The sequence below is a fragment of the Castanea sativa genome, chromosome 7, assembly GCF_040712315.1.
Source record: "Castanea sativa cultivar Marrone di Chiusa Pesio chromosome 7, ASM4071231v1".
In the NCBI taxonomy this organism is placed as follows: Eukaryota; Viridiplantae; Streptophyta; class Magnoliopsida; order Fagales; family Fagaceae; genus Castanea; species Castanea sativa.
Window position 1 is genome coordinate 34927356 of NC_134019.1, and position 71674 is coordinate 34999029.

Here is a 71674-nt window from a genome sequence, read left to right on the forward strand (position 1 = left end):
ATTAAGGAGGCAATGTCCTCAGACAATGAAAATAACTCATGCAGAAAATTCAAATTTAAATTTATTCAGTAATGGATTTATCAACAAATTGATCAAAATGCAGAACCAACTTAAACAAATGAAAATCAACGAATAAATTTATAAACAGAAATATCAACTTATCTGAGATCTAGCCTTTCATCTATGTTCCGTATTATTCACTAGATCCTCAAAAGTGCAGGCAGGGAACATATTTACGTTCTCCAGCAATCTCAGTTTCCTGAGAACATATGGGAAACCAAGCTCGTCACATGAAGTAAACGAAGTTAACAAAACCACCTCATGAAAACCAGAGGCACGTGAAAAGAATTGTCAAGGGTGTATGCTCCCTCAGAATAACAGAAGTCAGTTCATAATGAAACGTGAATTATTTAGATAACTCACCCCTGTTCATGTTTCTCCAAGGGTGATAGGGAGACATGCCCGATTTTGTTTGATAATTTTCTTATTGGCTTTGTTTGTTCTTAGAGAAATTAACTTTCACCATTTTTCATCTTAGTGTATATTGAACACTTCCCTTAAATGTGATGACCTTTTTACAATTGCAGCAACTTCAACCTGACCCCTCTTGAGCTTTAATACAACCTTCACCTCCTCCCTATAAGAATCTCTCAACCTATTGCCAATTATAATGTCACAACCTCTTTGTCTACTAAATTCAAACTGCAATCATCTAAACCAACAAAAATCAATTTGGAAACGCAGCCCTTCCCATCAATCAAATTTCAAGAATAGAGGCTTTATTTCCATGCCTTCTACCCAGTTTATAGTTGTTGTTGCAGCAGTAACATCAAATATATAAGGTTGAGATGGTGGATACGAAAGGACTAGATAAATTAAGCTGAGTGAAATTCAGAAGATGAAATGATTAATTTTTACTATTTAGCACAGAAACTAAGGCTTAATATCTCAAAAATCTGATGCAAGATTTTGTAGGAAGATTGACTTTAAACAATAATGGTATATAAATATAAATACTGAGAACTTCTTTTCTTTTATTTCTAATATTATCAGGAGAAGAAGCAGCACCAAAAGTATATCAACACCTTTCTTTCCTCTGAACCTCTTCTCATCAGGAAAACCAACGCAGTGGTATTGAAACAGCTGCTTGTCTGGGGTGGCTTTGTGCTTCTTGACTACAGCCTTCTCTCATCATAGATACTATGTACAGAATTTGTACGCCAAAGAAGTGCTTCCAAAACACCCAAGGGAAACTTGAAACTTTGAGTCCGCCCAGATAGAATACCTATCTAAAGGAAATAACCTATGCCCTAACATCTGGTTTAAGGGGGGAATAAGTTTACATTTAGCATTCTCAAACGGATATTCAGGCTCAAATTTTTAAATTTAAAAATAATAATCAAATAAAAAATTTATTAAGTCATTTAAAAGTGGGTCATTCATAAATGATGAAAAAGGTAGATTGAAAGAATTGAAATAAACAGTTAAATTGGCAGCTGATGAAACTTCATGATAGAAATATGATCCACACCATCATTGGGATAACTTGAATCATATTGTTGAAATATAATTTCTACAATCAAATAGGTCTCACTAAAAAGCTTTGCTTTAGTTGTCTTGGTATGATCCTATAACTCCTATAAATGAAAACCCTGAAAACAAAAGGAGAGAAGAGAAGAGAAAATCAAACAAAAGGGATGATGAGAAAGAAGACAAAAGTCCATTTAAAAAAACAAAGGTGTACAGGTGTTGCAAGCCTATTCTCCCAAAAATATCAATTAAAAGGCCATATCTTTTAGTTGTTGGGCTCAACAAGATCTAGGCCAATCTCATAAATTAACATTGGCCCCAAAACACATGTTTAAGAATTGAAAGAAATCCTTAGTTCAATTACAAGCTCTATATCAAAAGATTTTATTTGATTGGTTTAGGTGTTGGGACTTCTCGGATTGTTCCACTATGTTAGAGTTTATTTCTTCTCTTAGTATTGCACTTTAAGTTTTTCCTTGTTGTTTGATACTGTTTGTTTTTTGGTTGCATTTCCTTGTGTTTACCTTCATGAACACTTTGTACTTGCTTTCTTCAGTTTTACAGTTTGTTTAATAATACTCTTATTACCTATCAAAAAAAAAAAAAAGAATGATACATACTGATACAGCACTTCAATTTAATTCATATGATACACACTTTGTACAAACATGAGTATCCCTAATACCTCCATTTGATGCAATACGTATCACATATCATACAATAGTAACAAACAAAATCTATAAAAATAGGGATAATCCACCATACCAAATCATAGCTCGTTACTAAATATCATTTTGCAAATTTCAATATTAGGGTCTGATGTTCTAGTGAATAAAAAAGAGCTACTTAATATAATGATTTGAATCTTAGAACCTAAACCTTTCGGATTCACCGTTCAACCGTTGGTGTACAAGCGGCAGCTGCCAAACAACCACAACTTGCCATTCACCAATCATATGGTTCTCACCAATTCTATGCCCCTCTTGACTCCTGAGTTTGGAAGAGTAAACCATCCCAAAATGCCACATAGTAAACCTACTACATCCCAAAGCATACAGTGAACACATATGCAACTACAAACTCCAAAGCAAACACATGTTTAACTTTTATCATTGGACATCCCTAATAAAGGTTGTTATAGATCATCTCCACCACCAAACGCACAACTTTGCATGTTGAAACCACAATGCACCACAGCAGTTTCATTCACCTGAAACATGCAATGCATTGAACACAAAGCAATTTGCTTGTAAATACTTTAATATAGAAAAATAAAATAAAAATACGAACTTACGCTCTCTGAGTCGAGTCTGACCGGTTCAAATTCCGAACCGGATCAGGATCCGGCCCGAAAACCCTGGAAGACTCGGAGAAGGGGGCAACCCGAAGCGGAGGAACCAAGAGTTGTTTCCGGAGCCTTCGGCGTCGGAGACCGTGATTATGGAGGAGATGGAGGGCAATGTGAACGGCATTTGCAGTGGCGGGAAGGAACAGTCATGGAAGTCCACACGTGTGAAAGAGAAAGTCCAAAGGGGTCATCTATTTATTAGATTAAAATTTTAAAATGGGATTGTGAAATGACCCGTATTTGTTTTCCCCAAATAAATAAACATTTATTTTCTAATTTCTGTTTCTTTTTTTTATCTCTTTCAATAAAATCTCAAAATAAGCATAAATCCTCAACTTTATAATCCAATAATTCTAATAGTCTGCTAATCTATTAATTACATGCATAAAAGAGGAAAAGAAACTTCACATACATACTTGGCAAGACTAATCTTTCTGAATTATGAGTTTCTTCACAAGCTTCTTTTTCTCATATATACTTATATAGTAAATACTATGAATAAATTTTTTTTACACCTTCGCAAAAACTTATGAGTAAATATAGTTGAAATTATTTGTGGTGGATTCATTCATACAAAGAGTGACTAAATTTTGAAATTAATAATCAGTTTTTATTAGTTGAAACTATATTATTGGAGTTAATTAGATAAAATAGTTTTTATTTGTGAACTTATTAATTAGGGGTGAAGTTTGTGTTATGTATCTGTGTATTGGATACGATATGATTCATACACGTGTATGTATAAACTACGGACATGTGTCTGAATCGTATCGTATCCAGTGCACAAATGCACTGGACACAAGTTGTATTTTTAAATTAGATTCACTATCTTTGTATCATTAGACATATGTTTTAATAGTATTGTGCCCAATGCACAAATGCACTTGACATAAGCTGTATTTTTAAATTAGATTCACTTGTATCATTGTTATTATTATTAATATATATATATATATATATATATGCTACAAAATAATCTATATATTAACAATTTTTTATTACCGTTTAACTGACTTGGCATCATTTAAGTGACATGGCAGGAGTTGATTGGCTTAACTCACATACATGATGGTCCTTAGTGGCACTTAATGGACTCATTAGTACCGAGCAATAATGAGATGGCTCCAATCAAAATATTAAGTAATGTTTGAAGTATGAATCTATATTTTTAAACTTTTTAAGTCTTCAAGGCTTCAAATCAAAATTACCCAAAATTTTACCCAATTGTAAACCCTTTGCATAGTGGTTTAAGAGATACTTCGAAATGGGAAAGAAAGGAAAGAGCACGATCAGGATCAAGAGTTTAATGTGACTTCCATGCATATATGAAAGCTATATTCACTAATTTTCTAAGATATTAATGTAATTTCAACATTGTACTGACGAAAGAATGCAGAAGTTTTGAATCCCATGCCATGGGCGTAGGGGTGCATCACTAAGGAGTGAGAACCTTTTTTTTTATAAGATAATAGATTAATCAATAGAAGACATTTTTCTACAATTTTGAAATTGGATTTTCAATTTTTGTAGTTGCGTTGTGTTGAATGAATTACTTTTACTTAGTAGGAGAGATGAGGCAAAATTATTCGGCCAGGTTATTTCCCACAAACCACCCACTATGTGACAAGTGACAACCCAAAAAATTATCTATACTTTTAGTCACATAACTGACTTAAATTGTCATCTGACTTTGTTTAAATAATTTAACAAATGCACGTAAATAAATAATACAGGTAGATATTATTATAAACAATCAGGGTTACAGGACATTCTTGTTTGGAGGAAAACTTTGACCAAATTATTTTCAACCATATGTAGCAACCTGTTACCATTAAGTGAGACATGAACCTTACGTAAAAATCTGCACATTTGAACGATTTAGATCAGTACAATGTTGAAATGCACTAATACTTACCAAAAAAGGATGAAGATCAAGGAGAAAAGATGAAGGGTGAACCCTGATCAAGCCAACCATCTCATTGGCAAGGAATTTCAAAAAATCCATGACATGTGTGTTCTAATTTAAATCTCGAAGATTAATACAATTTGGAATAAAGCTCCAAAATCCTCTTCTTTTTTCTTTTTTTATAATTGAATAACTTAGATTTATATATGCATGCTCCTGAATGCAAATGAACAATATTGCTGAGAATTCATTGTTTTCAAAATCAAAGAGATTTCGATTACATATCAGGTGTTGAACAGACGAGAAACAGAGGATTAGAACTCTGAGAATACACAACCTCATGTGCCTCAGTTGGCTAAACCTCCCATCACTATACCTGAAAAAGCAGATCAACAAAGAATCACATGATAAACCTTAGATCATTCTGCAAAAGGGAAACTGATTTTTTTTTTTCCCCAATAAGCAGCATTTACAGAAGAGAAGAAACAAAAAAAGAAATCAACAAAGGAAGCCTACCAGAAACAATACAGCATTAAACTAAACACAAAAAATCAAATAAAGATTCAGCAAAGTTACCTTTACTTCCCAGCATCGAAAAATATGAAAATATCTCAGATCTAAGAGGGTTCCTCAAGTCTCAGGAGAAAATTTACATATCTATTGCCCAATGGAAGGCTATATACAATGTTGTATTTTCGAAGAGGAAAGGAAAGATACACTTAATCTCTAAATTTCTCTTCGAGAATATCATAACAAAATAGATTCATAAAACCCAGGCTAAAAAAGAGAGAAGAATGGAGGGAAGAAAAAGAAAAGGAAGAAAAAAGGGGAAAAGGTGGAGTTCTTGGGTGCTACGGTCCAGATTGATCAGTCCATAAAAGGAAACATGGGTCTTATGTCAGAGCTGTACACCTATTGTATTTATATGAAGGGTGCAACTTTCAAATTCAGTTTCTGTCAATGACCTCTGCTGGCAAGTTTAGATCAAAAAGGCCACCTCCAGGAGAATCCTTTCTAGCACGCTTCCTGGAAGAACATCCACTATCATCTGAACTCCCAGAGCCTGAAGGTCGATCCAATTCTGCAGTCCCACCAAACATTTACAGTGCGTCAGGTAAACTTCAATATATGTTAGCATGACTGAACATCTAAACTGCACCTATACTAACTTATATTTACAAGAGCTTATCTGAGAAATCATTTGTTTACATTTAAACAAATATAATCCCAATTTTGCACCCTAAATGAAATGAAATATTAACTACTAAAGGCAAAATCATGTTACAGACTTGCAGCTTAAAACCTAGATTTCATATTGAAACCTTCAATATAAAACTATAGAGTCCAACAAAGTTTGGACATGTGAACTCAATCTCTCACATACACACCGCAAGCTATTAGTACCTTCTCAACCCACAAAGCTACTAAAAGTTTTGGTAGTAATATTTTCTTTTCTTTTCTTTTCTTTTTTCCGATTTTTTTTTTTTTTACACAGAAAGAGGACGGCAGCTTATCGTCTCAATAATAATTCCAAATCAGTTCTAGCAAATTAGAGGCATATTATACCAAATCAGTGCATTTATGGATCAAAATTAAGCATTGCAACATTTTAAAGCAACGGAATTAATCATTGCAAAATTCTACTTGTACAAAGACATGGATGTCAAATGTTATAATAAACTCTTTTTAATTGGTAAAGTACACACATACCCAGTGGGTCTTGAACCCCCAACCTTACCTTCAATCCTGTTCTTATGGGAGGAAGAAATAATATTTGAGCAAGAGCTCATGGATGTAAAATATCATAATAAACCTAACAAATTTTTATACAATCATGTTATAGGCAGAACAATATTAACATCAAATATCATGATAAACCTAATAAAGTTTTATATGACCATGTTATAGGCAGAGCAATATTGAGTCCAGACTAACTTCTTAGTTACTTTATTCCCAACCAATGCATATATATGACTGTCAAAAAATATTATTAATATAAAGCAAGACAAAAGATCACAACTTAAGAAAGTTTTGTATTGATATTTATAGGGACAGGCACAGAAACATTACTAGTTATTCCCAACTAATATGCCCATGCAAGTGTCATGAAATTATTACCACTTGCGCCACAATCTGAAGGTGGATATTTGTCACTATTATTGGCTTTCCAGCAAGCAGTAAGTTCTGTTGCCTTCTCTATGCCTTTTGACTTGTAAGGAGCAATATTGTGATTACCATATTGGAGAGAACCCAATAAATCATTTTCAATGCATTCATACCTGCAGGAGATTTATGAGTGCATGAGTTTCAAGAGTCCCATACAGTCAAAGCTTTTGTGAAAGCAGTAAAGATACTCACACTTTCTGACAGAGAGTATCTGTGATCACTGACAGATTGATAACTTGCATCCTTATCTCCATCACTTTATCCTCACTATATTGATCAAAGGGCTCCTCCAGAAACTTTGAAAGTTTCTCAACATTTCCCTCAAGCTGCTGCTGCTGGTCCTCAAATAAGTGCTGTTTTATTTCTCTTTCTTCCTTCGTCATCTCATCATTAAATAGCTCATCTCCAAACATATAAAATGCAAATGGGTATGAATATGAAAGAACACGCCTGGATCTGAAAAGTCTGAGGAGCCCATTATTTACCCAGCTGAAATCTCTGAGCCTCGAATCCCTCTCTTCTGTGATTGACACCCTTTCTTGTATAATCTCTTTCAATTTGCTTTCCTGCTTGAAAGAATCTGTGTGAGCTCTATAACGATTATAATAGTGCATATACCGATAGTGATCCCGCTTTGCACGTTCAGATTTTTTCTCCCGTTCCGCTTTGTAGCGACCGCAACTGTGACCAGATATGCTTGACCAAGTATGGTCTCGGCCAGTGGCCCCGCCACACAGCCAACTGCATCCAAAAGTAAGTAGAATGTAAGGGTGTGTTTGGATACCGCTTATTTTAAATGTGTGAATAGTGCCATAGGACCCATTTTTAATGAAAGTTTTGTTGAAAAAAAAAGTTTGTGGGTCACGTGAACAGTGCACGGGACACACTGAAAAAGCCACCACAGCCACAAAACGCTCAAAAAAAAAAAAAAAAAGGAAACGCCAGACGCAAGATGCTCCTCTGTAAACGCAATCCAAACGCGTACTAAGTATTTGCATCAACCTTAATAACAGAGAGAGAATGATTAAAAGGAAGACCAGAGGTAGCTGGAATGATGAAAAAGAAAAGAAGGTAGAAGTTATGTGACCAACCCATTCATGAATATTCCCAAGGGATGCCACCAAAAACATTTGATCTGGAACTTTAAACAAGTATAGAGTAACAGCAAGTGTTTTCTTTTATTGGTAAGTTGCACAAACACCCACATGTATTCAATCCTCCACCTTACCCTCAACCTTACCTTTACAAGGGGAGGAGATGCCATTCAAGTGGTTTCATAAGATGTGAAACCAAGAAGGGGAAAAAACGAAAAGAAAGGGGAATGACAGGTAGAAGAGATGATGACCATATGAACCTGAACAGAAATCAAAGCAGGCAAAGAAGCTCCAATTCAACACAGCACTAATTAAACAAGTGAACTTAAGATAAGACAAGGTCAGATGTTTCAGTACAACTCTCCTATTTAATGCAATGCATTCCAACTTAAATGGCACTTCCTCCATCCATAATAATGGGATGGAGGGTGAGGTCATGGATTCAAGACCTACAAATTGTGTGTGCATGTCTGTAACTTACCAATCAAGACTATAACTATCCAATTATAACAACAACAGCAGAACCATTGAGCCAATCCAATAAGTTTGGCAATAAAATACCATAATGGGTTTCCCCAACATCATAAATGGAAACTGTCTACCTTAGCATGCAAAATGATTAGCAATATTACAACCAAGGTGATCTGGATACTATAATTAACATCCCCATAAGCAAGGTGATCTTGATATAATCATCAAGTTTACTGCAAAAAGTGTAAAAATATTTTTGATTGGCAAGTTACAGATGCACCTCATGGATTTGAACACATGACCTCACCCTCCACCCAAACTTGAGAAAGTGCCATTTGTGCCAAAGCTGATTGCCTTGCAAACAGTGTTCATATGAATATATAAACTTCATGCGCTGGCAGGTACTCCCTGTGTCCCAAATTGTTGGTCCTGTAATTCAATTTTGAAATGTCCCAAAAATTTTCCCTGTTTCTAGAATTAAAAGCTATTAATTTACTGAGTTTCCTATTATGCCCTTACCAAAAACAAGCATAAATTTTTTTGAGAACTTTATTTAAGGGTAATTTTGGAAACTTTTATATTTTTAATTAAGAAACTAGACAATAAATTATGTTCCCTTAAAAATTTGGGTTTTCTAGTTTTCTAAACAAGACCAACAATTTGGGACGGAGGGAGTATGTGCTACTTGTGAGATTAATGTGGCCATAGGTCTACTAGATTTTTTTTTATTTTTGGGGGAGATAAATCGGCAGAGTTATATTGCCAAAAATATATTTACAGGAGCATATGCTGGTAGAGAAACAAACTCTCAAAGAAGATCACAAGCAAATCTAAAACAAACACCCGAAAACACAGCAGCAATATAATCAAGAAATGCAACTTCAATATCTAAGCTCAATGAGAGCCAACCATAAAAGCACCCAAAAAAAAAAACTCAGGCCAAATCATTGTGCATAGAAAACCACCAAGGCAGCGCATGACCCACAATGGAGGCAACAAACCCCATAAATAGGTCAAGGGGACTCACTTGGAGAAACCTCACAAGAGTGGACAGAGAGAAACTTCAAATCTGCAAAGGAGAGGCAAATTGGAGGGATGGGAGACCACAAGCAGTGCATGAGGAGTTTGGATCCGATCCAATCTGAACAGATCTGGCTGGCACCGCCATTAACAGGCTAGAGAGAAACGTCTGACTGTCGATCTACGCTGGCATGAGACACATAGAGGGGATGGAGACAGACCACAGAGGGGGCGGGGCTCACAGTGAAGCCAATAAGATCTTGAGCATCTAAGCCCTCTCTCTCTCTCTCTCTCTCTCTCTCACAGGAAGGGTTTCCAAAAATTAGGACATCTAAGACCTCTCTCTACTGGGCCTACTAGACAATTGTAAATAAATAAAACATAATCAATGTAACAGAACTTTGGTTGGAGATATAACCTGGTAAAACTCACAGTACAAGATTTTTTGCAACTACAGGTATAAGCTTAAGGCAATTCTATCACAATAAAAGAACATGCCATAAATGTAAAGGTAATTTTGAAAAGCAAAAGCAGCTTGTACAACAATAGTAGACATCAAATTGAAAAAATGAAGAACAGATGAAAGTCAAACCAAACGATAAATAAGAAAAGGAAAAGAAAAAAACCCTCACATTAAGCCAAAAAGGAAAAGGAAAAGAACCCTCACCAAAATGCTTGCCCACAGATACAGCTCACAAGGTTGCAACCACCGTTCTTCTCCACAGGTTTGTGACACTTTGGACACGGTTTTGTATGAGCTGTTATCCAATTAACCGTTTCTGATTCATCTCGGCACTTCTTGGCCCAAAGCTCCCACATCAAACATGAACATGGCGAGTGTGCTTCTGATAAGCAACTGAAACAAAACTGCATACCACATGAACATTCTACCTCACAGAATTCATCATCCTCAATGCGTATTGCATTCCCACAATGTGGAGTACTTGGGCACCATTTAACCCTCTTGTTATCCTCTATGTATGATTCAAGGAGAAAACGCTCAAATTTTTCTGCCATATCAGGATGCCTTTTACTGACTAGATTTCTAACAACAGCTTCATCACAAATAGCATTGCATTTGTGTGCCATGCACCTAATACGCCTACTTTGACCCTCATTTATCTTCACCATAAAATGTTCTGTCCAACCTAAAAAATGAAGCATCAACACAAGATTAAATTTGCAATATAGTGAGAGAAATGGACGATGATAACTTTTTTTTTGGTTAGGCAATAGGAATTTTATTGATATAGAAGAACATCGTGTTCACAATGATGAACACTGAATATGGAGGATAACAACTAATGCCAACTTATGGATGGTAAAGCATGAGCATCAAGCAATTCCATTTAGGAGAGATATCACTATGAACATACATGTTCATACTCTGAAGTGTTGCATCTCTTCAACAACATACAAGCTTAGCAATAAAAAGAATACACACACACACACACACACATAAAAATACTAAACAACAGTAAAAACTTCATACTACACCACCCTCTCTTGAGGTTTTACGAAACAACACTCATCCCCAAATTTCAACTGAAATAACATTCAACCCCAAAACCAACTTTGACCATAACACCATTAACAACCACTTGAATTTTCTATGGACTAAAAAGCACTTTAATTAAACAAAATGTCTTATTTACCCTTGTCTTATTACTAAATTTACTGTTGTACCCTTACTTTTTTTATTTACTATAAAATTAGTTGCCTCAAAAATAAAGAAAAGTTCCAAAATTGCTGGATTATTAGTAAAATCCTTCATTTTCAACTGTTCCCACTAAGTTCAATATATTAATTTATTTTCCAAAAAAAAATCCTTCTTTTTCAATATTTCCTCTCCTTTCCTCTTTTCCCCACTTTCATTTCTCTCTTTTTTCTTTTTTTTTTCTTTCTCATCTAAGCTGAACCATCTCACCAGTCCATCTCTACAGCATCACTGGAAATATAGAAGATTGGAATCCATGAAATTGATTAAGGAGTTGAAGAGTATTTCAAGAGCTATAGATTTTAAGATTCAATGATGGAATGACAGCAATGGGTCGAAGGTGCTGTGTGGCCATTGGTGTGAAATGGTGATATGGATCTCATTCTGCAATGCATGATGGGTGTCAGTGGTGTACATGCCAGATAAATCGAAGATTTTTATAGTTGGTAAATGCAAGTTTTTTATTTTTTTGGAAAAATGGCATTTTCCATTAGTTACTAACAGTGTCAGGTGATGAGGTTAGATTTATCACAAACTTGAGGGGGAGTTTCATTTCAACAGAATTTTGGGGGTAAGCGCTGTTTCTTGAAAACGAAAGGGATGCTGGTATAATTTACACACACACACACGCACGCACTACCACTACGACTACTACTACTACTACTACTACTACTACTACTAACAGCATCAGAGAATGAGGAAAAATATGTTAGATTGATCACAAAATTGAGGGGAAGTGTCATTTCGAAAAACGTTTAGGGGTAAGTGTCATTCCTAAAAACTAAAGGGATGTTGGTATAATTTACCCAGTTTATATATATATATATATATAGAAAGAAAGAGAGAGAGAGAGAATTATCTAGAATACAACAAACAAGTCTTAGTCCCAAGACTTTGGGGTTGGCTATGGATCATTAACATACTAACCGGGGTTGGCTATGGATCATTAACATACTAACCGGGGTTGGCCACATATTGTTTTCACCATTCTATTCTATTCAAAATCATACTCTCTACCACCTTTTTAATTAACATGTCATTTTTTATTACTTCTACAATTCTACTAATGTTATTTTAGGTCTTCCTTGACTTGAATCAACTCACTTTTCCTCACTAGTGCCTTAATTGCTCTTCTCTGCACAGTCAAACCATCTCAAGTGACTCTCCCTCGTCTTTTCATCAATAGGAGCTACCCTTGACTTTAAGTGAATTTCTTCATTTGGAATCTCATCTTTCCTTGTATTTCCACTTATCCATTTCAACATTCTCATTTCAGTTACAGTTAAACTCATTTTATGAACATGCTACTTCTTAATAGCCCAACATCCAATACCATAGAGCAAAACTTGTCTTATAACAGACTTATAAAATTTCCCCTCTAGCTCGATAAAATTTCCCCTTTTGTCAAAATCCTTTCGATTATAAAGGATTTATCCAAGTTTCTAACTTGACATTAACTCTCCTTCTTGTTTCACCCACTAAAACTATATCATCAAAGTGATTAAGAGTAAATCTCAGCCTAGCTATGCCCTATGCAATAATTCAGCACATGAAATAAGGACTTTACTACTTCAAAGTATACTGCACCACAGCACAAGAAAATGCAAACAATGGGAAGAGTCCTTACAGTTGTTACAAAAGCAATGGCCACAGTCCTCTCTTGTTGCCTCGCCACTAGGTACATCATCCATGCAGATATCACAAGTTATTGTAGAACCAAGCGGTGACTCAAGACCTGGATGCTCCACCACCGTAACACCTGCTTGATCAAATAAGAAAGCTTTCCCTTTTTCTACAAGCACCGCAAACAACCTTTCAACATCCCAGCGGTAATAAATCAGTAAAGTCCGGGCATGGTGCTCTCTAAGGGATAGCAAGTCCATTACTCTCCGCAAATCCTCCCTCTACATTAATGCAACCCAACTCAAAACATCAATATCACAAAAACTTTAAAAAGAACCAAAATATTGGCAAAAGACCATTTGTTATCCTTACCTGAGCCGCCAAAAGAGATTCTTTTGTAATGACCTGTTCAAAAAAAAACCCACCAAAGTTCAGAAAGAATGGTCAATTTCCAAATCAAGTGTGGACAAAAATAAGATATAGAGAAAAAAAAAATTACGTGACCAATTTTCCAAACTAGCATAGAATCTATAAAAACAAGTAAAATCATGTTTGCTCCTTAAAAGGGTTTTGATTCTTCCATTGGAGTTGATATGTTCAACAAAGGCAACTGCTTTTCACTCAAAATTGATCAAATTCCCACTTTCCAACATACCCATCAAGATTAAACCTAAAATCAAAGCATTTCCAAAGCTCTAACCCACATAAAAAAAAAAAAACCCAAATTCACAACGAATACCATCAATTTAGTTCAAAAACCAGCAATCCCCAATTCTTAAAACCCAAAACAAGAACAATTACACGCAATTAACATACAAAACAAACCAAAACCCACTTAAAGATTCAATTTTTACACCCAGAAAACAAAAATTCCGAACTCCAAAACCATCAAAGACAACCCCATATTCAAAAAAGAACAAAATCGAATAATAACAAATAACCTTCGTAGTGGGACCCTTTGGAGGGGTACAGTGGAACTCAGAGTCCTCGTTCTCAAGGCCATCAAGCGAGTCCCGATCGGAGTAATAGTCCTCATCGCTGCTCATACCATCCTCCATAGATAAAATTACAAAAATCAAAGCAATCAATCAAATTCTTAATAACAAAAAAAAAAATGATTTCTCTCTCTCTCTATATAGATATAAATATATAATATATGGGTCAATTGAGGAGCGGATTCGGATCGGCGGTGGTGAGAATACGGGTTTTCCGACGAGAAACAAAGGGGGGATTCCGATGAGGATGACCGAACCGGCGATGAGAAATGGGGGAGAGAACGAGAAAAAGCTTACAGAGGAAGCATATATGAATAGAAGAGAATGAAAGAATGAGTAATGCTTGAAAGAGAGAGAAAGACAGAGCGATAAAGAAAGAGAGAGAGAGAGACAGATTTAAATAGATTTTACTTTTGTGGAAATTAACGGAAGTTTTTACTATAAACGGCATCGTTTTTTGCTTTCCTTTAGTGGGAGTGGGATTGGGATTGGGTTGTGACTTTTTTTTAATTAGTTTTTGTAGGAGTAGAACAAATTCTCAAAACATTTTGGCAACAAAATAATGCGTCCACCCAAATTAGAATGTAATGAAAATAGCATGAATATATATATATATATATATATATTTTTTTTTTTTTTTTTTTTTTTTTTTAAACGCGGGTTCTAACTAGCTCAACCGATAAAGTTTCTGATGGTTGAATAAAAAATCTGAATTTCAATCCCCGTCTATACCAAAAATCAATTAATGTCTTGATCTGACGATAAAGAGCTATTATTAGTAGAGAGTAAAGAGAGAGGTTCACTTAAAGTTAGTAGAAAGTAAAGAGAGAGGTTCACTTAAAGTGAGAAAATCATTGTCAATAAATCGAAATTCTAAAACATAGTTTTTTTTCAATCCTTTCTGATACACCACTCAAATTTTTGCCCAATTAATAGTGGATGATGATAATGATATTAAAGACAAAGAGAAGATTTTGAAACTGACCAACGACTCATTAATAGTTAACAGCCATGATTATCAGTTATTAACGACTTAGAAAATTACAAACACAATGAATGCACAGTTATAAAAGATCCTAACGGTTACAAGATAGAAAGGCTATAAAAGGAACCCTAATACACAAAAGAAATGTACGGAAAAACACTATTCAACAATATTACTCTACTCTCTTAATTCGATTTTCTTCTCTAACTTAATCGGCAGAGTGTTCTTGGTCAACGCCATGTCAATGCTTTGAGTCCTATCCTTGGGTCTTTTATTTACAAGGCTCATATCACCGTCCACTCGACCTACACGAAGGAATCAACTGACAATTATTTTCATCATTAGTTTCAAACTTAGCATGCATTAAAACTTTTGATTCATTGCGCAAAAGCATGAATATTCATGTTAAATTACCACATAAAGGGTATACACTTCTAGAAGGTAAATGATCTCAATATTAAATACCCATGTATTAGAAAGAAGAAAAAAAAACCTTGGATTCTCTTTTGATTCCCTCTTTATAAGTTGCTTCCCTTCTCCAATTTTGATTTTGATTTTAATTTTTGAGAAGTTGAGAAAAATAAGGAAATGTTAAATATTTTGTATATCAAAGTAAGTTATAAAACAAGTTTAATTCCATTTTGGTAGTAAAAGAATGTTATTTTAATCCCACTTTGATAGTGGAAGAGTGATATTATCTTTTTAGAAGATAAGAGAGAAAGAAATAATAGAAAACAAGAGAAAATTGCATTTGTTTAATTTCAGAATATTCTGGGATATTGGGTTAAGTGAATGTTAACTGAAAGTATCTTTTTTACAATTTCATTGATCTCACTCAGAATTAGGTCAATTGAAGGTCAGCTGAGCAAAATTAATGGTCAAGAGTTGCACCACTTGATACTTTATCGTTTGTGAACACTGGGTTATTGTTTCTAACAGTTTTTTATTTTATTTTTTATGAACATATTTCTAACAGTTATAACACTTTATTTATTTGTAACAAAATATATATATATATATATTGTTTAAACTCTCATTATTAATATTAAATTGATTTTTCTTGCAAAATCAGTCAATTTTAGAAACACAATAAATCATTTGGACTCTCCAAAATTGCTATTTGAAGAGCCCAAAAATCTTGGTTGCATCTTCTAAGTAATCCTCTAATAACTCGTGTACGTGGGAAAAGTTTGTCTAAGAGCAACAATTTTGTGACGCCTCCAAAGTCATTAAGTGTCCTTATTTGTTTATTGAATTTCACTCGTTTCTTTCCTTGTTTACTGTTTTATTCTCAACAAAAAATTCACAATTACATCCACAGTCAATTACCAAACGAAACTGAGATTTATAAAAATAATAAAAGAAAATAAAAAACAGCAACCACAATTATAATCTATATATATATATATATATAATTATAGGTAAAGTTGAGAGAAAATCCAATTAAATTTCAAATTGGAATTCAATTAGAGTCTAATTTTGAGTCACGTGTCTCATTTAATTTAAGTTTTTAAATTTTTGTGCCAAGTGAATTAATTCAATGTAAAAATTGGATTTCAATTAGAGTTTAATTTTATGACATGTATCCCTTCTAATCTAAGTTTTTTAATTTTTGTAACAAATGAGTTAATTTAGTGTAAAAAATGAGGAGTTCAATATAAGTAAAACATAAAAAAAAAATAAAAAAAAAACATAATTTTTGAATGATTTTATATTTTTGAGTTTTTTTTTTTTTTTTTTTTTGTAGAACTAAAAACAATTCAAGTTTAAATTGAAATTCAATTACATTTTAAATTGAAATTCAATTAAAGTCTAATTTTACGCCACGTGTCCAATCTAATCTAAATTTTTAAAATTTTGAGCAAAATTAGTAAGTTTAGTGTAAAAATTGGATTTTAATTAAAGTTTAATTTTATGGCACGTGTTCCATTTAATTTAAGTTTTTTAAATTTTTCTGTCAAATGAGTTAATTTAGAGTAAAGAACGAGAAATCTAATATAAATAAATCATAAAAAACATAATCATATATTTAACACTATATATAAAATTAGAGGAAGAGAGAGTTTGAATGATTTTATATATATGAGTCTTTTTTATAACTAAAAACAATTCATTTGGCATAAAAATTTTATATATATATATATATATATATATATATATATATATATATATATATATTAATAAGTAAAACTTAGAGAAAATTCAATTAAATTCTATAATTGAAGTTTAATTTTGCGTCATGTGTCCCAATTATTTATTTTTAGAGAGTTTTATTTATTAATTTTGGAATCAAATGTAAAATCATATCATAAAAATCCATTCAAATGAGTTATTGTATACAAAAACCAAAGAGCCTAGAATTAATGAACATAAAAATATTTTTAAAATGTACAATTTATATTTTCTACCTAATAACATTCTTACAAGACTTTTTAAAGAGTTAAAAATATAAAAATTACTATCAATAATGTAAGGACCAAAAATCACGTACAAGACTAACAATAAAAGCGTTTTATAACTAAAGGTCCAAAAACAATGAATTTGTAGAGAGGGTATCAACAACAAAGTTTTAGACGTTCTTCCTCTCTACCTATGTCTCTCCTCTCTTATTTATACCATTTGCCCTTACTATCTCAGCCCTACACCTCTCATCTACTCAACCCCATTTACTGACACTTGTCCATTCCCTTGTAGTCAGTAATGGAGAGAAGATTTAGCTCTGTGCTTTGTACTGTTTAGGTCATTTCCACATTAATGCAACGGATAAAGCTGGTACTCCCTATTCAATGCGGCCAGAACGCTTGGTGCAGAACATTCAATGCAATGTTCATAGTTATACACCCCAACTCAGATATTTGCAATATACCTCATACATCACCAATCTATCTTTCGTCCTTTTTCAGACCATCTCACTTCATCCTCGGGCCCTTGACTTTTATTCTCCTCTACTCTTTATGCCTTCCAGTATGTCTTCAGGTCTTTAGATCCTCGGGTCCTGGGGTCCTCACAAATAATATTTAAATTATATATGTAAGATTATTATATTATATTTCTTAATGTGTATCTTTTAAATATATCTATTCATATGCATGGGGTTACAAACTAGATATGGATAAAGTGGGAACATGTTTTATATAAGAGGGGATAAATGGAGAAGCTCCATCGAGTTAGGTATACGAGAGGGCATTCAAAATCTCTATATGTAATCAATGGATTGGGTGCTTCAATTGAGATAAAGATGAATACTTAATCACCAATTCTAGTTAAGTAGGAGACGTACACCCTCAAAAAAAAAAAAAAAAGTAGGAGACGTAGTCTAACATAGATTGGTTAACATATTAAAGAAGATAAATGAATAATTTGAGAGTAATGCTCAGACTTCTCATATAATAACTAGCCCACTAATTAAAATCTGTACAGTCAACTCCATAGATGTAGTGAATTAATATATTTGCAGCAAAATCTTTAAATAGTATCCCAATAATATAGGATTAAAGATCATTAAAATTTAATAATCATAAATAAGAATTTAAACTATAACATAAATATGATGCTTATTTCTTTTCATATTGAAGCTCTTAAGGATAGGGGTGATAAAATTGGACACGACCCGCAAACCTAACACGACACGATATGAAATTAGCAGGTTATGGGTTGAGGCTTAATAGGTTTGTGTCATATTTGGGTTGACATGACTGACCCGTTTAATAAATGGGTTGGGTTAGTGTTTAACTCATAGAACATGTTTGACCCGTCTAACCCATTTAATTAAATGATATTTTACCAATATACCCTTCAAACCTTAGATATATAAACTTATTAGTTGTTATGGTTTGTTTTCTTCGACATATTGTGATTGATTATTTGTCATATTGAGATATACTTTAGTTTTGAATGATTATTTGTGATGCAGTTACTCGTTAGTTTTGAATTTATATTAAAAATATTTATTTGTTTGGATTTTCATTTTTTTTTTTAATTTTGATAAAATTTGATAAACATATTGACACAACTGACCCGTTTAATAAATAAGTCGTGTTAAGGTTGAGAAATCTTGATCCGTTTAATAAACATGTCGGATTAGTGTTGACCCATATAGTCGGATACTCATGAATTGACACCACACAAATTCGACATCCGATCACGAATTGCCACCCCTACCTAAGGATAAGTGGTTTCTAAGGCTTCATGATATCCACAAGATTCTAGATTCGAAATCTCTTACTAGCATCTTAGTGCCACCCCCAAGGATTCCTTCTTATAATAACTTGGTGTGTGTAGAATGGGTGGATTACAATACACCTAAGGGAATAGTCAGATACTTGAAGAGTTTTTGAATGAAATATAGATACCCTCATTTCTCACTCAAAAAAAAAAAAAAAAAAAAGCTCCTTAAAACATGACATGTATAATTTGACATGTTACAACATAGTAAAGGATGGTAGGACACTCCTCTCTTATTATGGATTGCAGAGTTAAAAACTTGGGTAAATTACACTAACCTGTCCTGAGATTTGGGGTGATACCAAGCACATTCAAATGTTTTAAAAAGTGACCAATTTGGTCCTTAAGCACTAACACCGTATTATGCCGTTTGTTGACTCTCATGACTCATCCAAACAATTTTCTAGTTCATTTTGTTCTCTATTTCTTCATTTTCTCTCTTCTTTGCCCAAAACATTAACAACACCTCATCCACTCACTCTCAAGCTCAAACTTGTATCAAAGGATATACATGACTATGTAATTAAGAAACATACAGAAAAATGAAATTAAATCTGTATTCATTTTCCAAAACCAAACCTAATCTCATTTGGGGAAAAAAATATACAGAGCTTTCAAAAATAAAAACAAAAAATCTACTATTTTGTTTCGATAAATTTCTTTCGCTCTTTCTCTATATCATTTTCTTAATGAAGCCCCCTTCTCATAATGAAACCATCATTCAATCCTAATAAGCCATAAACTTCTTTTCCCCATAAAGACCCAAAAAACAGAAAACAAAAGGCACCCTTTTTATCTATTTCACTAGAACTGAGATCGAAAATCACTGACTTCATTTTTTTTTTCTAGAAGAAAAAATAGATCAATTCAACCAATCAACCATCCAACATCACACCTCAAACAGACCCAAATAAAAAAAAAATCAAAATAAAAACTCATACCCATAACGACAAGCATTGTGAGACCCACAACCGCCGTCTACTACAGCACCACCTATCACTACCCATCCATTTTCCTCAAACCCAAGCAATTTCAACCATCCAACATCACATGATTTACTATTCAAACCCAAAGCAAATCTTAAAAAAAAGAAAAAGTAAAACCATATCATTAACATTCATTCAAGTGAGTTATTGTGTACATAAATATCCTCGTGGATCCCAACCTAATTGTCGTCCACCATCCTTGTATGGCGTGAGTTTTGTGGGTGAACTGCCTCTGAAACAGTTTCAGTGGTAAAGTTGTTGGTCCTTTACTTGAGTATGAAACCCTTGTGGCTTGGGCTTAAGAGAGAAATTTTCTAGCACGAAGAGAGAATTTTTTGGCTCTAGCATGAAGAGAGAAATTTTTTGGCGTGAAGATTGAAGGGAAAAGCAAAGAAAAGGAAAACAAAAAACAAAATAAAAGGATTTAATAAACGGTGCACAAACGGCATTAATGTTTAAGGATCAAATTGGTCATTTTTTAAAGCTTTTGGATGTGCTTGGTATTACCCCAAACCTCAAGATAGGTTAGTGTAATTTACCCTACAAACTTTGTCAAATAGTATGTAATGTGATTGATAGTAAGCATCAACATTAAATGCCAAGGTGATTAGGGATGTAATTGGTAAAGTCTCCATGAGCAATTGATTCAAAAGGGAAGGCATGTGGTTTGTTCATTGACCTAATTTTGTTGGCTAAAAGGAAGCACTTCGGTTGAGTAGTTGCTGAAGGATTTTAATCTGCATTGATCTTCTTTTCCAAATCTTTTGATAGTTGCTCAAGAATGAATGATTAAAAGAACATTAAACTTTAATGCTCATAAGTAAGAATTTAAAATTTAACATAATATAATTCTAAATAAATATGTTTATTTCCCTTTGCATTTAAGCTCCTTAAAACATGACATGTACAATTTGACATGTTAAAACATAGTAAAACATGAGAGGACACTCCTCTCTTATTATGGGTTGCAGAGTAAAACACTTGTCAAATAGAATGTAATGTGATTGACAGTAGGTGTGAACATTAAATGAATGGCTAAAGAACATTAAAGTTTACTTCTCACAAATAAGAACTTAAACTTTAACATAAATATGATGCTAAATAGACGTGTTTATTTATTTTCGCATTTAAGCTCCTTAAAACATGACAAACATAATTTGACATTATAAAATAGACTAACAAAGTAAACATGAGAGGACACTCCTTTCTTCTCTTATTATGGATTGCAAAGTAAAACATTTTTCAAATAGAATGCAATGTGATTGATGGTAGATGTCAACATTAAATGCTAAGGTGATTAGGGATGTATTTGGTACAAAAGTCTCCACTAGCAATTTGATTCGAAAAGAAAGTGTGTTGTCATGGACAAGAGCCCGATCTGAGATCATGGCTCACCCCAAAGACTGACCCTGCCCACATCGATACTACACCAACTACTAGCACGAATTTCTGAGTATGACTTTAAACTGAACATGGGGGAACATCACCGATCAATACTTAGGGCGAGAGATAATGCCTTGGGACAATTTGTCTGCCGAGCATGTCCCGACGTCTGGTGCAAGTTCCAAGGATATCATTTCAAGAGCATGTAGCGGTCCCATCTGGACAGGAATATGGAACAAAAAGGGATCCACCTGCTTGAGGCAGATCACCCCTCATGATGGCAAGCCCGCTAAAAGAAGGCTATAAAAGGAGGAATGAGGATATGAGAAAGGGGGTTGGAAAAATTGGGGAGAGAGACATGAGAGTGGTGAGGAAAAACATATCTTGGGAATAAGGGAATCCTGCTCAAATTTCACAAAGTGGGATCACTTTCACAGTATCACTTTGGTTAGAAGGGGATTAAGAGAAAGAGAGCCAAAGACCTATGGTCGTTTGCTTCAAAAACTTGCATCGCCATCTTTGGGGCCTCCCATTGTTGGTTATTCCTAACCCTTAACACAAATAAATTGGGTAGCTCAACCCAAATCCTCCACTTGATTGGGCCAAGCCACCACAAGAAGGCTTATGGCTTGTTCATTGCCCTAATATTGTAGGCTAAAAGGAAGCACTTCAGCTAACTACCATAGTTGCAAAGGGTTTTTTAGTTGAATTAATCTTTACCAAATCTTTAAATAGTCGCTCAAGAGTGAATGGTTAAAAGAACATTAAAATTTAATGTTCAAAAACATGATGCTAAATAAATACGTTTGTTTCTTTTTGCATTTAAGCTTCTTAAAACACAACAAGTATAATTTGACATGTCACAACATAGTAAAACATGAGAGGAGACTTCTCTCTTATCATGGGTTGCAGAATAAAACACTTGTCAAAGTAGAATCTAATGTGAGTGACCATAGGTGTGAACATTTTATGAACGGCTAAAGAACATTAAAATTTGATGCTCATAGATAAGAATTCAAACTTTAACATAAATATGATGCTAAACAAATATGTTTATTTTTTTTCACATTTAAGTTCCTTAATATATGACACGTATAATTTGATACGTTACAAGAGAATAAAACATGGGATAACACTCCTCTATTATTATGGAATGCAAAGTAAAACACTTGTCAACTTGAATGTAATGCGATTGACAGTAGGTGTCAACATTAGATGCTAAGGTGATTAGAGATGTACTTGATACGAAAGTCTCCATAAGCAATCAAATTCAATAGGGAAGGCTCACGGCTTGTTCATTGCCCTAATCTTGTTGGCTAAGAGGAAGAGCTTCGGTTGATTGCACTAGTGGTGAAGGGTTTTTGAGCTTGATTGATCTTCTTTACTAAATAGCTTTGAGTTGAGCTTTGTGATTGACTTATTCTTTCGTACTAGTGGACCTTGATTGACTAAGTTTTTAGGATATATGTCCTTAAATCCTATTGTATGATACTATGTATGACATTATGTATGACTTAATTTTGTGTTTAATAAAGTTGTTTTATTATTATTTAAAATAATGGTAACATAAATATTGAGACATTATCATATAGTCCATGAGATGCATAGTATGTGATTTAGTTACAGAAGATATAAGTCACAAGTTCTTTGTAAACTCAAAATTTATAGTTCGCAGTCGGTGATGAAATTGGGCATTTCATCTGCGAAAACTATAACGTATCAACTAAAATGAGTTGTCTTGATCATGAAAGTGGAGACTTCTAGTTGATATGTTGATATGTTTTAAGAGTTAAGACATATTGAATTGGACCGCTGTGAGATTTATTATTCTCCTAACGACTGTCAAATGAATAATAAAATCTCACGACTTCTATTTGCATGAACTCTTAATCCTGAGAGAATAATGGACCTGATCATGAGGTGTAAGTTGCTTTGATATATCAGGAGTGAGATCTAAAATAACGATCAAAACCTCAGTATGTTGGGCAGCTACATTTAGTGTTGATGGAACATATATTTTCAAGATGGAATTCATAATCTCTTAACGGAGATATAAAATATTCCCTTGAGATAAGTTTAATGGGTTTGGTTATTCAGAGTGTTAGACCTAACCACTTTAGTAAGAAGTTACTAAAGTATATATTTATGAAATTGGATTTCATAAATATATGATGAATCATCTTAAAGGATTAAACCGGGTACTCAATGATTATATGTAGTAATTTATAAAGTGGCAGTCTACATTCATGACTTTGTGTTACTACGAATATTTTATGAAGGAGTTGCATGTATAATAAAGTCTTGGGATATAATTTATTAATAAGGCCTAAAGTGCAATTATATTTATATAGTGGTATTAAATATAATTAATGGTAACTTTAGACTTGTCAAGAGTTGGCGGAAAAGCCCAAGGCCCATTGGAGCTAATGTCTTATTGGTCTTTTTTGGTCTCATTCCAAGCCACACACTAAAACTCAATTGGAAAGGCCCAATAGGCCAGCCTAATTAGATAATCAGTTAGTTATAAAGGAAGAAACATACAGAATTTTTATTAGTGATATAAGAAATGGTGTGTATGTGAGAGTGAGACACACTTTCATTCTCCCTTTGAAAACTGATTGAGAGACCACACATCTTGGGCGTAAAGTGCAATTAGAGTCAAGATTAAAAGTATTCCCAAGTACTTCAATCTTTGGTTTTGAATTTCACCACATCAAGGTACGTTATCTTGTTCTTAAATTCTAAAATTTACATAGTGCACGTTATCAATCATGAACGAAATAAATCCTTATTTGTTGTTTCTGCTATGTGTTTTGTATGAGATACAAAACCAGATTTTCCAACATAAGCTCCATAAACCCTTAGTTCTCAGGGTTGACACCCTCCAATAATTTTGATTAATTAAGAGTTTTAGGGACAAAATTGTAGACTTTGATTTCAAGGAGGAGTATAACCAGCCAATCATATATTAATAAGACGGAAAAGTCCTTTTTTTCATCTAAAAATAAATAAAAAGGAAAGAACTTAAGATTCACAGAGTGCATTCAATGGTGTTATTATAACAAAATACACGTAATATTGTTTGCCTATCTACTTTGTTTACTATGATTCAAGTAGAAGGTGTCTCACTCACACACTTGTGGCTGTGGAGCAACCGAGCGTTCACTAGAGAGAGAAAGAGAGGCAAATGCCTTTGTGGTCTGTGCTGTTTCTTGTGAGAAACACCTGTCAGCAAGACAAAATAAATTTATAAAACAAATGGGAAAGGAGAGATCAGAGATAGATATAAAATTTTATTTAGAAAACCTATTACTATTTCTCAAAAAAAAAAAAACCTTTATGTACTCAAATAAGCTAAGGCTATATTACAATATAAAAGAAATAATTGAGATTTAAAAAACCTGTATGTGTTGAATAAGCTAAATAATCCGAGGAAAAAAAAAAAAGCTTCTCAAAGAAGTCCAAAGACATATATATAATTTCTATTTAAAAATATTATGCAAATACGTTGACGACAAAAAACCATTTTAATATTTGGGTGTGTGTCAGAGCTGGAGTAGCTCAGTTGGTTAGAGCGTGTGGCTGTTAACCACAAGGTCGAAGGTTCAAGCCCTTCCTCTAGCGATTATTTTATTATTTTCCCTTTTTTTATTGTCTTTTTTCCTTTTAAAAGTCAAAACCACGGTGTCAACCAAGTGACTAACTAATCACAAGGTCCCAATTCCAAAGGAGGAGAAATAGTTGCTTAAAGTTAAATCCAATCATTTAAAAAAGAAAGAAAGAAGAAGAAGGAATCCATTAATTTTCAGAGTCATATCCCAATTTCCTAATTCCACTGAGGGTGGTAGTCTTTGCTGTTTCTTTTCACTTTTGCCTCAGCCACAATTACTTTTCCATTAGTTTGAATTTTTTTAAGAATTACAAAGATAAAATCATAGTCATGGAAAGTTCAATGTGTCAAATCTTATCCTTCCTTAATTAGCCTAATGATTAAAACAATAACATTAATACTAATAATAATAATAATAAGAAGAAGAAGAAGACGATTTAAAAGGTTCTGGTCCTTGAGTAATGAATCATATTCAACATGGTTTTTTAAGGCTGCTACTTGCACAACATGTCTGGATTTTCACATTTAAAAAGGCCTTACCATAAAATGTTTTGTTCTTGTTTTTGCTCACTTTGAGTGGCACTAAAATTCTAGCCTGTAACTCGTTGAGAGAGTCGGCTTTCTGCTGTGAACAGCACGGTTATTATACACATCCCAGAACCACTACTCAGGACTCGACATTGGCAATAGTTTTAAGCAACCTGGTTCCATCTATGAATCTCAAACGATTGGGAAATATAATTTTGATCTTTAATTAATTGTAACAATCCCTTGGCAGCTTTAAGATTTGTAATTGAATTGCGAATTTTTGACAAGAAATAAAAAAGGCACCAATTAGAAAGGAACCCATAATGTATTGTAAGCTAAGTCTTCTAATTCTTTTTAGTTGCTTTGGCAATACCATGCCATAGCAGCATCAGCTTGAGATGATTTTACTCTTCGCATTCATATCAATATCACATAGATGTCAGAACTATAGTTTTGATGGTTATATTGTTTAGTGTCTACTTTGATTAAATCAAATCAAGGTTACAAAAAGGAAATTTTGAAAAAGAGGGAAAAAAGAGAGCAAAAATACAATCAGTTTTAAGAATTCATCTCATCAATGTTGGTCCGGAAAATATAATCTTCACTTTCTAACTCTTCATGAAGTAGACTGATTGATGGTGGCTGGACCCTCTCACTAGATACTGTTCCATCCAATGATCTCCTTCCCTGGAACATGTTATTTTTATCATTTTACATCACAAGGAGTTTAATTGACTTATAAATAGTTTAAAACCGTTGGAATTGAATCCAATAAGAACATATCAACAGCACAAATTTAACCCAGAATAGATCCATGACAAAAGATGAAGGCATCACCAAAAGTTGTAGAAAAGCAAAACATTGAAATGTGATTCTATGCCTGACTAAAAATTCTTTTCAAATGCCATAGTGAACAAAACATACACACGTCAAATGCAAGAGAAAACAAGAGAATGCTTCAATAACTTCTGGCTTACAAAATGGCTCACAATAATAAAGATATCCTTAATAAGTATACAAAAAATTTAAGACTCGGGCTTTATCTGGACTAACCTTCTTCAAGACATAGAAAAAATAGTGAAATGCATCACCAAAAGTATTCCACTCAACAGACCAGGTAAATTTTGGAGAATCGAATAAAGGACGCCTGAAGTGTGGCTGTAAGAGATATAATTTCAGGGTAAGAACAAAGATTAATAGCAAAAAAAATTAAGGGAAAGGGGAAAAAAAAAAAAAAACTATATATCAGTTCATATACCTGGCCAAAAGAAATTGAGATAAAAATCCCATCTGGTTTCAAAACCCTATGAGCGTCTTCAAGCATTGCCATGACTTTATTTACTGTTTCGGGCCGCGGATTCCATGGGTCTCCACTGTCCACGAACAATACATCCTTCAAAATCAAAAGTTATAATACATAGTTGACCAATTAAAAGTTATAGACTACGTAGTGGAGAGTTTATAATTATGAGAATTCAACGCATCATATAGAAATTCCAGCACATCTAAAAGGAAAAACATCACGAAATTCATGTTTACCATGGTTCCTTTCTCAATGACAACATCAAAACACTCGTTGCTAAAGGGCAGGTCTAGCATGTCAGCCTCCAGAACCTTTATTTCTGGTGAAACAGGTGACAAAACAAATGAATAATACTAAGGTTAAAAATTAACCTTTCTAACTGAAGAAATTTGTTCCTACAATTAATTTAAATAATATTGAGAGAAAATGCTCTTTTACTTTTTCATTATAAATAAGTGAAGAAGCATATATTTTCACAGTGCAAGAAGTTCATTTTACTAGATTTTTTTTTTGGACAGGCATTACTTAGCCAAACCTAATTCTGAGTTTAGTAATTTATAAAACAACAATGCCATATGCACAACATTTTTCCCTTTTTTTTTCACAACTTGTTATTTTAGCAAAGTGTTATTGAATTCACTTGGGCCCATGACTAATACCACTTTACTTACTATCGTTAACAATTTACCACCTCAGTAGTCATGAAAAAAGTTCTCAGTAGACTAATTGTTTAGAAAAAATACTGGCAGAAACTTTTCAGCAACATTGACAAATATGTCCAAACAGAGGAACAATCCATCTACAGATCTGGCATTCCACAGTTTGTGACAAGAAAAGTATGAATTCCCTTGTCTCTCTATTTGCTTCGAGAAACATTTAAGTATACAATTTACTGAGTTCCAACCTTTCTTAATCAAAGATGTGAGCAACCTCATTCAAATCACAAGTAGTTCCCCCCAAAGTGAATAGATTGTGCTGTAATTTATATATAAGGGCAGATTACATAAAAGCCATAATTTCCATAATGTATGCTTTGCTAGGATCTGCTATGCTTTGCCAGGATCTGCAATCCTCAGGCAAAACAACTGCTACTCAAGTGAAAATCACTGTTGTGTTGAATGCTAAGAAAGTTTTTTTTTAGAAAAGCATTGCATTTAACTAGACTACCTTAAGGCATAAAAGTTCAAACACATATAAATGAGAAATGAGTCCTTATACAGGCACATAAGCAATTACTAAATAAAGAAGTTTGCAGTTATATCAATCAACACACCATTATATCCCTTCAATGCTAATCGCTTCTGCATCTTCTCCACTGCAACGGCTGACAGATCAATGCATGTTATCTCAGTGATCCCATCTTTGTATAACTCTTCAGACAACTGTGAGTTCCCACAACCCAGCTCCAATACCTTCATCACACAACTTTATCATCTCTAACTTGTCCCCATACCATGTTATTTGTTTAATCAAACTAGAATCAGATTACGTTCAAATCCAACAAGCCTCGTATACAAAAGACAAAACTTTCCAAAAGAAACAAGTCAAAACTCCAAAACCCACATGAAAACACCACCAAAGCTACCTCATAAATTGCACAAAAACATCATAAATTCAAATTGGGTCATCAAGTAAATTAGGCTCCTCCAGTTTCCACACCAAACTTATAGCTTTATTTGCTTCAAACTCATTACTTCATCAGACTCTCTATTCCATACATTAAGATTCTTTAAAGTTTAAACCAATAACCACAAAACTTAAAAATTGGTAAATCTACACATGGAATACTAAGCAAATCCCAAAAAAAAAAAAAAGAACTTGTCCCTATACCATGTTATGTTTTTAATCAAACAAGAATCAGATACAAAAGGAAAAACTTTCCACCAAAGAAACAAGTCAAAACTCAAAAAGCCACATGAAAACACCACCAAAACTAGCTCATTAATTGCACAAAAATATCATAAATTTAAATTGGGTCAGCAAGTAAATTAGGCTTCTCCAATCTCCAAACCCAACTTAATAGCTTTATTAACTTCAAACTCATAACTTAATCAGACCCTTTACTCCACACATTAAGATTCTTTAACCACAAAACTTAAAAAGTTTGTAAATTTAACACATGGAATACTAAGAAAATCCCAAAAAAAGCAACTTGTCTCCGTATGAAGTTATGTCACTGTGTTTAATCAAACTAGAAATAGATACATTAAAATCCAACAAGTCCCACATACAAAAAGAAAAAGTTTCCAAAAGAAACAAGTCAAAACAAAAAACCCACATGAGAACATCCCCAAACCTAGCTCATAAATTGCACAAGAACATCAGAAACTCAAATTAAGCTCCAATTTCCTTACTAACTCATAGCTTTGTTTTCTTCAAACTCATTACTTAACTAGACCCTTTGCTCCAAACATTAAGATTCTTTAACCACACAACTTAAAAGTTAGTAAATTCAACACATGCAATACCAATCAAAGCCCCCAAAAAAATTATATATAAAGGCAGTGACAGAGAGAGAAAAGGTACAGAAGAATTGGGCTTTATATGGGCTTGAATAAGGTGGCGAAAATGAGAGTAATCTTTGAACCACTCGTAGTGTTCCTCATTTGAAAAACGCTCATCCCTGAGAAGTCAACAAGAAGCAGTTGAGGAAATTAATGAAAACTCTAGTAGTAAATAAGGAAACAGAGTAATAAAAAACAAAGAGATACCAATAGTGAGGATCGAGGTAAGCCTTGGCAGAGGAGGGACCAAAACTATTTTTCTGCGTTTCCTTCGGGTTCTGATTCGTACCCATTATCTGATTTTCGGGTAATCTTCTTCTTCTTGCTCGAATTTAGTCAGAGAAAGCTTAAACCTTGCTGCAAAACAAAAATTCTCAGATATGGACCCGACCCGACCCGACAATATCGAACCTGGACCGTTAACAGGCTCAACAGATGTCGATAAGCTTATAACTTATAATTTGGCTCAACCCAGACACAGACTATTATCTTTTTCTTTTCTTTTTTTTTTCTTTTTTTTTTTAATAATACATATTATCTTTATATTATTTGCCTCAAGGCCCTCAATTTTCAATGTATGTTACTATATTGGGGTTAGTTTTTTTAACTTAGTATAGGGAATGATTAAATCTTAGATACCTTATTTAACAACAATAAAGTTAACTATTTGAGATAACTGAAACTCATTCATAAAATCCAATTGATTTGTTAAATATCAATACAACAAAATCTATTAATTTTATGGGAACTTTTTTTTTTTGATTTAACATCCAGAATATCTTTTTTATCTGACGCAAAAGATTTCAATCTCTAGACAAAAACCCAAGGTCAAGTTTCATTCCAATGGAGGGATTTGATAAAAAGAGAGTATATGTCTAAATCTATCATTTATTTATTTTTGATATTTTTATGTAATTTTTCGGATTTTTATTTTCTTGATTTTGGGTGTTTTAAGGAATTCTTAGTCAAATTAGAGTCATATTATGATTCTTTATCAATTGGAATCTATTTAGAATTATTTTTACTTGGAAAATAGTTAGCAATATGCAACATGAATATGAACAGTTAACATTTGTTGGAGTTGACTCATATTTGTTTATGGACTATTAGCTCGGACACCTGATGAGTGGAATGAGTTGCCCCTCTTGTTACTCTCATTACGGTGCATAGAAGTATTTTGGGAATTTGCATCAAATAGGTAATAGAGGTATTTTGGGAATTTGCATCAAGTAGGGTTTTGTTATATGTAAACAATGTTGTGACGTCATTTTCTCATATAGTGGATGTTTTTAGTTGCTTGCTCTTGTAGATGTAGGCACACTGTCAAACCACATAAATTTTTTTGTGTTGATTTCTCTCTTTTCCATTATTTAATCTTTGAACAACTGATCTTTCACAGCAACTTTTCAGCAAAAATTGAGTTTTTGTTTATTTTTGGTGGATTCAAAGGATTGTGGATTAAGGCTTGCATTTAGCTTGTAACGAGATCTAGCATTTTTCACCTTTTTAGGATATATATTTTCCCAGACATGAAAGGAAGCTAGAAAAGCATATCTTGCTCCAACTATAATCAAATTGTCAGAAAATCCCAGATTAGAAATAGACTCACGGCAAAAGAAGAGACAACAGATTTAGACTCCAGAGCATCAATATAAGGACATTGAGAGCCAAACCATCTAATAGATGGAATGCTAGACTCCTATCAAAAAAGAAAAAAGAAAAGAAAAGAAAAAAGATGGAATGCTAGACAAATATCATAATTCAATGTCCCCGGAATCATTTGAATAAAACATGCAAATTATCCACAGAACAAGAGGAAGAGAAGAGAATCATAATCTTAGGCTAACCAACTCAGGCAGTCTCAGCATCGACACCACCACGTTTGTTGCATATCAATCATGCTAAATATCTTTTACAACTCAAGGGAGTTTGATAGGTGCAGAGTATCACAGAACAAAAGAAGAGAAAGATGTTAAAAGAAACTATTAGAAACATGGATTATTATTATTCAGTTAAGTCAAGCTGAACTTGCTGGTTAACATCTTGAATAGAAAAGGAAGAAAAATGTAGAAAAGGAATAATTGTAGGTAAGGATCAATGTTGGCAATAAACAAGAATTATCCTTAGAAGCTACTCCCGGAATCTCAGTTGCTTGCCTCTTCATTAATTACAAGTAAACCTGTATAGACTCCACAGTGCAACATTGCGATATACTTCAATGGTTCTGTTCCAGTCATGGTACTCACAGTCACTTATGTGATATGGGCTTTAGCTTCAAAGGATGTATACTCAATTCATAGAAAAAGGGTCTCTGAAATTTATAATCATTACCTTGTTGAAAGTGATTGGCAGTTATTTCTCTAAGATCTCTTTGGGGATGGGATTGGGGAAGTTGGAGGCTTCAAGTCATCATACCTGGTTATTTATTGGAAAAAAGATCAGTTCACAATATACTATTCCCCTGATTGCATAAATAGACCGCAACCTAAACTTGAACTGTGTTTGAAAGCAAGCAAATTTAGACCATCCAAATGTATAGGTCTAAATCTAAATAACTAAAATTTTATCTGGTGAACACCAATAACTTGGTCCATCTGGACTTAAGTACACAGTTTATTCCTTTATGTGCAACTGGGATGATCACATCCTGGATTTTGTATTAATTTATGCTTTGGAAAAATATTTCCAGAGTGGAATAGTCTAATCAATTCCCCTCACACAACCTTCATGGAAAAATTTCTAATGAAAAAAGAAAAGATGGAAAACCAGGTAAAACTCACATAGTAAAAGGTGAAAGTGGACTTGGATTTGGTCCTGTGTGATGTTGCTCCCTTGGTTTATCTTCTATTGGAGACTGAGCTATGTTGTTGATTGACAAATTAGCCATGTTGGAATGGCCATCTACCTCCAATGTTGGAAGGGGTGATGCAGTTGGTACAGTAGGAGACGGTGATGTGGGAGGCTTAAGGTCATCATATCTGAAAACAAAGTGTGCACATGATGTGCAGGAATCATAAAAGAAAGAGTAAGATGTAAGGAAAATAAAACACTAAAAGGTTATATCAAACCACAGCCTAGAGTTCAAGGCTTTTCATCATGGCTGATAAGAAAATAAAACAGAATTTATATTATAAGCATAAATCTGGACACAAACTTAATCACTCTGACAGCTTGTCCACTGACTAAGGATCCTAGAAATGATAACAAAATATTGACTTCAACCTTTAGGCAGATTAAATAATTTAGCAGAAGACTCTTTTTTTGGGGAGGGGGATACAACCAGGGGAAATTTCTGTAAAACCTATGTTTTGAAGGGAACAAATAGGTATCATCTTAATCTTGAATCACTGAGGATTATCACAACCACTTGTTTGGTCTATATGCTGCACAAAGAAGCCATCTGAAAACATAAAGTATCTGTAACTAATTTGCTTAAAGTCTGGATTTATTATTTTAAATATTTTAACTAAGTCTTGTTGGTAGACTGCAATCCTCTTTCATGCATTTTTAACAAGTAATGGTCTTAAAAGAACAAAGGAGTAATGGAACTTAAAAGTATGGACTTTACTTTATAGATTGAACAAAAGGAGCCGAGATCTAAAGTAGAAGAATTGTACTACCAAACTGTATACTGCATCCTTAAAAGTGTAGAATATAGTAGCAGATTACTTTTATAATTACAGTGATCATAGACTTTCACAGGGTAGGGTGAATCATGATAAGTTGAACTCTGTGGAGGAACCTTTTTAACAACACCAGTCACAATGGTCTTTGCTACATAGTTGCCTCCAGTAGATGGTGAAACAACTTGTACTGCTGTTGAGGCACCTTAAGGTGTTACTTTGGGACCACTTTGTGCTGGGGATGGAGAGCTAGGTGGCGTCTGATAAATTACCAATTATACCAAATTTTTTTTTTCTTTTTGAGAATCAACTTAAACTAATAGGAAAGAGTAACTTTTAATTAATTAATTTTTGACACTCCCTCTCATATGTGGGCATGGACTCTCCCTTAATAAGTGAGGTTCAACATGTGGGATTTTTAACTTTTTAAATAAGAGGTAAAGTGGAGACAAGATTCAACCTTAGAACCACTTCTTTGATACTAAGATAAAAAACCACTTATCCTAAAAGCTTAAATCACTAGTAGATGGTGAATTTAATCATTTAACCATTATGACTTCAAATCCTCATAACTATCAAATTAAATAAGCTCATAAGAATTTGTCCCATATATATCATTCAACAGGAAAGCATCAGAGATGGCTTACGCAACATAAGGTGAAAGAGGCCTTTTAATTGGGAGTTCTTCTGGGGCAGGTTTTGTCTCAGTGGTGCCAATTTTCATCCCTGTTGCACTTGTTTCAGTAGCTGAAGTATCAGGCTTTGAAAGTACATCATTGATAATGTTTATAGTTTTCTGACCAACAGGTGGAGTTGGAATAGGAGATACAGGTGGTTTCAGATCGTCATAACTGTAAAATAACAACAGAAACAACAAAGACAATAAAAAACAATGACAAGAAATGTGTTTTAAGACCCACAAACTAATTTAGTGGTCAGAGTTCTACACTGTTTGACATACATTTAATATAAATGCAAAAGATGTTCAAAGATATCTCAATCTTTTTAACTATGGAAAATTCTCTATATAGTCCTCTGAGATGATATTCAATGGCAGCAAAACATAATTTGATGACTCTAATAAATATTTTTGGGACATCCAACAATCTCTTTTGTCAAACAGACATATCAAAGAAAAAGAAGAAGTTCTAGAATAAATGATGTCAAGTATGTGAGCTTATCATGTATAAGGCGAGAAAGGCCTTGGTTTCCTCACTTCAGTCTGGGTAGGTTCTTTTTCAATGATGATTCCTGTGGGTTCCGGTAAAGGAGTGGACTTTGACACTTCTGGTTTAGCATCTACATAACTAGGTTTGGTGGCACCAGCAGTAGTGCTTGGGGTTGGTGTAGGGGACATTGGTGGTTTTGAGTCTTCATAGCTTTGGCAAAAGGGAAAGACAAGATAAATAAGAGGTTGCTAACAACAAACAACAAACAAACAAACAAAGCCTTAGTCCCAAAATTGTGGGGTTGGCTATGGAACTCGATAGATTAATTAGGTTGGCCATATGCCATATGTATTCTTTTTCTTCATTCTATTCTATCTAAAGTCATACATACTAATGTGATTTTGTTACTCCCTTAATTGACAGGTCATTTTTTTATTATTTCTACTAATCTGATTTTTGGCCTTCCTTTACATTTTTTTCCCTCAACTTGGATCAACTCACTCTTTCTTACTGATATATCTTTATTGTTATATCATATTCCATATACAATAAGCAGGATGAAATATATCTACTTACACAACATAAGGAGAGAGTGGTTCTGTTGCCAATGCTTTTGCACCAGAAGGATCTTTCTTGATGGGAGTGCTTGATTCCTTGGACTCGACAGTCTTAGATGGTGATGAGCCGGGCCCACCTGCAGCACCTGATTCCTGATGAAACCAGAAGAAACTTTGCATTGGGCTCTTAAAGTATTTAGCAATAGTTTTCATTTGAGCTATCCAATGAGAGAGGTAAATCAATTGATTGATCTTTCAACAATTCTAGTCAAGGCAGGTTGTCTATGATTCAACCCCCCCCCCCTCGTCCTCCTCCTCTGCTTATACAGGAGCCATTTCTGCTTCAGGATTTTCAATACTTTCTCCTTTTCACAAAAGTTCAAAAGGCAATGCTTGAAAAAGAAGAGTAGCAGAAAGTCTATACCATTTGAGCACTAGAGTTAGGACTTCGTATAGAGAGAAAGGTGAAAGTTCTCATATCACTAATGACAAAACCATAAAAAAAAGTTCGGCTTAGTCCTCAGAGTTAATGACTTATCTAATTCTAGTAATACTGTAGAAATGCTAAATTATAAAACACATTCGGCTTAGATTACCCTTAGCAGTCAAATGTAAAAAGTATTGTCCTGTTGAGCTTGAAATTTCACTTCAGTAGCTCAAGCCAATCATTAAGTCCTTCAAGCATGTTTGATGTCCATGGAATACAGTAAGTGTTTTCACTCACTTAGGCAAGAAAATAACCTTTGGTGAGTAAATTTCAGCACGTTGAGATGGTATCTTTGCAAGAAGCTCATCCATGGGAGTCAATGGTGCAGTTGTCTCTGCAATTACCTCCACTACTTTGCAGTATGAAAGGCTGCGGTTTTTGGCCATGACTGCCATAAGCTCTGCCACCTGCATCAATGCAAGTTGCTTTTGTTGTTGATGGGAAAGTGACAAGTTTCTTTGACCAAATATAGATGTGGATGTCATGATTAATTCTGCATATTGAAAATACAAGTAAAATATGACACGACACTGTACGGAGCGATCGATCAATGCAGTATATGAATATCACATGCATGGGTAGTAAGAAGGAACATCCAGAATACATAAAACGGATGCAATGTAAAAAAAAGTCACAGGTTTAGACTTGCAATAAGTTCTTTTGGTCTGGAAATGACGCCAAGTATGTGAAAAATTATATGACTCTTTAGCATTTGATCTTTCTGTTTCACCATTTTGTCAATAATTGAAAATTTTTCTTCCTAATGAACATAACATGCAATATCAGTTGAGTTGAGTTTCCCAATTTGAAAAGGCGATCAACATTTAAATTTAATTCAAGATATTCCCCAGAAAATTTTAAAAATACTACGACCCAAACCTTCAATTTCAATTATTTTCTTGAATTCCTAAGCAAAAGAAATATTTAATAATAAATTAAAATAAAAAGAGAACAAGAGAAGAAAGGAATAACATCATAAAGACCAGACATACTTTCAATTATATCCTGCTCAGATAAATAAACATAAATTTCAATGCTAGAAATTTGTTCAAATTCCTAATATGACTTGGTTTAGGATTTCTTGGCGTGGAAGGAATGTTTTTCCTTGGTGTGGAAGAATATGATTCTCCTTGATATGGAAGGAAAGAGTTTGTTTTGTTGAAGTAATTGGGTATTCCTTGCCCATTAAGGAAAAGAATTGAAGTCTTATAAATAGGCATTGTTGCAAGGGATTTGGTGGCTTTGGCACAAGGGGGTCCTCCCACATGGGGAAAAGAGAAAACTCTTATAAGAAACATGAAGTAGGTTACTTGAAGAGTAATTTGAGTGTTTGTTTGTTGTGTGAGAAAGAGTAATTGGGTGTATTGGGGCTTTGGGATTGTGGGTTTGTCTTTTTGTGATGTTTGTGAATTATTTTGTGTTTGTGAGAATTGGAGAGATTCTTCATCAATCTAGTGGCTGGTGAATCATTGATCTTGTTTTTGAGTTTTGATTGAGAGCAGTTGAAATCTGTATCGTTGATAGTAGATTTTGGTTAAGAGTAGCCCGTGGACATAAGCTTGAAGATGGCTGACAATGATAAATTTTGCTATCTTGTGTGACTGTTTTATTTCCTTTGTTTGTGTGAATGCGCTCCTGCTAACCCCAGATCACAAAATTCTATCTATTTATAATTACTCCATATTTTTGCTGTGTCTGTTGCGATTTGAGCTTAATAGTGTATAAGGTGAATGGTCATTGCAATGTGATTCCACTTAAGGTATAGAATGTTCAAACCTCAAAAGTAAAAGTGTATGTCAACGTAGCTATCGCCCTTACAATATTTATTGGCAGGACAACATTCATAGAGCTTTTTAATAATTCTTCACTCACATAGAAGAAGACTTGTTGAATACTGAGTGAATTGAACAATGTTACGAGTTATCAATCCAAGAAAAAAAAATCATTTTAAGAGTTGCGCTCAAGGCTAAAATATTATTGCAAACTGAGAAAAAATGTATAGAAAGAGTACCTGAAGGTTTGACACCTGGCCACCAAATAAAGTATCTTCCTGTGAGAGGGTTATATTATGAGTTTCCTTGTAGGCATCAGTAGGCCGCTCCATGCCTCCAGGTCTCACTATCTGAAGAAAACTATTAAATTAGTAATTGAACAACAAAAACGCCCATAGTTTGACAAATTTATCTGCACTTAATATTATTTACACCCACAGTGTAGGGAAGTCCACTGGCTAGTAGTGCCTCTTCTGCCTTTCTTTTCCAAATCAGGACTCCCCAAAACAAACTACCAGCAGAAGAGAAGAACAATCAATATAAGAAACCTAATGAAGAGGGTCATATATAATTCTCTTTGTTAATAATGACTATAAGCAACATACTGCAAAATATGAGGACGACTTACTTCAGAATAGCAGCGGGAAACCCAACCTTATTTGTTCCCAGTGAGGTAAGTAAAATGAAGTGTTTAACTTTGGCAACAGTTGCTGCATAGTAAAAGAAGTAATCAAAATTCTTGCATCTTCAAGCTTATAAGAATATATAATTGGTTAATCAATTTTCATTCTCAAAATGAAAAAACAACTGACACAGTGACACTGCATTTCCCTTCCCATCTTCCCAAATAATAGATTTCAAAAAAACAAAGAAGGAGCGCGTGAACTCCCTCTCCCCCCCCCCCCCCCCCCAAACAACAAAAAAATGTTCAGGTCTTTTAAATTCAAAATAGAGGTTGAGGAAGCTAAAATTATGTTATAAAATGAGAATAAAGCGATAAATATCTTATAGTGACAATTTTTATATAAAAGTCATAAATCTTTAGAGCAGTCAATATTGTATGAGAATTTTTTTATTAAACTTTATATATTCTTACATGAAATAATGATTTCTAATTAAAACTTATCATGCTTAAAAGTCCAAAAAAGAAATTGAATCAAGAACCTTTCCTATAGATTTAGTTTAGTCCTTTCTTTTAAAATATGAAATTTTCACTTAATACCTTCTAAGCAAACACATCCATATACATGCATGCATTCATATTCAGATGTATATATGTGAGTACATATAAATATATAAACACATATATAATTCAATTAGGTTTCGCCCCTGAAAAGAAGACAGTATAAGCTGTTTTTTTTTTCGGCCCTGCCTGAGTTCAGAAGCCCATTCCATCTCAAGGCCAAGCCAAGTTGGAGGGTGATGATTCATGACCTGGGGCTTAACAATACACGGTTCATGCAGCTTAAAACTAACTATGGTTTCAAGGTTATCTTTCCCAAAATGGTCAAGTGAAAATTATGCACAAGTTGGCCAAAATGTCAATTTTTTAGTCCTGCTAGTATATCTGATGTAGCAGAATTCCACAAGAGAAAATCCAAAATTTTATATCAGATTTATTAAAAAGAATTAAATAGAAAATCCTGTAATTCAAGTACTTCTAGGCCATTTAATTCTTCTATTTCCATAGATTTCTTTTAGGGCTTACAGAATAATATATTGTGAAATTTTAGCCTGATCTTGCAAAACCATGGTGGGTGTTAGCCCAAACTACTTAGCTCATGCAAAGCTATGATCAGCGGCATCTTCATTCACCTGCATCAATAAGGTTTTTGGCAGCCAGGTAGTCAATTCGATATGGTCCAGTGATATCAAAGACCTCCTTCTCACTGGCACCAATGCAGCATATGACTACTGATGCATTGCCTAATGCAGGCCCAATCTGATCTCGTTTCTCTAGGTCACATTCCACAAGTGCAAGCTTTTCTACAGCTGGGCTAAAGACCAAAAACAACCTGTTATTTACTAAAAGAGCATATCTTATTAAATGGCAATTTCATATCCTGCCCAAGTTTTGAAAAGTAAATAGCAACAACACAGAGATCAAAGTGAAACTTTCAAAGCTTTATTTTCTTACGCTGAGTTCCTTCACTTGCATTTTCAACATTTAGCTTCATTTGTTTAACACTCTGCAATAAGTTACTATTTTCTCATTACCAATATATTTTAGAGAAAAGGTAGTAGAATATTGTAATTAACAATCAAACTCGTACTTGCACAAGAGTTTCTGCTCTCTGAGCACTCCTCACGCCAGCTCTGACTTGGAACCCAAGTTTCAAAAGCTCCCTGAAGAAGATTACAACAGCTTAATAGTTTTAAATACCAGGCATCAAGTTGACAAATAATTTTACTTAAGAGTGAAGTTAGATGCAGAAAGTAACCTCACTGTTCGTGAACCAACTCTACCAGTAGCTCCAGCAACAAATACAAGATTTTCATCTTTCAAATCTTCTTTCTTTGACACTGCTCCAACTGCCTCTGACTGGACCTTTGTTGTGCCTTGTAGAAAAACAAGAATTACACATAGGAATGGATGATACATAAAAATGATAATGTTTTGTTTCGGCACATCAGCACATCCTGGATAAAAAGGGGGTGGGGGGGGGGGGGGGGAGAGAAGAAATGGCAAAATAATTCTCTTTCATATGTAGACTAAAGACATAAGTCACATAGCTGCAAGTAATATTGTTACAGGAACTTGCAGCAGCATGATCTGCATCACTTATGCTTCACTTACAACTATGTCAGTTCATTTAACAGTTTGTGTTTATGCACAACACAAACACATATCAAGTATGTATCAAGTTCAGCAACATAAAAGCATAATTGTGCGTTGACCAGTGCATATTTGCAGATGACCATTGCTTAAACTTCCAATGATATCATCAGAAGTTACAAAGAAGCAAATCTTCTATTCATTTTCATTTTTTCTCGCACACACACGCAAAGAGCCAATTTTCATATGGACTAGATCATTGTATCTGCACATTGCATATGCTTATTTACTTACACCACATGAGGTGTATTTCTCTTCTTTTTTATTTTTATAAGGGGAATTACGTTCGGACCTCCTTCATTGACATAATATAGAAACACCCTACCTAGTCAAGTTCGAGACTTCCCCTAAAGTATTTAAAAAATATGACCATTCTTCTGCATCTTAGCAGAATGTATAGAGGTCAGCACTCCCTGTACTATGACTTCACATAATGCTCAACTGTCATTAAATTACCTGTCCACCAATATAATCTATATTATCTAGAACATTTGTCTGCAGAACTCATTGGATCACTAGGAAACAACTTTATAGGGGTCGATTGAGAAGTGCTACACACAGGCAACTAATGCAGGATGTGAAACAAGTAGAGATGATTGCCACATTATTCATCAAAAAAAAGATGATGACAACTTATTCAATGGCAAGGAAGCCCATTTGTTCATGATATAACAAACCCAATTCACAAGTGAAAGAAGTGTGGGAAGATAACAACGTACCTGAGGCTTGAGCTCTGACATTGAAAAATTTTAGCTTTCTGGCATGTGGGTATTTCTTGGAATAGGGAAATTTGATGAGCTGACCATGTACAAAAGGTTTTTCAATGAACCCACTTAGGGATGGGGAAGATGGAACTGTGGTTACAGTTGGTGAATGCAGGGAGCAACTCTCCATTGCTAGGCAATGTGTTTGAGAAATTGTAAAGAAAGAAACTCTATGTTATCAATCTTCTGGTTCTCTTTCAGCTAGGCAGTTGGGGCACGCTCAGTCCACTCCATGTGGATATGATAGGTCCCACAGAAGGTGCCATGCCGATTGCAAATTTGTTCCGGTTTCTGGTAATACTATTAAATTTAACAACTACTATTAGCTTGGTAGCAAATTTGTTCCTCACTGATTGGCCGAGGTTCTTTTGTGGGAGCCACGCTCACACCAATCCGATAATGAGGAGTGACTGCTGACTAGTAGTGCACCTTGAGCTCCGAACGGTTCAAAGGAGCCATGTTTTATATTCAATACTAAAAAATTCTAGTTTTTTTATCTAACAAAAAGTATGTGTGTGTGTGTGTGTGTTTGTGAGTGAGAGAGCATTTTATTGATTGAAAAATAAAAGTTAAAATTTTCCTATAATTATGTTATTTATTTGGATTAAAGTGTGTTGTAAAATGAAAGGTTATGGGAGTTGCAAATTTATATATATATATATAGAGAGAGAGAGAGAGAGAGAGAGAGCTCTTATGTGTTAATAAAGAGTTAGTAGTTTGCAATCAAGAAAGCCATTGTCAAGAATGTTGTTTCGATCGATTGGGGTGCAACTAAAAGTCTAAAAAAACTATGCTTCAACCGATTGAATTGATCGAATGGCAATTAAAGTCTTTATTTCCTTCTTTTTTTGAGTTGCATCTTTGATACTTAGATTGTGTTTGGTTCGATGTAAAATATTTTTCAAGTGTAAAATATTTTTAGGTGAAAACAGTTTTTGAAAAAAAAATTATTTTCAATTGTTTGGTTGCATTCCGAAAAAATACTTGGGAAAATAATTTCAAGTGTTTGGTTGTGTTTTTGAAAATGCTCTAGAAAACATATTTTCTACTAGTTTCTCACATTTTCCCAACTTCCAAACAAAAATTATTATAGAAAATTCCAATAGATAAACCCAAAGAAACCACAGAGAGAGAGGATTGACGGTTCAATTTGGAGGTGATGGAGACAAGCTAGTAGAGATGACAAAATCAGATCAGTGGTTTGATCAAACAGCAATGAGCTCTCATTGGGTGGGTGGTCATAGTGGTTGGCATTAGTGGCTAGGTAGTCACAGTGGTCCAATTGGTTCATTGGTAGGTAACTTGGCTAGGTTATGGTGGTCTAATTGGCTTATGGGTGTGTTGCAAAGACTAGTCCGATTGGTCACCTTCGTCTAGTTCAACTCAACTCAAGTCTCTCTTTGGTTCAAATGAGTGAGAGTCAGAAAATTAAATTAGGGAAAATGAGCCCTATTTTACACCAAAATCAGCCCTATTTTACAATCAAAGAAAAATGATTTCAAGTTGATCGGGTTTCGTAAAATCTTTTCAGTTGAACCAAAATGCAGCCTTAATCTTGAATGTGTAATAACTAATTATAAACTTAATCAATATTACATGTGGAATTTGCCAACCTATAAACCTAACAAACATTTTGTGACAAAACCCAATTACAATTTAAAACATGACATTAATTACAAATAAAAACCAAATAAAAATGTGATGTGTCACTTACAAACAATCCTAAGAAAACCACATAATGAACAAGGATTGAACTAACGATAACACTTAGAGTCCGTTTGGATAGAACTTATTGCTGAAAACTGAAAATATGTAGCAAAATAATTTTTAAATGTGTGAATAGTGCCGTGGGACCTATTTTTAATGAAAAAGTTGCTGAAAAGTGAAATTTGTGGGTCCATGAACAGTGCACGGATGCACTGTTCATGGGGGAATTGGTCAACAACTACAGCTGGGAAAAAAAAAAAAGTTGAAAACGCTGAAACGCAAAACGCAGCCCTGATAAGTTGGATCCAAACGGTCACTTAGAATACAACAGTACTTGCCTTCTTGAAAATATGTATAAATACATTATGTGCACCATATGAAAAACAAAACAAGTAAACACAAAAGCTCAATTAGCTTACAAGAATCGCTAAAAGCTTAAATCACCTATATTTAACAATAACAGACATACATGAAACATAAACTAATATCAATAATGAATAAGCATTTGACACATTTTCATATCAAAGATAAATCGGGAAAAATCAAAGTACATCATCTCAAAGAAGGACACATTTTCATATCAAAGAAGGAGAAAGTTTTCCTTCAAACTTGTATTAATTAAGTAATGCCACTAAAAGCACATGTGAATGGTTTTATCAATCATCACTTATTGGATTGGAAGAATTTTTCTCCAAATCGATTTGGAGGTAAACATTTTCCATCCAATATAATATTTATAATCAAAAGCATATGTTCTAAAAAACCGGTATACTCCCTTCAAATATTCTTCACTTCCCTTCCACAAAAACAGAAAGAAAACAGAGTTGCTAAAATAATGTCCAAGAGAGGGGTTATCAAATATTTCGTATAATTTTTTGTGAATTAGCATCTTGGTTAAGTGCATGGTGGAGGACTGAGAGTCAGAAAGGGCCCGTTGATGAGCTATTGAAAGCCTTACCTTTCTTTTTATTATATTGTCAAAAAATAACTCATTTTTTTATTTTTATTTTTTGTGGTCTATAGACTCTCTATAGTCTATACCCATAAAAATCCCAAGCATATGAGTATATAAATGTCTTCTATTCAATATTCATCATGTTAGTATTATATTAGGATATTTTAGAGTTATTAACCAACTCCATTGTACATTCTAGAAATTTTATCCATTCATTTAAAATGTATTAATTATCAAAATTTAGTTTATGAATTTCAAAACGGATCTTAACTCCTACTCGAAATAAAGTGCCCGTTACTTGCCGCCAATTTGTTAGTGCCATTAATTTTTTTTGGGCACGGACAGAGAAGCCTTTTTTATTTTTTATTTTTGGTGTGTGGATAGAGGCAAGGACAAAAGCTTAAGTATAAGGTCGAATTGAATTGAAATTGGAATCTTCTATGTAGTTTAAAGCTTTAAGCTTAAAGTTTTGCTGCTTTCCCATTGTCTTTAATCGAAAGAGGTTATGCTTAGTTTCTTTTAGTTTCCACAAAGTTGCTGTATTAATATTTTAGTATTTGATACCTGTTAGAATCCAAGCTCTCATACAGTTCATCAATGGTGAAAGCAACCAAAGAACGAGAGAGAAAAATATGAGAGAATTGTATTCTTCTTGTATATATAAAATATTTGATGCTCTGCCTTTATATATTAGGATCAGAGGTGGGAAAATACAACAGATGTAGGTAATGTTTTGATCTAACTAATTACAGGTGTCAAAACAGAAAAATTAACTAAATGCTAACTAAATGTTATATACAAAACTACATGTAGCTTAAGCATTTCTAATCTAAAGTATTTTGTAAACTACTTGTAGCTTAGACAGTCATGTACACAGTTTAATATTCCCCCTCAAGATGAACTGTATATATTGATTAAGTTCATCTTGGAAAGAAGATAAAAAAACTAACTTTGTCCAAGGGCTTTAGTAAAAAGGTCTGCCAGTTGATGCCTTGTTGGTATATGGAAAGTCTTGATAACACTAGCTTGAATCTTCTCTCTAATAAAGTGACAATCCACTTCCACATGCTTTGTTCTTTCATGGTACACAGGGTTGGCAGCAATGTATAGAGCAGCCTTGCTATCACAATACAGGTAAGCAGCTTGTGTATGATGCACCCCAAAGGTCTTGAATAAGGCAAGTAACCACACAATTTCACTAGTTACTGTGGCCATAGCCCTACACTCAGACTCAGCCGAGGACCTTGAAACTACTTGCTGTTTCTTGCACTTCCATGAGATGAGAGAATCCCCTAGAAACACACAAAAACCTGAGACAGATCTTCTTGTGTCAATGCAAGCTGCCCAGTCAGCATCACAATAAGCCTTCAGTTGCAAATTTGAAGCTGCAGAAAGGAACAGACCCTACCCTGGTGTTTTCTTCAAATACTTGATGATTCTATAAGCTGCTTGTAAGTGAGGAACCTTGGGAGAGCTAAGAAATTGACTCAATTTATGCACTGAATAACATATGTCAGGTCTGGTCAAGGTTAAGTAAAGAAGTTTCCCAATTAATCTTCTATACTGGGACACATCTGAAACTGGTTCACTAATAGAGTTGCTGAATTTTGCAGATGGTTCCATAGGTGTGCTTGTAGGTTTACTTGCCAACAAACCTGTATCAGTAAGAAGATCCAAGGTATATTTCCTTTGACATAAAGATATACCTTTGGTAGTTCTAGCCACTTCAAGCCTAAGAAAGTACTTCAATGTACCAAGATCCTTAAGTTTGAACTTACTATCCAAAAACTGTTTGAAAGAATTCACTGCATCCACATCATTGCTTGCAATTAAGATGTCATCAACATATACCAAAATGATAATAATGGAACATCCTTTAACTCTGGTGAAGACTGAATAATCAGATTTGGATTGTACAAACCCATGATCAACAATTGTGGTAGAAAATTTAGCAAACCATTGTCTGCTTGCTTGTTTGAGTCCATACAATGACTTAAGCAATTTACAAACCTCCCCCTTGCTGCCAAACCCAGGTGGGGGATGCATGTATACCTCCTCATGAAGATCCCCATGTAGAAAGGCATTATTGACATCAAGTTGTGTCAAATGCCATCCAGAAACAGTAGCAAGAGCAAGTAAGGTCCAGACAGTAACAAACTTAACCACAGGGGAAAAAGTCTCAAAAAAATCAATACCCTCAGTTTGGGTAAATCCCTTAGCCACCAAACGAGCCTTATACCTCTCCACAGAGCCATCAACCTTTAACTTAGCTTTGTAAACCCATTTACACCCTATAGGAACCTTTCTAGGAGGAAGGGAACACATAACCCAAGTATTATTAGCTTTAAGAGCATCAAACTCAGCTTGCATTGCCTCTTGCCATCTAGGATCCAAGATGGCTTCAGCATAAGAACCAGACTCCTAAGAAACAAAAAGGGAAATGGCAAAAGCCCTATAACAAGTAGAAAGTCTATCATAAGATAAAGTAGAGGAAATTGGGTAGAGAATACTTGAATTGGTGGAAGCACTGGAATCATGAGACTGAGTAATGGAAGCTGAAGCCAACACATGTGAAGAAGCCAAGTTACAATGATAGTCAAGAAGATAAGAGGGTGCTTTGTGAGGTCTAGAGGATTTTCTGAGAGGTTGAGGTGATGGTGGAGAGATAGAATTAGGAATCAAAGGTAAATCAGGGGCAGAATGAGACTGCTCTAAGTCATAAGAAAGAGGCACCAGGTCTGGGAATTCATCAGGAGGAGTGGAAATATCTGTGGTAAAGGCTGGAGTGAATTCTACAGAAACAGGTGAGGAAATGGATTCAGGCAGAACAGGTTAAGGTGGAAACAAAGAATCAGAAGATGAGAAAGAAGGAATAGGAGTGGATTTATTAGGCCAATATTTAAACGGAAAACAAGACTCTTTGAAGACAACATCCCTAGAGACAAAACATGTCCTAGAAGCCAAATCATAAAGCTTGTAGCCTTTAATACCAAATGGATAACCAAGGAAAATACAAGCCTTGGCTCTAGGATCAAATTTGGACCTATCTCTAGCCAAGGTAGAAGCATAACAAAGACAGCCAAAAGACCTAAGATGATCATAAGAAGGAGTCTTACCTAATAACATTTGAAAAGGTGTGAGATCATGCAAAAGAGGACTAGGAATTCTATTAATTAGGTAAGTTGCAGTAAGAACACAATCACCCCAAAACTTCAAAGGAAGGTTAGCTTGAAATCTCAAAGCTCTAGCAACAACAAGGAGATGTTGATGCTTTCTTTCAACTACTGAGTTTTGTTGTGGTGTTTCCACACAACTAAGCCGATGTATAATTCCTTTGGAAGCATAAAAAGAGTTTAGAGCAAATTCAGGTCCATTATCAATTCTGAAGATTTTAATAGGAACATGAAATTGTGTAAAAATCATATTATAAAAGGTCTGAATTAAGCATGAAGTCTCAGATTTTTGTTTCATTAAGTAGACCCAAGTACATCTACTATGATCATCCATTAAAGTAAGGAAATACTTAGACCCATTTAAAGAAGGTGTAGAATAAGGACCCCAAATGTCAGCATGAATCAAATCAAAACAAAAAGGAGAAGAAGAAGTAGATGTAGGAAAAGGCAACCTTTTCTGCTTGGCTAGAGGACAAATAGAACAATCAAAAGTTTTATTAATATTGCAAGTAATGACATTTGGTACAAGAGATTGCAACAAGACTAATCTTTGTGGAGAAGGATGACCTAACCTACAATGCCATAAACTAGTCTTGTCAACAGCAGATGTACAAGAATTGAAACAGAAAGAAGAAAACCTAGACAGTTTAGCAAGGACAGCAGAAACAGATGCAGGCAGTGAAGCAGTAGATTGGCTTTGCAATGTGTAGAGTCCACCTTCCTTCTTACCCAACCCAATCATCTTCCAAAGCTGCAAGTCCTGAATAAAACAAAATTGTGAAAGAAAGATGCAACAACAGGAAGAAGACTGGGTCAGTTTACTAATGGAGATTAAATTGAAAGAGAAACTAGGGATGCAAAGCACATTTTCTAACAACAAAGTAAGAGAAACTTGGACAGTCCCAATGTGTGAAACTTTATCCATATCACCATTAGGCAACCTAACAGAGATTTGTACAATGGAGGTGATGGAAGTAAAAAAATGTGTAGAGTGAATCATATGGTCTGTTGCACCATTATCCAAAATCCAATCACTAGAACTAATGTGGGTTGTGACTGCGCTAGAAGAAAAAACAGAATAGTCTGAGGAAAGACCTGACCAAATACCTAAAACCTCATGTTCCTGAAGACCAATGGTCGGCTGAGTGATGATATTGGCAACTTGGTGTGTGTCAGAACTTCCTTCTGGTGGTGCCTGTGTACCAATGTGACTATGGGAATTCAACAACCCAAGCAATTGTTGATACTCAGATTGGGTCAAGTTCACACTTTCATCAAGAGAAGCATCAGTTGCTACAACATTATTAGCAAAAGGAGTAGCATGTGAACCTTTGTTCTTGAACTTATTACTAGGAGGGTACCCGTGAAGCTTATAACACTTATCAGCAACATGGCCCAAAACACCACAATGGGTACATTGTGGTCTGCCAGACTTAGCTTTGTTGAATGTCTTGCTAGAACCATTAGCCCTAACTGCTAGAGCAGAAGACTCAATGGTATGCTTCTTTCCAACATTTCTTTGCTTCTCATGTTGAAGTAAGAGAGAAAATACCTTGCCCAAAGAAGGAATAGGATCCATTAGTAGAATCTGCCCTCTAACTGTGGTATAAGTTTCATTGAGGCCCATCAAGAAAGACATAACACAATCTTCTGCTTGATGTCCACAAGAACAAGTTCTATAATCTGAAAGTTCTTGCCACAATGACTTAAACTTGGTGTAGTAGCTGTTGATGCTCAAATCCTCTTGTGCTAAAGAGCTAATTTCTTGCCTTAACTCAAAAATGCGTGGTCCATTGCCTTGAGAGAATCTATGTTGTAAGTCCAACCAAAAATCCCTAGCTGTCTTGAAATAAACCACACTAGGTTGAAGATCCTTGGATACAGAATTGAACAACTAGGCTAGTACAGTGATGTTGCATTTGCACCAAGCAGTGTAGAGAGGATGATCCACAGATTGAGGCTTCAACAAAGATCCATCAATGAATCCCAGTTTAGACTTAGCATCCAAAGCTATGAGAACAGCCCTACTCCAGGTGTTGTAGTTCTCTTCAATGAGAGCTTGTACAACTAGTGATACACCAGGATTGTCATTATTGGACAAGTATTATGGACTAGCAGAATTTTGCCATGGCTGAATTGTTGGAACAGAGGTACTTGAAGTACTATCACTCATTTCTTCAAATCAGAGACCAAGAATCGAAGAACTACAGCCTAAAAGGATGAACTTTAAACCAGAGACACCAAGAATCAATGAACTACAGCCCAAAAAGAAGAACTTTAAACCAGAATTTCAGAATCGTGTCTAAATCTCTGAAGAGTTGAGGATGTAGACAATGAATTCAATCACAGGAAAACTTAAGGTTCTATTACAAGAATTGAGAAACAGAAACCCTAAGATTCTGTTACAAGAATTGAGAAATGAATTTCAATGAACAAATCAAGATCCAATGTGAAATTCAATTTCTAAAACCCTAAATTCTGAATTTAGTTTGCTTAGAATTGCAAAGAAAATCAGAATAGAGGAGAAAAAAAAATTGTGCGTGAATCAAGAGAAAAATACAAAGAAAATTTCTACTTGATTTGCAACAATGCACAAAGAAGACAAAGAATTGAGCTAGAGTGTACCAAGAATGAAGACTCTGAAACAGCTCTGCTCTGATACCATGTTAGAATCCAAGCTCTCATACAGTTCATCAATGGAGAAAGCAACCAAAGAACGAGAGAGAAAAATATGAGAGAATTGTATTCTTCTTGTATATATAAAATATCTGATGCTCTGCCTTTATATATTAGGATCAGAGGTGGGAAAATACAACAGCTGTAGGTAATGTTCTGATCTAACTAATTACAGGTGTCAAAACAGAAAAACTAACTAAATGCTAACTAAATGTTATATACAAAACTACATGTAGCTTAAGCATTTCTAATCTAAAGTATTTTGTAAATTACTTGTAGCTTAGACAGTCATGTACACAGTTTAATACATATCTTTTTTAATTAGATCAGAAGACCTCATCCACATATTTATTTCCATCAGGCTTCTAGTTTTAGGCTTCTAGCTAGTTTGTAACCGACTAGTGCAGACCTCCTTCACCTATTTTTTTTAATGATTTTTTTTCCCTTTTTTATCTAACTATCTTTCCTTCACAAGTTTAATTTCAGGCAGGGTAATAGACATGTGGCAACTGCTGCAATTTGGCATTTTCAATACCAAATTATATTGTCAATTCCGCATTCAAAATGTTGAATTACAGTGTCAAATTTTTTCTTATGCTTAATCACTCCTTAATCGAATTATTTTTACCGTTATGTAATGTGAGTTCCACGAGTCTACACCAAAACCTTTTTTCTTCTTCTTTAAGTTCAGATAAAAAAAAAAAAAACCTCCTTAATTCCAACAATAGTTTTACCAAACTATTTCTCTTTCCTAAGTTCCACCGAATAACATCAGTATTAGTCATGAGTCAAACAAAAAAACCTATAAACAATATTTTGCCACAAAAATCTTCTTTTGCCCCCCTAGCAAAGACAAAATCCTAACATTTGTAGTAATCTTGGCAAAAAGTCTAAACAAATAATCATGAAAAAAACATGCCCTACAGTGCAGGAGAAATGCTCTAATTATAACATTGGCACAACAAATCTTATAATATTTGTACAATAAATTTTAAATAACAGATTATTATAGATTATTATTAATTGTTATCGGTTAAAAAAAAATGTAATTTAGATTGTTCTGAATCTGTAACAACTTAGCGCCCGTTTGGTATGTATATTTAAAAAACAGTTTTCAGTTTTTTTTGGAAATATATGTGGGTGAAAAAATGTGTAGAAATATATGTAATGTTCTTTAAAAACAGTTTTTAGTTCTTTAAACATATGTACCAAACATGTCCACATTCTATAATTTATTGTGAAAAAATTATAAGAACCGATACTACTCAATCGTAATTTCACCAAATACCCAAATGTTGTGATCGATTGATTAGGAATCATAAACCCCACAAAAAGCCAAAACACACAGAAAACACGAAAAACACGAGACACACAAAATGTAAAAAAACGCATTTAAAAAACACCACGAAAATTCTGTTAAAATGCCATGAAACACGAGTTTAATTGGGTACTTTGAGAAAGTTGTGGCTGTGGATAAAATAGAAAACGAAAATGCGTACCTAAAATCAATCACCCTGCTATCGTGCGCACCCTTCTTTCTCTCTCTCTCTCTACCATGGCGATTTCTCTGCAACTGTGTCGAATTCCCACTCGCACAGACCTTTTCTCGCCGGAAAGTTTCGCCGGACCCGCGGCTCTCCGTTGCAGAAAGCCGCTCTCCGTTAAGTGCACCGCCGATGATTCTTCTTCGTCTTCGTCGGCGTCGGCGTCGGTGGCCGTGGACTCCGATTTCGACGCGAAGGTGTTCAGGAAGAACTTGACGAGGAGCAAGAACTATAATCGGAAAGGGTTCGGTCACAAGGAAGAGACTCTCGAGCTCATGAACCGCGAATACACCAGTGAGTCTCACTCTCTCTCTCTCAGTCTAAAGTTCATATCAAATTGAGCTAAATTTCTAATTTTGGCCTCCGTTTGGTTCCCGAGAAAACAATCAAGAAATTTCTAAAAATGGGAACTTTTTATTTATTTTTGTTAAGTTGTGTTTCTGATTGGTGAAAATGATTCAGAAAGAAAGTTAGTTATTTCAAGCGCGAATTTTTACTTATATGGAGCTTAAATTTCATTATAATAAGCACGAATTTCATTGATAGCTGTAAAATCTACATGGGATTGAATTAAAGTTTAAATTTTTAATAGCTATCACTTTGTGCTTAAATTTTATATAATCATGAGCTTTAAGGAGGGAATTTATGATTTCATTCATTGAGAAATGATGCTGTGAATTTATGATTTCCTAACTTTAAACACACACAAAAAAAGTAATATTTATTGTGCTGTGATGTGGCACTGATCATAGTAGTAACTTTAGCATTTTCCTCGTGTTACTTTTTTGGTGCTTTGATTGGGGAGTTTTGGTTTGTGTGCTAATATTTTTGTGTGGGAAATTTCAGGTGACATCATAAAGACTTTGAAGGAGAATGGGTACGAGTATAAATGGGGAAATGTTACTGTGAAATTGGCGGAAGCGTATGGCTTTTGCTGGGGTGTTGAGCGGGCTGTTCAGATTGCTTATGAGGCGAGGAAACAGTTTCCGGATGAGAGGATTTGGATCACCAATGACATTATTCACAACCCAACTGTTAATAAGGTCTTTCAATTTTATAGTTGACCTTCATATGCTTGAATTTGGAAGGGACTTGCCAAGTTTTAGTTTCTTGTTGCTGTTTTCTGGTGCTGAATTTTGAGACAAATAGAAGTAGTCAACTGTGGTTATATGCCTTTTGAAACTACTGGTGTTTTATATATAGCTGATAATTATGTTAGTCATGAGTTTACTACTTTACTGACTGCATAATAAGAGACTTTTTAAGAAAATAGTCCTTTCTCTAGGTACTTCAGGGAATTTCCTTAAGTTTGGATATTGTGTAATATGTTGTGAGAAGTTCGTCATCGGTTTATATGGTATTTGTTCTATATTTGGTTTTAACTAATTTTGCTAATGAAGTTTTAAATCTTTATCACAGCGTTTGGAGGAGATGGAAGTGCAGAATATTCCCCTTGAGGAAGGGAAGAAGCAATTTGAAGTTGTTGATAAGGGTGATGTTGTTATTTTGCCTGCTTTTGGAGCTGCAGTGGATGAGATGTTGACTTTGAGTGACAAAAATGTACAAATTGTTGATACAACTTGCCCATGGGTGTCTAAGGTACCTTTTGCAGATATTGGCCTCTGTTTTGTCATGCATTTTTTTTAAAAAATAGTATTCCTTTTTATATTCAGATGATACTTAATAAATTTGTGTGTAGGTCTGGAATACTGTTGAGAAGCACAAGAAAGGAGATTACACCTCAATCATTCATGGTAAATATGCTCATGAGGAAACAGTAGCAACTGCATCTTTTGCTGGGAAGTATATTATTGTCAAGAATATGACAGAGGTATGTCCAAGATGCAGATAATAATTCTACTCTGTTTTATTATATTTCATTGTTTTTGGTGTAGAACTGTACATACATTTTTGTTCAAGAAATATGCTTTTACTATGAACTTTTTAATGAATGCAGGCAATGTATGTGTGTGACTACATTCTTGGGGGTGAACTTAATGGATCTAGCTCAACCAAAGAGGAATTTCTAGAGGTAAAGATTTTTGTTTCTGATTTGAGCTTTAATGTCAACTACTTTTGGTATAATGCAAGGTTTTAGTGATAATCATTGGCTTGCCTGCAGAAATTTAAATATGCAGTTTCAAAGGAGTTTGATCCAGATAGTGACCTGGTAAAGCTTGGCATTGCAAATCAGACAACAATGCTCAAGGGAGAAACAGAAGAGATTGGTTAGTTATGCACTTAAACTACTTCAGTTTCTATTTTTACAAGAAGTTGTTATTTGTGATATTTTTATATAGTTTTCACTTACCAAAAAAGAGGAAAAAAATCATTTGACAGGTAAATTAGTAGAAAGGACAATGATGCGCAAGTATGGAGTGGAAAATGTTAATGAGCACTTCTTAAGCTTCAATACCATTTGTGATGCTACTCAAGTAATTTTCTCCTTTCTTGGTGCATGGTATTGCTTTTCCATTAAAATTATATTAAAATCTTGTGTTCAACAATTTTAAGAATATGTAATCTTTCTTCGTATGATCACCATCTTCACCTTATCCTCCTTGTTGGCTGTACTAAAATACAATCAAGGAAGAGAGAAGATATTCTCCTAACACCCATTAGCAGCCCTTCATGTACCCACACATATGCCCTTGTGTAGTGTAACCAACTTGCATTTTAGCCAAAAGCTAATCTGCCTTGAGACAGCTGCCACCCAATATGTTTATGCCCAGGCTTTCTGATTTTTCAGGTGGACTTCAACTAATTTAGTAATTTTTTTCGTTGTCAGGAGCGCCAAGATGCAATGTACAAGCTGGTAGAGGAAAAGTTAGATCTAATGTTGGTGATTGGTGGGTGGAACTCAAGCAACACCTCGCACCTACAAGAGATTGCAGAAGAACGTGGAATCCCCTCATACTGGATTGACAGTGAGAAGAGAATAGGTCCTGGCAACAAAATTGCATATAAGCTGAATGTGAGTATGAATGCATAGAGTTCGAATGTTTCAATTGATATTAAATTTCAAATCTTTTTCCCATTCTCTCTCTCCCCCCCTCCTTTTCTCTAAATACTCGTCTTTGAATTATTTCAATGTGACTTTGCAATAGCATGGGGAGTTGGTTGAGAAAGAAAACTTTCTACCAGAGGGTCCCATAACAATTGGTGTAACATCTGGTGCCTCTACTCCAGATAAGGTAATTTTATTACAGTAGAAGAATGTTTTTTTTTACCATGGCAATCCTTTGTTATAGGCTAGGGTAACTCCCAGCCATTATATGCCATGCTGAATTTTTAATGATATTGGCTATAGAAGTGATATAATAATGTCCTTTTGGATCTTAACTAGGTTGTTGAGGATGCCCTTATCAAAGTGTTTGACATCAAACGTGAAGAGGCCTTGCAACTTGTGTAATCAGTTTAGCTTCAGATGTATACATTTGCCAGAGCATCAGTGTAACCATACAACTAAACAGGAGTATAATTGAAGAACCTATGTTATGCAGTCCCAATGTACCATCAAATTTTTATGTTGTATTGAAAGTTATGGTTATTGTGGCTATCATGTTTTGAATTTCTTTATTAATATGCTTAGTGACCCAAAAATTTTCAAAACTACTAAGGAGGTATGTTGTGATTGGTGCACAATAAACATGATGTCAGTCAGTGGTGAGCCATGTAAAAATGATTTTGTAATACTCACCTCAGCAACTTGCAAAATAAGTTGTGAAAAAAGCCTCTTGCATCACTTGTGTACATGATATCTAGAGGTAATTATGTTTTCAAGTTGATTCTTTGAAGACGTTTACTGGAATGGAGTGTAGGGCATTGGTGAATTTGTCATCTGTTTTGACAGTGAAGTCTGCTTCTTGGTCTGCTCGAAACTTCTGTTCAATTTGCCTACTTTCACTTCGTGTAAACAATATGTCCAAGTTGCTTTCAGATCAATTGAACTTTTCCAAAAAAAATGTACGAAAACTAGAGTTCTAGCAATCTAGCCAAGATACAGCTGTCCACGAGAAACATCTCAATGAAGAGAGAGATCAAATTATACTAGGATTTTGTTAATGTGTGCTTTAAGAGCACATAATAATTAATTATTTTTTAAAATATTTTCTTGAAAATTGAAAAATATTAATAGCTTTTTCAATTGTCGAGAAAATATTTCTAAAAATAGATGGTTTAATGTGTGCTTAAGCACACATTAACCGGACTCATGAAAGTATGGCGAAGTAGTTGAAAATAACCAAATCCTTGAAAATCAGTCAATAATGGTGTCCTGACTTTAATTTCTTTGGTCTACATAATTATTGGCCCACATATGATAGAAAGTGATGTAATTTTTCTGGGGATGTTAGTGCACTTTCACGTGCGTGCAGGAATATAGGAATGAGTCTATCTTACCGCACATTTTGATAGAACTTATACATTTGTCAAGATTGAATTCTATTACTTACTCATTGTTACTCGTGAAAATTAATTGAATTACTACTTGATTTCTTTATTATTTATGGCAAAATGTGCCTTAAGAGTGTTTCCCTAGACTTTTAGGGATATAATATTGATGTAATCACCGGTTCACTTTGATCTATTTCAATTCACTTCGGTTCATTCGGTTCATTTCGGTCTGGACAACTTATGTGTTGCTGGCAAACACCCTTCACCTCATGTTGCAAAGGTCTATAAGATGTTTTGAACATTTTTTGTATCTCCCAAGCTGTTAATTACTTCTATGGAGATGACATTTGTCTGTCCATAATATTGTATATTTTTAATTATCAAATTGTTAAATAAATTAGAGGATTATTTTATTGGTTCTGTCTCCCTTTGGATTCAAAACTATTAATTAATCACTAGATATAATCGACAATTATTTTCAAAGACAAAGATCCCTATTTTTTGAACGAGAGGCCCTAAAATTGTTAAATGAGGAGCCCATTGGTTTTTTTTTTTGATGATCAACCCATTGGGTTTAGTCTACTATAGTATTGCTACCGAATATGCATCTCCTATCCTATGCAGTGTTGTTAACTTATACTTTGGAATCTTTGGTTTTCTATCTACCTATAATGTAGATCTATAATTGGTGACTTTCTCTATTATGATTTCCTTTATGGAGATATATATGTTACTTTTTGTTATATGTTTGGTACAAAAAGGAGCATATGGTTTGTCTTCTAGGTGTTGTTTGGGTTATTTGTTGTGGATGGGTTGTTGGGTTTTTGGAGGGTCTTGGTGGGCCATGGGTGCTTGGATTTATGGACAGTAATTGTCGATCTTTATTTATGGGTTGTCCAATTCGGCACTTACTTTTATGACATCATTCATCAACAATTTTTCTCTGCTCTTGATGATAGTTGTTTAGGTTACTTTCAACTTCTAATGGACAACAATGTATCCTTAGATTAGCAACCTTTTTACTTTTCATTGTATTGCTGTCATTGATGTTATAGATCTCGCAGTGTCAATCGGGTAACAACCTTATAGTAGTAGTAGTAGTAGTAGTTGTTGTTGTTGTTGTTTTTTTTTTTTTTTAAATTATTATTTTATATAGATAGAGACTGTGGGGAGTGAAAGAACCTAAGTGGGTATTTGGGCTTTGAGCTTTATCAATGGGCGCTAGTTCGTTCTTGACTAAAGGCCTTTAGGGCCATGAGTTGGCTTACAAGCCGAGGGCCCGAGGATTCATCCGAGGAAGAGTCACTCCTCGGACAGACCAGTGACTACTTGGAGGTTCACTAGAAAGATCAGGGCAGAGTTCTGGAAAGACTGTAGGTTACAGAGGGAGTCCAAATACCCTCTAGACATTTCGTTGTAAGAGAAATATCTCGGGAAAAGGTTGTTGCCTCCACATTAAAGACCCTGCACCTACCTCCCTGGCCGCATTAATGGGGAAGTGACCTTTGAACAGTGGAGTTCAGCCTTTTGGCTAGTATTTAAATATTTCAAGAAGGTGGTAGAAGAAAATTTTGGGGGACACGTGGATAAAGGGAGAAGGAAAGGAAGTATATAAGGGAAAAATGGGGTAGCAGAGAGGGGGGTTTTTTGGTTAAAAAAAAAAGAACTGAAGAAGGACTAGAGGCTGTAACCTTTATAAGAAAAAAAGAGGAGTAATATACAGAGGGTCCTCGGCCTACGTCCGAGGAGGTTCATTTTTCTCTATTTGTCCATTGTTTATAAATATTGTAATATTTTGGCCCGTTCATCAAGTTTCGAGCACCATCGAATTAGATTGCGAACTCACACTCTACAAATTGAATTGTTTAAGGCTCATTGGGCCTGAGCCCACGTATATTTTTGGGTCCAGGTGCAATTGTGCACTTACAATTGGCGCCGTCTGTGGAAATCTAGGGTGGGAGAACTTGAACACCATGGCAGGCTTAGGCTCACACCATGCAGAATCTCAGGGATCACAACCTAAGAATCTTTTCGAGTGTCTTGAGTACCGGAGGGATCAAGAGGGTAGCGTTCAGACCGAGTATCCTAGAGCAAGTCATACTCACAGTGGAGGGGCCAGTACCGCCCATGAAGATGGTGCTAAAGCCATGCAGAAGGAGATTGATCACCTTAAGAAGAAGCTGCGTCGCGTTAGGTGGAGGCGTGCCTCACCCTCATCCAGTACCTCTTCCGGGAAATCCCGGGGAAGTAGTTACAGTTAGAGGTCATGGTCGCCCCCCAGCAGAACATCCTCTTGCGAAGAGGATAGCCTATCGGGTCGCAGGAGCAGGAAGCTCCCCTCCAGGGGCTTAGGGAACGATGCCATGAGCCGGGCGTTGCACCAGCTCTCTAAATCGCCATTCTCGTGCAGGATTGAGAATGGGAGGCTCCCCAAGAGGTTCACCCAGCCCACTTTCACCATTTATAACGGCCGGACTGAACCGGTAGAACATGTGAGCCACTTTAACCAGAGAATGGCTGTGCATTCTCACAATGAGACCTTGATGTGCAAAGTCTTCCCTTCTAGCTTAGGACCTGTTGCTATGAGGTGGTTCAACGGTCTCAAATCAGGGTCTATAAGTTCGTTCGGGGAACTGACCAGAGCATTTGCGTCAAGGTTTATTACATGCAGCAAAGTTCCTCGACCGTTGGACTCAGTGTTGTCTATGGCTATGAAGGAGGGCGAGACGTTGAAAGCATACTCCGACAGGTATTGGGAGATGTTTAATGAGATAGATGGTGATTTTGATGAGGTGGCGATCAATACTTTTAAGGTGGGCCTTCTAACTGATCATGACTTGAGGAAGTCCTTAACCAAAAAACCCGTACGGAGTGTACGTCGCCTCATGGACCGTATTGACGAATATAAAAGGGTCGAGGAAGACCAACAGTAGGGAAAGGGTAAGGCAAAGGTTATCCCGCAGGAGAGAAGGGATTTCAGGTCGGACAGGTATCACAACAACAAGCCGAGAAGAGATTACTCCGGTCAGTCTGGCTCGGTGGCACCTCAGACAGTTAATACTGTATTCTAAGAGCCGGTGCACCAGCTTCTCGAGAAGGTCCGTAAGGAACCCTACTTCAGATGGCCCAGTAAGATGGCGGGGGATCCTGCCAAGAGGAATCAAAATCTCTTTTGTCAGTACCATCAAGACGTGGGTCATACTACCGAGAGCTGTCGGACTCTCTGGAATCACTTGGAGCAGCTTGTTAGCGAAGGAAAGTTAAAGCAGTACCTGTACCAACCTAGCAGGCAGGGCAGTCAGTCTAGCTCGAATAATCAGAGGAATAACTCATCTCAGCCTCCTTTGGGAATGATCAACGTTATCTTTGCTGCGTCGGGCAGGACTGGCTCATGTCCTACTAGGGTGATGGCTGTTTCGGACTCCCAAGTCGAGGAGGGGGGCTCTAAGCCAAAGAGACTGAAGCTAAGTGTACCCGTCTTGGGATTTCCAGATGAGGATAAGGTTGGGACCATCCAACCCCATGACGACATCCTAGTGGTTACTCTGAGGATAGGGAATTATGATGTGAGAAGGGTAATGATTGATCAAGGCAGCGGCGCGGATATCATGTATCCTGACTTATTTAAGGGGCTAAAGTTGAAATTGGAGGACCTCACCCCTTATGACTCGCCGTTAATAAGTATTGAAGGGAAAGCCGTTATACCAAAGGGACAGATTCGGTTGCCCGTGCAATCTAGCTCCGAGACGGTCGAGGTGGATTTTATCGTGGTCGATGCATATTCCCCATACACAGCCATCCTTGCCCGGCCCTGGCTGCACGCTCTGGGAGCCGTTTCCTCCTCCTTTCATGTTAAGGTTAAGTTCCTTTCGGGGGAGTGCATCGAAGAGATTCTCGGCAGCCAATTGATGGCCTGGCAATGCATATCGGCCGCAGTGCTGCATCAGATCGAAACGCAGTCCTCGACCTCGGCTGTGAAAGACTTATAGCAATTAACGACTCTGGATGCGCCCGACGTGGTGACAGCAGACGAGGCCATATGCGAAGACCTTGAGAAGTTTTTGGTATCGGATGATCCCGAAAGGTTCTTCCAGGTTGGGGTATGTTTACCACACCAGGAGAAGATGGAATTGGTGGAGTTTCTAAAGAACAACGTCGATGTTTTTGCCTGGGACCCTTATGAGGCTCCGGGGGTTGACCCAAGCTTCATTTGTCATCATTTGAACGTCAATCCTGCTATTCCTCCTAGAAGGCAGCCCCCTCGGCGTTCCTCTAGGGAGCACTCTGAAGCCGTTAAGGAAGAGGTGCTCAAGCTCAAGAGGGCTGGGGCTATTAAGGAAGTTTTCTATCCGGAGTGGTTGGCGCACACGGTTGTGGTCAAAAAGAAAAGTGGGAAATGACGAGTATGTGTAGACTTCACAGATTTAAACAAAGCCTGCCCAAAGGACTCATTCCTAATGTCGTGCATCGACCAGCTAGTGGATGCCACCGTCGGACATCCTCGGATGAGCTTTTTGGATGCCTTCCAGGGTTATCACCAAATTTCACTGATAGCAGAAGATCAGGAGAAAACTGCGTTTATTACTCCAATAGGGAATTATCACTATAAAGTGATGCCGTTCGGATTGAAGAATGCTGGGGCTACTTACCAGAGGATGATGACTAGAATGTTTGAGTTGCAACTTGGAAAGACCATTGAGATATACGTGGATGACATGGTAGTGAAGAGTAAGACGATATCTGCACACATGAAGGATTTAGACAACACCTTTCAGGTACTTAAAAAGTACAAGTTGTGTTTTAACGCCTCAAAGTGTTCTTTTGGCGTGAGTTTTGGGAAGTTCTTGGGTTATATGGTTACTCATAGAGGTATAGAGGTGAATCCAACACAAGTCAGAGCTATTCAGACCTTATAGCCACCACAAAATCCTAAAGAAGTTCAAAAATTAACTGGAATGATCGCTGCTCTTAGCAGGTTCATCTCTCGGTCAGCTGACTGATGCAAGCCTTTCTTCCAACTTCTGAATAAGTGGAGGGGGTTCCAATGGTCCGAGGAATGTGTTGTAGCCTTCCAACAACTTAAGGAATATCTTTCCCGGCCACCTATTATGTCTCGACCTAAAGTGGATGAAGTCCTGTTTGCGTATCTGGCAGTGGCCGTCCATGCGGTCAGTCTGGTCCTTATAAGGGACAACAGTGGTGTGCAAAGACCGGTCTACTACGTCAGTAAAACGCTGAATGACGCCAAGGTGCGTTACTTACTTTTGGAGAAAGCATTCTTAGCCATAGTTCATGCCACGTGGAGGCTTCCTCATTACTTCCAGTCCCACACCGTTGTAGTTCTGACCCAACTGCCTCTCAAGTCAGTTTTGCGTAGCGCTGACTACTCTGGAAGGGTGGCTAAATGGGGAACTATTTTAGGAGCTTTTGACATCAAATACATGCCACGCACCTCAGTAAAAGGCCAGGTTCTTGCGGATTTGATGGCGGAGTTCGCCGAACCATTGTTGGAAGAAGCTGTAAAGGAATTACACATGGATGAAAAATCAGTGGGCATGATCACGGGTATAGGAACCCCGACTTGGGAGGTGTATGTTGATGGGGCCGTTAACCAGAAAGGGTCCGGTATCAGACTTGTCTTGGTATCCCCCGAGGGAATTATCTTTGAAAAATCTTTGAGGTTGGCGTTCTCGGCTACCAATAATGAGGCCGAGTACGAAGCAGTCCTGGTTGGCATGAACATGGTGTATAAGATGGGTGGAAAAGGAGTTCATATGCGCTCGGATTCTCAGTTAGTGGTCGGTCAGGTAATTGGGACCATGGAGGCTAGGGACCCAAGAATGCAAGAATACTTGGCCCAAGTCAAACGTATACAATCTAGCTTCGATTCCTTTATCCTATCACACATTTCTAGAAGTGGAAATACACATGCAGACTCCTTGGCTACCTTAGCGACATCCTCGATTCAGAGTTTACCTAGGACTATCCTTGTTGAAGATTTGCTAGAGCCAGCTCTTACTACTGTTTCTGCAGTTCGGATCCACTTAATAAGGCCTGGACCTAGTTGGATTGACCATATGGTATCTTTTCTGAAAAATGACATTCTGCCCAACGACAAGTCTGAAGCGAACAAGATCCGTCGAAAGGCAACACGTTTCTGGTTGTCCGAGGATCAGAAGCTGTATAAACGATCGTTCTCGGGACTATATCTGTTATGCGTGCACCCCGAGTCAACGGAGGCACTTTTGGAAGAACTGCACGAAGGGATTTGTGGAAGCCACACTGGAGGAAGGTCCCTAGCCCATAGGGCCCTGACTCAAGGATATTGGTGGCCCAATATGCAGAAGGAAGCTCAGGATTATGCAAGAAAGTGTGATCAGTGCCAAAGGTTCACTCCTAACATTCATCAACCTGGAGGAACCCTTAACCCTTTCTCCAGTCTGTGGCCTTTCCCTCAATGGGGATTGGACATAGTAGGACCATTTCCGAGGGCTGTAGGAAACAAAAGGTGGTTGCTTGTGGGGACCGACTACTTCACCAAATGGGTAGAGGCTGAGCCTTTGGCAAATATTAGGGATGTTGATTCCAAGAGGTTCATCTGGAAAAATATCGTCACTAGATTTGGCGTACCACATACACTCATTTCGGACAATGGGGTTCAATTTGACAGTAGAGCTTTTAGGAAGTATTGTAGTGACATGAGCATCATAAATAGGTACTCCACTCCAGCTTATCCTCAGGGAAATGGGTAGGCCGAGGCCGTCAACAAGGTTATAGTTAGTGGACTCAAGAAAAGACTGGACAATACGAAGGGCAGATGGGTGGAAGAATTGCCGCATGTCTTATGGACGTATCGAACTACGCCGCGTAGATCCACAGGAGAAACACCATTCTCTATGACTTATGGGACCGAGGCAGTGATTCCTTTGGAGTCTGGTTTCCCCACACTAAGGACAAGTACTTTTAGCCCAGAAAACAACAACGACCTCTTGGAGAAGGGCCTAGATCTAGTGGAGGAACGGCAAGAGACAGCTATGGTCCAAATGGCTTATTATCAGCAGAAGCTTAAACGAGGGTATGATGCTCGTGTGAAGCTTAGGCCCCTAGCGCCTGGGGATCTGGTTCTGAGAAAAGTTGTGGGTACTGCAAGAAACCCAGCTTGGGGAAAATTAGGACCGAACTGGGAAGGACCATATCGGATTATTTCTGTAGCAGGCATAGGGTCATATCGACTAGCTGATTTAGATGAAAAAGTTATACAACGTCCATGGAATGTAAACAACCTTCGAAGGTATTATTATTAATAAAATGCACTTTTGTCATCTGTGGTTTAAGTTATAAATGTATATGAACTTATCAATTACAACGCTCGTAATATCAAACAAAAACTTGGTTATGCACGGTCCTCGGACTACATACCTTGTGGAAATTGATATCTTATTATTTGTTAAACAGAACCTTAGTTATGCCGGGTCCTCGGGCCTTCTACTTTGGGGAAATTAACATCTTAAGTTACTATTACTAAGTATCAAACAGAAACTTGGTTATGCACGGTCCTCAGACTACATACCTTGTGGAAATTGATATCTTATTATTTGTTAAACAGAACCTTAGTTATGCCGGGTCCTCGAGCCTTCTACTTTGGGGAAATTAACATCTTAAGTTACTATTACTAAGTATCAAACAGAAACTTGGTTATGCACGGTCCTCGGACTACATACTTTGTGGAAATTGATATCTTATTATTTATTAAACAGAACCTTAGTTATGCCGGGTCCTCGGGCCTTCTACTTTGGGGAAATTAACATCTTAAGTTACTATTACTAAGTATCAAATAGAAACTTGGTTTTGTAAGGTCCTCCGACCACACGCCTTGTTAAGATTAATGTTTGATTTTTTGTCGAACAGAACTGTGGTCAAATTGAGACTTAAGTTATATATCTTTAAGTGTTAGGCAGAAATTTGATAAGGTAGGGTCCTCGGACTGCTGAAAGTGAACTTATTCATTTCACAAGTTTTAATTGTTCCAAACTGCTGAAAGTGAACTTATTCATTTCACAAGTTTTAAGTTTTAATTGTTCCAAACTGCTGAAAGTGAACTTATTTATTTCACAAGTTTTAATTGTTCCAAACTGCTGAAAGTGGACCTATTTATCTCGTTCTTTCTGTTCGCTGTGTGCTAATGAGAACTTTATGGTAAACATAAAGATGAAAAGATGAAATAAACATAACTCAGATGAAAATCAAATAAAATTGTCTTCCATTAATTATGTCAATATATATCATTACATGGAAAATTTCAAGTATAGAGAAAAAGAAAACCTAAGCTCGGCCCTAAGCTCGTGGAGGGGGGTCTTGCTGAGAAGTACTACTAGTCTCGGTGCTTTTTAGTTCCAATTCAAAGGCAGACAGGACTTTTTTCCCTTTGTCTGTTGTAGTGATTGGAGGGACGATAGGCTCCATACGTTGGCTTAGGCCCTTCTCGGCATCCCCACTCCCTTCCTTCTCTTTATTGGAACCTAAAGGTTCTGTAGGATCTGGAATGAGTTCTGGGACTATAGGAGGAAGAGCAGGAGGAGCTGCCTCAGGGGCAGGAGCTGCCTCAGGGGCAGGAGCAACAGCAGGAGCTTCTTCTATCTCCTGTATGTCAAGAGAAAGCCAAACGTTCTCGAATTTCCTCAGCTCGGAGGCTGAAGGAACCCCTGCTACGTTTAGGGCTTCCCCCCAGACCTGCTGACAGTATTCTCGGCACAAGGCCGCGAAAGCCTCTGTCAGCTGGTCTTCTGTTGCAGCTACCCTTTCTTCATAACTCGCCTGCTTGGTGGCCTCTAGAGAACGCTTGAAGGTGCCAGCTTCCTCCTTCATTTGCGCGAGCTCCTTCTCCAAGTCCGAGCGTTCCTTCTGGGCCTGGGAGAGCTCATCATTCTTTTGGTGGAGAAGCTTGCGCTGCCCTTTTACTTGAGTCCTCATAGTTTTCAGGCTGGCCTCGGCACCGTCTCTTTCTCTTTTCAGATCAGCCAGCTGAGAGGTGAGTTTCTCATTTTCTACGAGGGCCTGGCCTAAGGACTTCTCAGTCTCCATCCGAATATCAGCCTCCATTCTGGCCTTCTTCAGAGAGTCCTCTACAAACTTCTCTGCTACAAAGACTTCTTGAACAGCCTACGACAAAGTGTTAGAGAATTAGATATAGCAAAACACTCACTAATAATCCGATATTATGAAAAATGAAATATTCATAAAAAGTTAAACTTACAAGGGCTAATTCCCTTTTTAAAGACAGGAATAGCTGAGGTTGGCAAGGTTTCCATATCCTTGGGCAGCAGAGAGGGTGTTCCAACGAGTCGGCCAGGTGGTGGGGGTAGCCTTGTTGGACTGCCCTAATGCTGGACTGGCAAGAAATTGGTGCTCCGTCCAGTCTTAAGTCAGGAGACCAGGTAGCCGGTACTCTGCACACTTCGGCCATGTCTCTAATCTCCCCACTCTCAACTGAACTAGCCCGTCCTTTGCCCTTGTCTAGCTTCTGCTGCTGAGCTGGTTGTGGCTGTTGTCGTGGCTTCTTTTGTTTTTCGCCACCAGTCTCCTCGGCCTCCCCCTTTCTTTTCTTCTTGGGCTCCTCAACTGGAAGTTTGGGTTCGGCTGAAGGAGGGGGAGGTGGCAAAGACGGAGGAACTTGGGACCCTCCCGCTCTCTTTTGGGCAACTTTCTCGCCTCTCTTAGTTAGAAGGCCTTGAAGCTTATCCATTTCTTCCTCCTCGGAATCGTGTTCTGGATGGGCAACTACTAACCCTGCAACTCCGAAGGCCTCAGTGGGCTCTTCTTCCTCGTCAGAAAGCACGATGAACTGGTTTCCTCGGGGTCTTTCGACGTCCTCGAGCTGAAACTTGTCTATCTCGTCGTCTAATGTGTGCGAAGAGGACACTTGCTCCTCCGGGACAGCAGTTGCTTGAGAGTGCGTCGAGAGAGGGATTGCCGCAATGGGACGTGTGTACAAAATGGTGTTGGGGTCGTCGGGGATGTCGTAGTCAGCAAGAAAGTTTGGTCTGGCTACGTTTATTCTCTTACGCCTCTTATCTCCCGCGATAATCGCGTTCTCTATCTCTTGAAAGTCCGAGGATATTGGGTTGAACCCCAGTATTAGGTGAGCCGCTCTCAGCTGTAAATCTTCACTCACGAAAACTTCTGAGCGCAGCACGCGGTTCAGGTCAGCGACGTTGCAATGGCTCAGGCATGGGCGCAGGAGTTGTTTGTCTGAAGAAAAAGACACCCAAAAGGGCAAATGTGGTCAGATTAGTAATGCATATAACAAATTAGAGTTAGACAGTTTGTGAAAGTAAATAAACATTTAAGGATTTTTAGATGGAGTTACGGGGTTGGGAAATTAGATCCTAAGGAGTCACACCTGGATCTCCCCATACGACTGGGCAGTGTAGGCCGTCATGCCAGTTGCCTGAGGCGATGAGGTAATCGTCCTTCATGCCTTTATTAGACTTGGGCAAACAGGAAATTAACCTAACTACACTAGACCGGGATTTAATGTAATAGCCTACGTTCCTAAGTTTGTGGCCTTCGTACATGAAGACAACGTCATGCCAAGTGAGGTTCAAGCCCATCTGCTCGTTTAGGGCGTCGACGCTTCCTAAGACCCTAAATACATTGGGGGCACACTGGTCAGGGCACAACTGGTGATTGCGAAGATATTCCCTAGTTACGCTTCTCATAGGGAGGGTCATCCCACCTTCTATGAAGGCAATCATAGGGATAATGACCTCTCCCGTATTCCTAGAACTATCTACGGCTTCCGCCGGACAGTATCTCAAGCCTACATTGCTGGGAATCTGGTATTTGGCCCTAAAACCTTCCATCCCTGCGGCGGTGTCAACTAAACACTTAAATCTACCCATCTATGAGAAAGGAAAGGGAAAGTTTTAAGAAGGAAAATGGTTAGGAAGGGAGCCGAGGATAGAATCCGAGGAGAAGGGAGTAAAAGAAAAAGTAGGAACTTATGAGTTCGTAGTTATGCGAGTTTCCACGGATTTCTTGAGAGAAAAGGCAATGATTGCTGTTTTGATATGATTAAGTTCTAAAGAAATAAATGAAGGCGCACATTTCCAAAGCGTTATGACGTGCGTAAAGCGGCCTCGAAATTGGATTCATCCCGCCAAATTTTCAGGTGGCAATATGGATCGTTGGATGTTCATCTCACCGTTGAACGTGGGAAACAAGGTGTAACTTGCGGTCATAAATGCGCGCGTTTTTGAAATTCGAAGCGCCAGACGGCATTTTCTGGGAAGTGAAACGATTTCCACATACGTGGTGAGGTATGAAACATGTAGGGGAAGTTTAGGTCGGATCAAAACTCCATTTTTCTCCTCGGATAGGGAAAAATAAAGTTTTGAGGGGCTATTGTGGGGAGTGAAAGAACCTAAGTGGGTATTTGGGCCTAGGGCTTTATCAATGGGCGTTAGTTCATTCTTGACTGAAGGTCTTTAGGGCCATGGGTTGGCTCACGAGCCGAGGGCCCGAGGATTCATCCGAGGAAGAGTCACTCCTTGGACATACCAGAGACTACTTGGAGGTTCACTAGAAAGATCAGGGCAGAGTTCTGGAAAGACTGTAGGTTACAGAGGGAGTCCAAATACCCTCTAGACATTTCGTTGTAAGAGAAATATCTCGGGAAAAGGCTGCTGCCTCCACATTAAAGTCCCTGCACCTACCTCCCTGGCCGCATTAATGGAGAAGTGACCTCTGAACAGTGGAGTTCAGCCTTCTGGCTAGTATTTAAATATTTCAAGAAGGTGGTAGAAGAAAATTTTGGGGGACACGTGGATAAAGGGAGAAGGAAAGGAAGTATATAAGGGAAAAATGGGGTAGCAGAGAGGGGGGTTTTTTGGTTAAAAAAAAAAAGAACTGAAGAAGGACTAGAGGCTGTAACATTTATAAGAAAAAAAGAGGTGTAATATACAGAGGGTCCTCGGCCTACGTCCGAGGAGGTTCATTTTTCTCTATTTGTCCATTGTTTATAAATATTGTAATATTTTGGCCCGTTCATCAAGTTTCGAGCACCATCGAATTAGATTGCGAACCCACACTCTACAAATTGAATTGTTTAAGGCTCATTGGGCCTGAGCCCACGTATATTTTTGGGTCCAAGTGCAATTGTGCACTTACAGAGACCATAATTTAGCATAATCTAAATGCATATGTGCATGAAATTCTTTTTTGAAGTCTTAAATCCCGTTTCTTGCTTTTTCTCAAAAAAAAAAAAAAAAAAATCCTGGTTCTTGTCTTCTACTCTACAAAAACTTATACTATATGGTCTATAAAAAAAAAAATTTACTTGAGTTGACTTTCTTTGTTATAAAGATTGTGGTGAGCAATTAATTGGCTTTTATTACGCGGCTATAGAAACTAAATTGAAGGTGATATACCGGAGATTCTCAAATCCTAATATAGTAGTACTGCTCCTTCTTCTTCTTCTTCTTTTTTATTTTTTTATTTTTATTTTTATTTTTAAGATAGAAATTCTATTTTAATCTAATCTAAGTGTATACGAATGTGAATCCCTCTTGGAGACTTGAACTGTGGCCCTTGCCCCGCACACTCCACAAACACTTATATTTATGGAGTGATCATTGCACCAAGGATGTGCGGTGGTGTGGTATTGCTCTTTTCACACTAACATTATCATGGAGGCTTAATCTAAATCATGCCTATTTTTTAGCGTTTTGAACATATAATAGACACTCACAATATTGTGCAGTGTAATCATCCATCTAAGATTTTTGTGCTACATTGAGTCACTAACGCTTTGAGAGAGATATTGTTATTTGAGAGAGGTAGAGTATTTGAGTATGCTTATTTTGAAGGAATTTTGTTTTGCAATGCTCTAATGATAAACTAAGTCACTAATGCTTTGTTTGTTTTGAGGTAAAATATTTGCAGAGGTAAAATATTTTTTATGAGAAAAAATTAACTAAATTATTGATAATTTTTTATATATTTCCTAGTATTAAGGTATGTTTGGTTAAGTGGATTTTAGGGAGGATGGAAAAAAAAAAGAAGAGAAAATGGGAGAGAAAACATTTTTTGTGAGTGTTTGGTTGAAGGGAGGGGAGGAAAAAAAATTGGTGGGGCCTAACTGTTTTCTCCTTGGGGCCACCAAAATTTTTTTCTCTCCAAATTGTGGAAAAACTAGAGAGAACAAAAATGGACAGACATGGCAAAACGGGCCAAAATTTGCTAACCCGACTTAAACCCGCCCATTTTTTCTTATTCAAAAAGGGCCAACTTGCGGCTTGCCCGTTTCTTGTGGGCCAACCCGACCACTCGTTGACCCATTTAAAATTTTATTTTTCTAAAAATATTTAGACTACATACCAAGGTGCCAGGTGTATAATCATAAATGCATAAAGTACTGCACAGACACTATTAAGCCATTTAGTAGCCACCAGTGGTAGTGGCCATGCCCCCATTCATTAAAAATATTAATTAATTGGAAATAAATACAAAAGGCAAAAGCATCTACAACTATACATCTGCACTATTAAACGTCTAACACAAAGATTTTTTTTGAGAAACACACACACACGCACATATATAGGAGAAAAGGGATGAGATAGGGGAATACACTCACACACCAACACCAAAACTACATGCGGCAGTTAGTGTTGCGGATCAAGTGATAAACCCCTTCTCTATATCACACCTTACCGATGTGGGACGACTCAACAACACTGAGTATCTAACACAAAGTTAAATACCAAATAGTAGAGGAAAAAAAATACAAAAGGCAAAAGCATTTACAACTACACGTCTACACTATTAACCATCTAACACTAAGTTAAATACTAAGTAGTAGAAGAAAAAATACAAAAGGCAAAATCATTTACAATTACACGTCTACACTACTAAACGTCTAACACTAAGTTAAAAACTAAGACTAAGTTACTAACACAAGTTTAACTAGCACAATACAAAACTAAAGTAAAAGAAAAAGTCCAAAAGTTCATATCATTAGTGAATTTTGAATTAAAAGTGTGTAAACTTAATATATACTTTTTGTGCTCCTTAAAATCTCTCTCTCTCTCTCAAGTTGTAAACTTGTAATTATAAGCATTATGCCTGTGAGTTATTAACATGGAAGATTTGTTATTATGAGTGTAAAGAATTTTAGTTATGCACAAAACTATTGGAATTGGAAAGATATGGAAAGTTTTATGTTTTTTGGTTTTTGGTTTTTGGTTTTTTTTTTTTTTTTTCCTTTTACATGTATACTAATAACACAAATAGTCTAATAATAGTAGGTGCCCACTTAGAGGAAAAAAAAGGGTATTATGTACAATTCGTTTTTTTGATTGATTTGATTCATTCATTCTAAAAATTTGACATTTTTTAAAGTTTTTTAAAGTTTTTTAAAGTTTTTTTTTTTTTTTTTTTTTTTTTTTTTTTTTTTTTTTCATGTGAAAATACAGGTCGGCCCGAACCCATCCGTCTCGCAACCCGATTGACTCAACATGTTTTCAACCTGTTTAAAATGGCCGGTATATTAACCTAGCCAGTTTAGACCGCAACCTGATTAACTCAACCTGAACCCGATATGACTAGACTGTTTGCCATGTTATGGACTAAAGCACCTATGTGCAACTGTGCTGTTGCTCAATGTTAACTGGGTTTTGCTTGGTTTCTTCTTTGTTTTGTTTTGGTTTTTTTTTTTTAAGAGTTTTGTCATTTTCTGATCAACTGCTACATTTTTTTTTTCTAATATTTAATTTCCTTCATTGGTTTTTGTCTTTCTATACTTCATTCGCTTGTTCTTTTTTTTTTTTGTCATGTTCATTCGTTTTTTTTTCACATGTTTTGTTTTTTTTTTGGTTAATCCATTCTTTGTTTTTTTTTTAATTATTTTATTTTATAATTTGTTATTTTTAATCTAGCAGAGATATAAAAGAAAATTTATACAAACTACATTTTTTATCCTTCTATTTTTCCATCAAAAACCAAATACCACTAGGAAAAATTAATTAATTAATTTTTTTATCTTACCACTTTTCTATTCTATTTATATATATATTTTTTTTATCTTTCTACTTTTCTACTCTTCTAACCAAACACTCCATTAAAAGTTTTTTTTAAAAAAATTATTTATTAATAAGTGCAATGTGAACTTTCACAAGTAGGACGAAAACTAGCTCAGTTGATAGTTCTAGCGAGGGCGCATCTATCCAAATATATATATATATATATATATATATATATATATATATATATATATATATATGTCAATATACAAGAGAGAGAAAATGTGTGTGCACCAAATGATTAGTTGGAAAAAAAAAAAAAACTAGGGAAGGAGAAGAAGACGATGAGTCAATGACGAAGAAGAAGAAAGAAAAAGAAAAAAGAAAAAAAATCCAATCTCAAGTTCCAAAGAGATAAGAGATAATACATAATAGTAGGTGGGAGTGGAGAGATGACTCTTGATTCTTGAAAATGATAAAAGGTTTTGAAGTGTGATATTAGGAGGGCGTTTGGATTCCGCTGAAAAATGCTGCGTCTGCATTTTCAGTTTTTTTTTTTTTTTTTTTTTTTTTTTTTTTTTTTTTTTTTTTTCTTCCAGCCGCAGTTGTTGACCCAATCTTCTGTGAACAGTGCATTCGTGCATTGTTCACGGACCCACAAATTTAACTTTTCAGTAACTTTTTCATTAAAAATGGGTCCCGCGGTACTATTTACACATTTTAAAATTATTTTGTTACAGTGTTTTCAGTTTTCAGTTTTCAATTTTCAGCAATAAGTTCTATCCAAACAGACCCTAGGAGTCAATGCACGTGGGTAGTAGGTGGGAGTGCAACTTGCTAGAAGCTTCGTGATTAACCAATCTAATCCCAAATTCCCAACATATTCATTTATTTATAAAAAAAAAAAAAACTCAAATTTGAAACTTTTAAAAAGTTAACCAATCTAATCCCTTTATTAAGATTTTTTAAAATCACTATATCAATTTCATTAATTTATATCACTTGGCTTTATAATAGCAATTAGTAAAATATTATTTTTATTAATTACTATTGGGTGAGTAATGACTTATTATAAATTTTCTTATCATGTGAAGTGTTATTAATGTTAAGACTTAAGACTAAATAATTTGTATTATTTGACATTTAGTTGGTGTCAATATTCATAACATTTAAATATATAGCTCCACTTACTATACGATGGAGATGAAATTCGGTCAACAACAGTTCACTGACTTTTGTTCGTTTTAAAGATGCAAGTAAAAGATAGCCGGCCTAAGAGAGAGAGGGCAGAGAGGACATTGGCTAATACTTATTTTTTTTTTTTTTTTTTTCCTCAAAGACCTTGGACTTGCAATTGACATAATGCTCGCTCTTCACAAATTTCACTCCATGCTAAGAATTTTTGTCTAATAAACTCTTCGAAGTGTCTTTATTAGACTTTAGAGAAGGAAAACCTTTCCATCATCCGTCCAGACTTTCCCATCCCAACAATCTCTCACCCCCTTCAGCAAAAAAAAAAAAAAAAAACTCTCCCCAGTCCCCCCTTAAAAGAAAATCTGTAATTGTTGTACAAGTTCTACTGTTCTACTTCTACCCACAAGAAAGG

General features: G+C 35.9%; 5 protein-coding genes and 1 non-coding gene across 7 annotated transcripts in view; 3 read left to right on the forward strand and 3 right to left on the reverse strand.

Annotated features, from left to right (window-relative positions):
- Positions 1-4914: 4914 nt before the first annotated feature.
- Positions 4915-14240, reverse strand: LOC142643279 (putative E3 ubiquitin-protein ligase ARI2). Its single transcript, XM_075817826.1, has 8 exons — positions 13817-14240; positions 13248-13280; positions 12880-13156; positions 10203-10683; positions 7143-7691; positions 6903-7063; positions 5361-5865; positions 4915-5160 (listed from the first exon to the last, which is right to left on the reverse strand). Exons 1-7 carry the CDS (start codon positions 13931-13933, stop codon positions 5732-5734), a joined length of 1752 nt encoding a protein of 583 aa, XP_075673941.1. The 5' UTR covers positions 13934-14240; the 3' UTR covers positions 4915-5160; positions 5361-5731.
- A 10758-nt stretch (positions 14241-24998) lies between these two features.
- TRNAN-GUU (transfer RNA asparagine (anticodon GUU)) lies at positions 24999-25072 on the forward strand. The gene has a single exon. It is a non-coding gene; the product is annotated as a tRNA-Asn (tRNA).
- Positions 25073-26037: 965 nt separating this feature from the next.
- Positions 26038-29825, reverse strand: LOC142642517 (uncharacterized). The gene is made up of 7 exons (XM_075816887.1): positions 29601-29825; positions 29416-29512; positions 28163-28301; positions 27126-27208; positions 26845-26979; positions 26640-26744; positions 26038-26273 (listed from the first exon to the last, which is right to left on the reverse strand). Exons 1-7 carry the CDS (start codon positions 29684-29686, stop codon positions 26145-26147), a joined length of 774 nt encoding a protein of 257 aa, XP_075673002.1. The 5' UTR covers positions 29687-29825; the 3' UTR covers positions 26038-26144.
- A 1540-nt stretch (positions 29826-31365) lies between these two features.
- Positions 31366-40873, reverse strand: LOC142643636 (protein TIC 62, chloroplastic). 2 transcript variants are annotated; one of them, XM_075818335.1, is made up of 14 exons: positions 40557-40861; positions 39443-39560; positions 39275-39347; positions 39139-39190; positions 38817-38993; positions 37630-37711; positions 37440-37512; positions 37241-37351; positions 35484-35636; positions 34762-34895; positions 33664-33867; positions 32174-32371; positions 31725-31808; positions 31366-31617 (listed from the first exon to the last, which is right to left on the reverse strand). In XM_075818335.1, exons 1-13 carry the CDS (start codon positions 40729-40731, stop codon positions 31754-31756), a joined length of 1605 nt encoding a protein of 534 aa, XP_075674450.1. In that variant the 5' UTR covers positions 40732-40861; the 3' UTR covers positions 31366-31617; positions 31725-31753. The 2 variants fall into 2 exon arrangements, with proteins under 2 accessions (XP_075674450.1, XP_075674451.1); XM_075818336.1 differs by lacking the exons at positions 31366-31617; positions 31725-31808; positions 32174-32371; positions 33664-33867 and adding an exon at positions 34182-34395 and having other exon boundaries at positions 40557-40873.
- Positions 40874-50542: 9669 nt separating this feature from the next.
- Positions 50543-54215, forward strand: LOC142642952 (4-hydroxy-3-methylbut-2-enyl diphosphate reductase, chloroplastic-like). Its single transcript, XM_075817416.1, has 10 exons — positions 50543-50950; positions 51503-51699; positions 52076-52255; positions 52356-52487; positions 52614-52688; positions 52779-52884; positions 52997-53091; positions 53445-53630; positions 53764-53850; positions 54003-54215. The coding sequence occupies exons 1-10, from the start codon at positions 50668-50670 to the stop codon at positions 54066-54068; spliced, it is 1407 nt and encodes a 468-aa protein (XP_075673531.1). The 5' UTR covers positions 50543-50667; the 3' UTR covers positions 54069-54215.
- A 17327-nt stretch (positions 54216-71542) lies between these two features.
- The window catches only part of LOC142642863 (disease resistance protein RPP13-like), a 3209-nt gene continuing 3077 nt past the window's right edge, over positions 71543-71674 (forward strand). The window contains exon 1 of the mRNA XM_075817302.1: positions 71543-71674. This exon is cut by the window's right edge and continues 3077 nt beyond it. The gene's annotated coding sequence lies outside the window, so the exon portion shown is untranslated.

Bases quoted from the DNA above. Each gene is read 5' to 3' on its own strand.
- LOC142643279 (XM_075817826.1), bottom strand. From the start codon at position 13,933: ATGGAGGATGGTATGAGCAGCGATGAGGACTATTACTCCGATCGGGAC. The intron at 13,281-13,816 runs GTTATTTGTTAT...TTTTTTGAACAG, and splicing joins CAAAGGGTCCCACTACGAAG to GTCATTACAAAAGAATCTCT. The intron at 7,692-10,202 runs GTGAGGGTTCTT...TTTTGGATGCAG, and splicing joins ATCTGTGGGCAAGCATTTTG to TTGGCTGTGTGGCGGGGCCA.
- LOC142642952 (XM_075817416.1), top strand. From the start codon at position 50,668: ATGGCGATTTCTCTGCAACTGTGTCGAATTCCCACTCGCACAGACCTT. The intron at 51,700-52,075 runs GTCTTTCAATTT...TCTTTATCACAG, and splicing joins ACAACCCAACTGTTAATAAG to CGTTTGGAGGAGATGGAAGT. The intron at 53,631-53,763 runs GTGAGTATGAAT...ACTTTGCAATAG, and splicing joins AAATTGCATATAAGCTGAAT to CATGGGGAGTTGGTTGAGAA.
- LOC142642517 (XM_075816887.1), bottom strand. From the start codon at position 29,686: ATGGGTACGAATCAGAACCCGAAGGAAACGCAGAAAAATAGTTTTGGT. The intron at 27,209-28,162 runs GTGTGTTGATTG...CTGTTTCACCAG, and splicing joins AGCATTGAAGGGATATAATG to AAATAAAGGTTCTGGAGGCT. The intron at 26,274-26,639 runs GTTAGTCCAGAT...AACATGTTCCAG, and splicing joins TTTTCTATGTCTTGAAGAAG to GGAAGGAGATCATTGGATGG.
- LOC142643636 (XM_075818335.1), bottom strand. From the start codon at position 40,731: ATGGAGAGTTGCTCCCTGCATTCACCAACTGTAACCACAGTTCCATCT. The intron at 39,561-40,556 runs GTACGTTGTTAT...TTTTTCTACAAG, and splicing joins TGTCAGAGCTCAAGCCTCAG to GCACAACAAAGGTCCAGTCA. The intron at 37,513-37,629 runs GTAAGTCGTCCT...TTCTGCTGGTAG, and splicing joins TTTCCCGCTGCTATTCTGAA to TTTGTTTTGGGGAGTCCTGA.